Here is a 72089-nt window from a genome sequence, read left to right on the forward strand (position 1 = left end):
ACATAATCACATGGCCCATCATATTTTAAACTTCAATTTGACAATCAAAAGCTCAAAAAACTATTCACTAGGTTGCTTTCATAGTCACATGGCCCATCATATTTTAAACCTCAATTTGACAATCACAAGCTCCGAAAACTATCCTCAATGAGTTAGACATCATCAATATTGGGGTTGGACACCATCAATATTGCAATCCTTCCCAAATGTGCATGATATGATACCATTATGAGGTTTGAAGTGAACATAAAACGACGTGTTTTTCGCCTTTACTTTGCATGGTCAATTTGTGGCTAGATGAGTGTTCACAAAAGCTCAAGCAAGTGTCGCTATGGAGCACTTGATTTTGGACATAGTACCCATCTGTAATGTGAGCATCACTTCGCTATGCCATAGAACAACATACTCGTCTTTAGCAACCATGTGCTGTTGCTTATTGCATTAGCAAAAGGAGTTGCAGTTTTTTGTCTAAATTTGAACTTGCGTATGTGTACCATGTTACTATCTAGACTTAAAATTTTAAACATTCACATATGCTTAAAAGTCTGGTCGTTTTGGAAAGATAGAATATGCATCAAGCATTTCTGTCAATAGATTAGCACACCCAAGAAAATGCCAACAGGCACTTAAAACTGCTCAAATGGATAACAATCAATGAGCACAGCTTTAAAAAATGCGCCAAGTATTTTTTGCTTGTCAAATGGTCTTTGGTTGTGGAAGCAAGTCAGTTGAATCAAACTCTTAGGCTACCTCGAATTTTGGACTTCCCACACCTTACAGCTCATGATTTGAAAAGCATATTGAATACACAGAAGCTTAGAACACACATGCCTCTCCAGCTTCAGTTTTACTTGATTCCTTTCTTGTGCTGCAAAATGATTCATGTTCTTACCCAGCCAAGGGCAAGTATGTGAAGTCTCTTGCAGAATCTTTTTTCACTAGTCCATGTAAAATCCACAGTGAATTCCATAAACAGTTCTGCACTCAAAGTATTGTGAACTGAACCTGCTAGATATACCTCAATAATTAACTAGCTGAATTAACACTCTGAAAGTGCCCACACTCATGCAGTTAGCCTTGCAATCACAGCCTCCACCTCACTGGGGGTATACAAATGATAGGTTGGTGCAACTTTTGCAATGTCCACATTGGATGCAGTAACCTGTTCAAAACATAATACCATCTCAGTTCACCTTTACACACACTTGAACAAACTACCAAGAAACTCACATAAAGAAACTCAGCTGCATACATAACCCCATGAGTCTCACCTTTTCTTCCATAACCTGCTTCAAAGTTGAGAGGGCAAGTGTCTCAGCCTCCTCTAATGTCATGTCCTGACAATGAAGCCCACAAGCACACACAGTAAGCAGCTAAATACCTGAAGCCGCTTTGTCAGAAAAAGAGGCTGTGTGCACACTTTGGTGGTGACAGGTTTCACTTTATGTACCTCTACCAGGGGAGGAGAGGGGGATTTGTCAAAGAAAAGAGATTGTGCTTTTTGGTAGGAACAGGTTTCACTTCTTTTACTTCTGCAAGGGCAAAAGGGACTGGCTATATTTTTTGCGGGAGGCAGGGAGAAAAACAAAGGGAAGGGGGTTTTGGGAAGTCGGCAGCAGGGCAAGGGGAAACAAACGCACAGAGATACGTAGAGACAGATTGAAATTGATGAGGAACATAAAGATATTTTCTCTCGTGTTATGTCATATCTTCATAAAACGGTAACCATGAAACACATTTCTTCATTGTTTCATGTTTCACTAATGAAACATTTCAATATGCAACACTTTGTATGCCATTTCACTCCAAGGAAAAAGTAATTTTTATTAAAAACCTGCTGAATATATTTATTTTACACATTTCACTTGGCATGCACCCAAGGGTGAAATATTTCGCAGTTAACTTGGTTCATAACACTGAAATTGTAGGAAGTCAAAAAAACCATACAAAAGGATTTGTGTTATATGTCATGAGTCACTGAAAACAGGTTTTTATCTTACACTAAGGCTGACATACTCATGTGTATGTGTGAGTCATTAGATCATTATATATTAGTTTGGGTGTAAAGCCCTAACCATCTCAGCCCAGGGCCTTCTCATGTGTATGTGTGAGTCATTAGGTCATCGTATATTAGTTTGGTTGTAAAGCCCTCACCATCTCAGTCCAGTGCCTTCTGCACATGCATGATAATCCATCAAGACCCTTGCCTTTGCTAAATGAACAGCATGTCACAATTCATTCAGAGGCAGTCTATATCACTGTCCCCCAGCCATCCCAGTACATTCGATTTTGCCTTTGCTAAATGGACAGTATGTCACAGTTCATTCAGAGGCAGTCTATAGCACTGTCCCCCAGCCATCCCAGTAGATTCGATTTTGATAGCTACACTAGAATTGCTGGAAATAAATGAACTATTTACATATCAATCTAGGTTTTCTTAGACATGCTGGGCACAACATGCAATACAGAAACAAGACTGGTTATCAAATTTCACCGATTCAGAGTTATGTTCAGGGGCCTACTTTTGCTGCAATTAACATTCCTAGTGCTAAGGAAGAATCAACGTCAACTGGAAGTGAGGGTAAGTTGTCAGCCTCTGCACACACTCCCCATCTTACATTGAGGGGTGCTAAAAAAGGCATAAGACATGGTGCAATGTAAAATTGTAAGGTAAGCATGAGAAGAGCATGAGTATAAACATAGAATGAGTTCTCCACCCATGTTCCAACCATGATGTCATACAAATTCAAGCATGCTATCCTTGGACCATACTCTTAACATAGGAGGGATCCACCCACCATCAGGTGAGGAAACCTTAAAATCTAACGGAAAGAACAGTTATACATTGGCCAATATGGAATCTCAATCTAGATTTTGCTGTTTTGTCAAAACTTTTATGTCAAGAATGTCACGTGCAGATGGGAAATTTTCTCTCCCCTAAAACTTTGTGAGCTAATAGGCAAGGGATCCATGGACTCCTCGTTGACACTCAAATGAGATTGATTCATGATCTTAAGCCATCAAACTAGAAAGCTGATTATCCATTTTGTCATTACAAAGGGAATTCTAGAGGTCAGATCTAACAACCATGTACTCGAATATGGGAACGAATATTTGTAATTAGATAGTTCTACTTTTTGAAAAGCTGCAAAGCAATTAATAGATACAAAGATTATAAGTCGAAAAAGCTCAAAAAAATACATGCGTTCAGCCTAATGCACAATCTAGACAGACAGCACCTCTGAAATATGGATCAAATACATTCAAACTTGAACATATAGCCACAACCCATTGCATAGTATAGGCAAAGAAAGACTTCCTGGTAATATTACTAACAAATCCTCCTCATAAAGTCCCAAACACTTTTCAGCTGGTTGGAGCTTTCAGTTCACAAAAGTCACAACATGTCCTTCTAGATCCAAGCCTTGAACCTCACCCATGAGAATTTCTCCACAACCGCTTACTTTCCTTTGGTTGATTAGTTTGCTCTTAGAGGAAAAGCAAATAAAAAAGAATAGTGGTGTGGATGTCATAGCCTCTGAGCAGGTTTTTATGACACGACAAAAGGGCAAGGGCAGCCAAGCTAAAAATGCTCTGTAAAGCTCTGGAACATCAGGTACTTCATAGAGTAGCAAGAAACAGGGGACACGCAAGCCAAGAAGTGCAAGTGCCACTATTGTAAGAAGCCAATATACTACATCACTAAATGTAGAAAGCATATAGCCAAAGAGGATTCAAGAATGTTTGTTTCTGAAGCATATAGTCCGTGTCCTTTGTTGCACACATGGCCTATTGTTTTTACACATGCAATTATGACTCCTCTTGGCTAATAGAGCATTTAGCTCTACTCAGGATGCGAGCACATGGTTTTTTTTACAGTGATGCTTCCAAGCACATCACATCTCGCAGAGATTTGTTTTCTTTCGTTATCGCAACCCCAATTGGCAAGTCTGTACAGTGTACCAACAATGCATCATACCCTATTAGAGGCATTGGGGAGATTGTGTTGACAGCCATTGATGGCTCTATTCTCCGTTTGCAAGATACCTTATTTGTGCAAGGCATAAAGAAGAAATTGTTACCTATTTCTTCTTTAGCAAGGTGTGGTTTGCAGGTCACCTTTGATGATAATAGATGTATGGTTAGAGATAAAGAACATATGACTTTAGTTTTGACTGATACTCTGTCATGGCCTATATGTATTGAATGCTTTTTCAGTTGATCAGTTGGTCTATCTAGCGTCTACTCTCACTCCTGCTATGTCATAGGTAAAGTTATAGCATGCTCGTATAGGTAAAGTTATAGCATGCTCGTATGGGGCATGTAAACTATAGTAGTTTGATGCTTATGCAACGTACACAGATGCATGATGGTTTGCCTCTCTTGGAGAGACCTCCTGAGCATATATGCAAGGGGTGTACTTTGGGAAAAATGCATCGTTTTTCATTTCCCCGTGATGTTGCTTTTAGAGCAACTGTCAGATTACAAATTGTGCACTCAAATATATGTGGCCCTATGCAAACAAAGTCATTGGGTGGCTGTTACTATTTTGTCACTTTCATTGATGACTTTACTCGTTTTTGTTGAGTCTACTCTTTGGTGAAAAAGTAAAAAGTGTATGATGCATTTTTGGCCTTTGTAGCACTTGTTGAAAACCAATATGGCTACAAGGTAAAGACTCTCTGTTCGAACCGAGGGGGAGAATACGTGTCTTCTATACTGAATTCTTTTTTGAAGCAGAAGACATTGTTCATCAATACACTACTACTTATACTCCACAGCAAAATGAAGTTGCAAGGGGAAGAACCAATCACTCATGGAGATGCTAAAAGCAAAAAGTTTGCCACACAGTCTTTGGATAGAAGCAATTATGTGTGCTTGCTATGTTTTGAACAAGTGTCCCACCAAGGCATTAAAGAATGTCACGCCTTTTGAGGCTTGGAACAACCAAAAACCTTCTGTTGGACATTATCATACTTTTGGGTGTCTTGCAAATGCACACATTCCCAAGGTACTCATGAAGAAGTTAGATAACAAACCTACTAAATGCATTTTTGTGGGGTACAACAGTGAGAGCAAAGGATATAGATTATATGATCCTATATCTAAGAAGATATTTGTCAATAGGGATGTGGTTTTCAATGAAAAATCAGAATTATCCCTTGCTGGTTTTGAGACATATCAAGCTGCCAATTATGTATTTGAAGGGATGTTGCCCATTTCTTGTGGTGATATAGCTGGAGCTTCAACAAGTGAACTTAATGTTCAGCCAGTTGCTCAATTGGGTAATGCAAAAAATCAGCCCATGGCTGATTTGAATATTCAGCAAGATGCTGAATTTGAAATTCAATAAAAGCTTGTGCACAGTTCGGAGGCTAGCATATGCCTAGATGGTATTTGCAGACTGTAAAAGATAGTCGTTTGGATGCTCCTATTGCTGTTCGTACTAGAAGGCAAGCTCGTATGCATGATGGTGCACATACCATGGAGTTTGTTATGGTAGCAAACACACTTGATGATGAGAAGCCTGAATGTTTTGAGGATACACAACATAGTGTGCATTGGATGGCAGCAATGCAAGCTGAGTTTGATTCCATCATAAAAAATCAAACATGGGATTTAGTATCCTTGCCTATTGGGAAGAAGGCCATTGGTACAAAGTGGGTCTATAAGCTGAAAAGAAATGCAAATGGATCCATTGACAAATATAAGGCCAAGCTTGTGACCAAGGGCTATGCACAAAAGAAAGGCATTGACTATGAGGAGACATTTGCTCCTACATCCCGCATGACTACCATTAGGTCTATGGTTGCTTTGGCTGCCCATTATGGAGGGACTGTGCATCAACTTGATATAAAGACTGCATTTTTGCATGGGAAACTTCAAGAAGAAGTGTATGTACAACAACCCATTGGTTTTGCAATTGAGGGATCCGAACACTTCGTATGCAAGCTAGGAAAAGGCTTTATATGATTTGAAGCAAGCTCCTTGAGCTTGGTATGCAAAGATTGATGCCTTTTTACTCAGTCAAGGGTTCATAAAAGCTCATCAAAGTCTACCCCTTACGTATTCAAAGAGGGGAGATCCTTGTTGATCATGTGTCTATATGTTGATGATCTTTTGCTTACAAGGATGTGCTGATCAAATTACAGCATTCAAAAAAAATTTGCAGTGAACTTTTGAGATCCCAAATTTGGGGCCTTTGTACTATTATTTGGGCATTTAGTTCATTAATGATGCTAGAGGCATTGGATTGTCACAGTCTACATACATTGATAAACTTCTTGAGAGGTTTGGCTTACAGGATTGCAAGCCAATTTGTATATCAATGGAACCTGGACTAATACTGCCATTGCATGATGATAGTGGCTTGTTTGATATCCATACATATGCTCCAACAATTGGATGTCTTATTTACTTATGCAATACAAGACCAAACATACGGTTTATAGTTTCAGCCCTGAGATATATACATCAATCACGCATATCACATTAGCAAGCTGTCAAGCGTGTTTTCCATTACTTGTAGGGTACTAGGACTCTTGGATTGCTTTATGCCAAGAGGGGACCACTGCACTTACATGCTTACAGTGATTCTCATTGGGCTGGTGATTATGATTCTCGTCACTCCACTAGTGGTAATTGTTTCTTTCTTGGATCATCTTGCATCTCTTGGCTTAGCAAGAAACAATCCACCGATGCCACATCATCATGTGAAGCTGAATACAAGCCGGCTTTCACTACCACAGTTAAATGCGTATGGCTTAGACGCTTGTTATCTGATTTGGATTTATTTGTTGCGGAGTCTACTCCTTTGTTCACTGACAGTCAAAGTGCCATAGCAATGGCACGGAACCTAGTGTTTCATGTATGCACAAAACACATTGAGATCCACAATCACTTTGTCTGAGAGAGGCTACATGCAAGTGATATCAACCTTGTCTACTGTCCTACCACCAATAATGTGGCAAACATCTTCACCAAAGCTCTTCCTCGTGACAAATTTAAAGCATTTCGCAATGCTTTGAATTTGATCTCCTTTGGTGGATGACCCTTGTATCTTGATTACTCTTCACTCCAGGGGGGGTTGTTGGGTTTGATTCACGCCTAAACAAAGGAGTGCCGGTGATCTTCAATAGGACATTGGGGCACTTTTTACTCTCCATACGAGAGGTTTTTCCCCCCGACTTATTTCTCTTGTTTTATGTACCTATGTTACATAGTTTGGTACTTATAGTGTTTGACACTCTTCAGGTGTGAACACCCCCTTACAACCCTAAGGTTTAATGGTTGTACTTTAAACTTGCATATTACACTTCAAATTATTGCATTGGGTGTTGTGCTATCACACTCTCTTCACTTTCAATTGTACTTGCAACTAAGCTTGAGCTTCGATCCTTCTGCATTCTTTCACCTCTCACAAGGCCCGCCAAATCAAAGGATTGAATGGTATACCGACAATGGAACCATGAAACTAGCCTTACTTCTCAAAGGGGGTGGTAAAACCTATGATCAAGCACTTAATTACAACAATTAATAAATGAACATAAACTGAAATGCACACATTACTATCATAATCTTAAACATTGAACACCTTGGTGGCCCCAAAACTGGTGCCCCTTGCAGTATTTCTTTAAGTTGAATTACCAATGGATTGAGTACAAGCTGAGATTTCACAATCTCCTTTGTTGATCCAAAAGCCCCTTGCTGTATAAACGATCAACAAGGAATTTGGGCCAATTGCCCCTTGATTTGCACCCAAAACTTCCACAAATGAAGCCACCAACTAGCCAAATGCTGTTCCACAATGGATGAGTTGGCATCTGAAATCCCTAACAAATCCTTGAATTTCAAATGCTGATTTGAATGTACAATGCCTTTGACTAATGGCATAGGTCCCAAGGTGACTACTAAACCCTAATTTCTGCAAAAATTTAGGGTTTACAGCAGAATTCTTCCTACTATCCACCAAATCTGATTGAGAACACCTTCAATTGGCTGAAAAATGTTGAGCATGGCTGAGCACAAGGTAGGCAAGTTGAGAGAATGCTGAGATGAGAGAGAAATCTGAGATTCATCACGGCAAAAGTCCCAAATCTGATTGCTAACCTGTCAATTCTGCATTTGATGCAATTGACGCTTGTCCCAAAGCCCAAACATTCTCTCGCCTGATCAACATTGTTGTCACTAGCATCTAGTGAGACTTTCTCCATTGTCACATGCCTTCTGAAAGCCTTTGATGGCTGTCACCTGCAGCAATTGCTATTTCTACACAAGGAAAATAACCAGCAACCTTCTCTCTCTCCTCCCCCACAGCGCGCATACACTGAATGGCTCTCTCTCGGCCCCAAACAACCTTCTTCCCCATTGCATGGGAATTTTTGCCAAGTTGCAATCTTCCAATCACCTTTTCCAGCAATTCCCGACCAATTAATTATTTTTCAAAATTAATTAATTCTGAAAATTAATTTCAGCCCTTCTAACTCCACCCAAAAATAAAAATTCCCATCCACAATTAACTTAGCTAGGCCATTTGCAACCCTTAGTGGTCCCCAACCTTAATTGACCCTTAGAGTTGCATTAATTTTTTAATTAATGCTAGTCCCTTGTGTCACCGCTAACACTTAATGGCCAAATAACTCTCCTAGTGTCAAGAACTGACACAAACTGACAACCAAAGCCCAACTGATGTAACTTATCACAACTTTTACCTTGATATCCACCAACACCTTGAGGTCCTTGAACTATTACCATGAAATAACTGCCATGTGCATCACATGTACCTTACAACCTTGCACATTTGATAATTAGATTAATCTAATGTTACTAGCAAGATTAAAGCATCTAAAAATTTCACGTCCCTATGATAACATCCCTCATTGCACCCTCTTTATACTAGGACAACTTAGATCCTATGTCCATGGGGCAACAAACAACCTACATGCAATCATGCCAAGGCCAATAACTTATCATATACCTCTTCTACGAGAAAACAATACATTGGGGTGATCTAAAGATCTCAAGTATAAGGAGGAAAGAATAGGCCGAGATTTCTCATCTCAAACTCTCTAATCAGCACATACGACTTCTTGTAATGATCAAATTATGCAAGTAAGGATGGGATGACATGGGTCACCCAAATCGTCAACCAATATAAAGTAAAAGTCCACGTTGTACTCTAACCTTCAAAAGCAATGCTAGAAAAAAAAGTGGTCTAGCACTAGCTTGAGGCATTTGCTTCAAGCCATAGATAGCAGAAAAGAAAAGCATTCAATCCACTCATACTGAGCTTGAGGTATATGCTTCATGTGATAAAAAGGGCATTTCGCAAGTGGTAAAGATGATCCTCTTATCCTAAAACACTGAAAATTGGATGTGTTTAAATAAATCTCCTCATAAAGGACACCATAGGCCACCTATGATAGGAAGCCAATGTGATGATTATCCAAATGGTAGTCACCCCAACTATCAATGCAAACGTCCCTATAAGATCCAATCCTCCTAGGCAAATTCCTTGGCAACAAGTCTCACTTTGTGCTTCTCCAAGGTCCCGTCAACCCTATTCTCAGGGTCTTATAGACCTATCTAACCCAAATCACCTTCCTCTCTAGAGGACATGAAACCAAGTCCCAAGTTTGATTCCGCTAAATGGGATCCATCTCATTTGCATGGAGCCCTTGCAACCTACCATGTTAACGAGATGTTCCCAAATCTCCAAGCATAAGGAAGTGCAAGCAAATCCCTCTAAAAACAAGGCAAGTAAATATACATTTTTTAAGGACTCGAAAAGGTTGGGTTCAAATTTCATGCAAAGACTCCTTGAATATCTTACTTCTTTAAAAGTATATTGTAAATTATTCCTACAACATCCTCAACTGTGAGATTGCTATCAACTTGCAGGTAACAAATAGTGATAATGGCTCGAACATGCATGTCTTACAAATACTTCAAAGGTAAAAATCAAGGGCTTAATTAGTGATTGCAATTGAGGGAAAATCGTGCTAATCAAGCAAGCTCCAAGTTTTTGATGCATCGCGTTGAATGGTGGTCTTAATAGGTTTCCCGCCATGTTTCAAAAACCTCTCCTCCTTCACTATCCCTCCTTCTATGCTACCTCTTTGATGCCCAAGTTATTGCAAAGGTATTAAGGGCTTCCTTATCATGTACCCATAGTCTCTTGCATTTACACTTAGTGGTAGCCATGGAGGCTTTTCTACATGCATATGTCTTGCTTCTTTTCTTTTTCTAATTCTAAATTGGTCAATTAAAAAAATATGCACAAGCTTTTAATAATGATCACCAAGTTGGATTTGAATGCCCCTACTAGCTAAATCTTAGTATGCCCATTGAGCCCAAATGATAACCTTTTACCAAGAATAATACAAATCAAGCACAACATTTAACTAGAACTCAAGGGCTATTCAACCATAGCTCCGACCTTTGAAAAGGAGTGTCACATTCCATGCTCTATTTCTACATGTTTTGCTCGTTTTTTCTTTTGCTCAAAACTCTCTTAAACTTGCATTTTGCTCTATGAAAGAGCCTCCACAACAAAAGTATACTCCCTATCCTCCGAAATCCTATGCATAAGCGCATAGTTCATATGCAATGAACCAAGATGTTAGTAATGTCCCTATTAAGGGGTAGCCTCTAAAACGTCCTAAGTCTATCCTAGCAAGATATAGGAAATAAATGAATCCTCAACTCTTAGATAAGGCCAAAACCACATGGATTCGCATTGCCAATGCAAGCAACAAGAACAAGGGCTCATGCTACACAGCCTAGTGGAGTCATTATCTATTGTCATAGGCTTTCACTAACCTTCTTTGTGCATTGATTAGGTGGTAAGCTTCCTAGGATCAAATCAACGGCATTATTTCTTTGCCTTTGAAGAGATAACCCTCCCAAAGGCGCATTGATTTGAGAAACATCAAAGGTCTTCGAGATAGTTTATTTGTGCTCATTGAGAGAGTCTTCTAGTTCTTTATTTACATCTAGATAACTTTCAACTCCACAATTGGGACAAAATATGATGTGTGTCTATCATATCCTACATGTTGAGCTAAAAATGCATTAGCTTTATTAAAACAATCCCAAAACTTAATTAATCAACGAATTAAACATTTTATTAAAAAGAAATGCATTTTTAGAGAGTGTTCATGTCCCATGAGCACAAACCCTAATTGGAAGGATCCAAACTTTCTATAAATAGGCATACTTCCCTTCACTCGGTGATAATCACATTTTTGCAACTCGCACATGCCTTCTCTTTGTTCTCCACACCCTATACATAAAGATATCTCGGCCAAGCTGTTGCCCATTGCTATCTACTTATCGGTGTCTGATTTCCAACCCTCCCCAAGTGTTGGCAACTGTTGTTTGTTGCCTCCCAACCCTTCGTGTGCAACAAGCAACCTATTCTTCATTGTTGATTGCTACATCTATACCGGCCCAACCTAACATTGTCCATGTCACTAGCACGCTGCATTTGCTACTTAGAGTTACATTCTGTTCGCAAACGGATCCATATGGTACGATCTATCCAGTTTGGTCAAATGTGTACAATCTGTCCAATTCTCATCCCTTTTTTTTTTTGGATTTGGCGTTTTTCAAAAATCGGTTTTTGCATTTACCCTTCTCCACTTTATCCTCATTGACCTCTACCTGCACCTCATTTACCACCTCCTCTTCTTCTGCCTCTCTCTTATAAGCTCCTCTACTCCTCTCTCGAATCTGCTCCATCCACTTCTCTCCACCTCTCCATTCTCCTCTTCCTCTTGTGTCTCATGGCCTATGTGTAGCTCTATTTCTATTTCCTCTTTCTTTTACCTCCTCTTCTTTCCCTTCCCCTACTTCTACCTATATCTCCGTATTCTTTAACCCTATCGCAATGCCTAAGCCTCTTCATGGAGCCTTCATTTTACACACATCTCACTTTGAGTCTTAACCTTCAATTTCTTTTTGTATCTACTACTTTTTGTACTTGCCACTTGGCAGTTGTGACTTGCCATACGAAGATTCATGAATCATGATCCATCATTGCAAACTAGCTTCTTTTTTTATCTATAATACATGTTTTCAATCTTATAAATGAAATTGGACCTTGGAAACCACTTGTGACTAGAGTCTTGGATTTACATTTTGTCTCAACCTCTCATCATGTTCATGGCTTATTATTGAAAACTAAAGCAAAGACATTTATGGTTTATAAACTATATTAGTACTGGATGGATAATGCCTTATGACACTCTTATCTCATAGATAGCCACTCTCATGTTAAAACAAGTAATATTTACTAACCTAACCCTTAAATTTCTATGTATTTTTTAATGACTGTACAAAACAATGGATTTTATCCAACATTTTTTTGTGTATGTTTAATACCATACTAAGTCCACCAACTAGACAGATTGGACAAATCATATCTGACTACCCTGTTACTGCTATACGACCAACAACAGCCTGCATTTCCACTACCCAACCCCTCCCATGTCAGCATACTCCTGCATTTTGCTGTTCCAGGTGCCGCTCAGACTCCCACATTACCACTCATACCTGTATTTTGTTATTTCAGCCCCAATCTACCCGTCTATCACTCAGCTAGTCACACTTGGGCTGTGTTTGCTGCTGCCAAACATCCTCAGAGGCTGCCTTGCTATGTTTTGGGATCCATCAGGGTACAACACACTCTCTAGCTCATACGCTCTGCCCCGATCCTCGAGACATAAGAGTTTGGGGTTCATTATTCTTCACTACATAGTGTATTTGCTGCATTGAGCCTTGTATTCTATTTAGTATTCATTCATTAATCTTCATTGTATTCATTGTCTCTGAGTTACTCTAATCCTAATTGTGTTTTTATCAATCTATGTGTTTACCGTACGATTGGTTTTTTGTTTTTTGTGGTAGAGCATTTCTTTACACTACATTAGTGATGTCTTCCTACCCTTATGAGCTGAAATTGAATTGATCCTTATCATATCAGTACCACTTTACTCTTCTAGATCAAAGGTTGCCCAACGACAGCATCACACTAGCCTCCCATGTATACTTCATGGAAGTGATCAATGGATGCCTTTACTATCTTTTGTTGTCATAGCCAATGTGATTCTCTGACTACTTCACAGATTTCTATGAAGGAAGCTGCTCCACAATTACTTGTTTAAAACCAGTGTGTTCCATGCAAGAAGCTACTCCATGAATACTCCTTACTCCCCATGTTCGCCATCTCTCAACTCACTCTTTCTTCTTCCTCCTCACTTTTCTTTCTTCTCTCTCAGCTATACCTATGTAATTTCTGACATACTTGTACATGCTCATTTTAGAACATGCAGGACCCAGAAGAGTCTAGAGGTCAATTAACAGTAAAAGCCTGAGTATGGAGAGAGAGAGAGAGAGAGAGAGAGAGAGAGAGAGAGAAACTTTACGCATCCCAATGACACAAAAATAATTTTCCTACAGAAACTATGTAGCTTTTTGCTATGAAGATGTTATCTTCATGCTCCAAGAAATACAAAGAAAAGAATTTAATGCTGGTGGCTTCTGCTTCTCAAATCATGAGAACAGACCTATCATGACCCTCCTCATAGGAAGATTATACGCTACTAAAAGAGCTCTTTTACCTGTCATTCACAGCATAGACTGACAAATATTGGCTACCACTTCATCTCATTCCATGCTTTCTTGAAGGTGATACAAAAAACACTTTCCCTACCCCAATTATGCTTGTTTTGTTTTGTCTTCTGAGTCGGGTATGCACAACATACCGGAACTGTGTCACCTTTGAAAAATTTTACCTTTGTGCTAATATGCAAAGAGAAGAATTTTAACTTTATTGGCAACTTCTGCATCTCAACATTGATAGCAGATCAGACCTATCATAACCCTCCTCATAGAACAATCATATCCTCCTAAACAGACAGCTTATTGGCCATCTCAAACCATGAGAATGGACCCATTATAACCCTCCTCATAAAAGACAATACCTAGTAAAGGGCCCCTTGCTGTAGACAGCAAGATGTTTACTCTTCTAAGCTTGGGTTATAAACCCTGGAAAGATGACAAAAACGTGTTCATTCTCCTGAACTTGGTGTGAAAATAAAAAGATCATAGTCTGCTATAAAGATTAGGGACCAGCGCAGCATACAGCTGCATGTAATTTGTCAAAAAAAAAAAAAAAGGAAAACCAAGCACACCTTATTGTAATGCTCCTGGAGTGAAGTATCTGCTCCTTCTGAACCTGAGCCTATAGCCTTCCCATTGCACTGCCAGAATGTACCAGAAGGGTCTGTGTGGTACCTGAGGATCACCACATATTGCAAATTGTTGATATAATCAATTTTATATTTCATTTATAAAGCTGGCAGCGTTTATTGAGCACGGACACAGGATAAATGTGCAGTTCATAACATGCTCATAGACTTGGAGAATGTGCATCGTGTGATGAGATGAATGAATAAAAAGGAGCGAATAGAAAGTTGAAAGTGCAGAAATTTTAACCAATCTTTTAACTAATCCCTAGATGTACAGAGGAAAGCCTTCAATGTGACAGAAAATCAGTAAGCAATGAAAATGAGGAAGCATGGTGCACATCTCTTCTCGTTGTACTGCTGGTCTGAACTGAAGAAGAAATTTTTGGAAACTCTCAAGGACAAAGGCACCTAATCTGATGAGCTGGATCCTGTGATTAGTTCTCCAAGCTTTATGGCAAACCAAGCATTCATTGGACTGTAAGTGTCCTGTATTTTTGTCTGAGTCCAGTCACCCAATCACTGCCTACGCGGACATTGTCCAGTCCCCAAAAGCACCTCTTACTCCTCAACCTTTGTCCTCCAGTGAGCCTGAATTATGACTAGCATTGGATGATTTTCCATGCATCTTTTTGGTGTTATAGCCTACAGTTATAGCCTGCACAAGTTAGCGGAAAAGAGAGGCCAAGGACAACACAAAGAAGCTGTTGTGGATGGTAGGATGTGAGAGGGAGAGAGATAGAGACAGGGACAGAGAGAGCAAAGAGGGACAAGATAGTTGGGCCTGGAAGCAACAGAGACAAGGGCAAGAAAGGAGATGGGCCAGAACAAGAAGGTCGGGTACATGGAGGTAGCTCCACAAGGCTAGAAGGGGTGATTCATGAACAAAGACAAAGGAGAGGTTGACCTAAAGCACACGAGGGGTTAAGAAGAGAAGTCAAAGGTAGAGCTTAGGGCACACAAACCAGGCTGGATTGCAGCAATGCAGGTCGATCTTTCTAAAGTCTAAGCAAAAGAGGCACGAACAGTAAAGGGCACTTGTACAAATACCATTGTAAAAATTACACGATGCAGTATATAGAAACTGCACAAGGCATAGAGAGTGTAGGGACAGCTCTCTCTTGTGAAGTGATACTTCCCATAAATATGCTTAGTCTTTGCATGAAAGCCACAATTGTGAGTAAAAGCTATTGCAGTTTGACAGCACCATACAATGTGATAGGAAGCCTTTGTGAAATATGTCAATGTCCACACAACCTATAAAAGCCGCATAGCTTCTTGTGCCAAATAAAATAGTGCTTTGTATTAAGCTTCAGTTCAAGAAGCAGAAACATTTCCTTGCTCATTGCTTCCTCATGAAACAAGTTCATACCAAGGACAACAAACAAATTACCAATGACCGACTTTCTGGAGTCTAATCAACTCCCCAGTCTGCATCAGAATATCTAACTAGCTTCAATCCTGACCCATGAGTTTTCATAGGATATTGAAGAGTTGTCACATCCAATTAGACCTATCTAATGTTAGTACGGTACTAGTCAGACTGCAAAATCTTGAACATAGTCCCTCGTATCTATCCACAAGTCCTCCAAACAAAATAGTAGAACAAGATTAGCTTCTTGTTGGCAAGTGGTGGACTCCCCTCCTAGCCATTCCTTGAATTCATTCAGGACCACCGCCTTTTGAATTTTGTTGTGACATCTAGACATTATAGATATGCTCGAGAAGAAGCCACATAGCAGCAAATTGTGTCTTCAATAGCTTCTTCAACTTCAGGCCAAATGATAAATTGCAAATTATGGAGTCTTGTTGATGAAGCCAACAATCTTACAAGTGTCATCAACAATCCTCTTTGCCCATTCTAATTTGCTTATATCTTCCATGCATCTCGGCAATGAGAGGCATAAGGTGTCCATATTATGGATTGAAACTAGGCCTCAAGTTTCTACCCCATAGATCCACAATTCAAGACATTGATAAGGACCACTTGGATTATGTTTGGTGATGGACACTACCCATAATACAAAACATGTTCCTTACATGGATCATCTACTTTGTTACAATTTTACATGTAAGATGCAAGAATCGAGAGAATCGCATTATGAATCAAGAATCAAGACTCATTATTTACCTTGATCATGGCTTGCTAAATGTGTTTGTAAATGAAGGAACCTGTGATTTTCCTTCCCTTTGCTCCTAACAAATAAATGCCAAGATGACATGAGACAAGAATGCTAATAATCCCCCTTTTCAATCACAATGAATCACTCCATCTATCAAATAGAATGGAGCAACCTTGTTTGGCCTAACCAAACCACCCTCTTGAGCTAAAAATATCAAGTTTCATTGCTCATGTATTTGTTTTACACGTTTATGTGATATTTTTAGAAGGTTTTTGAGTTAAGGTATCATATTTGTTTAGTTTATTTATAGAGTACATCAATTATGTCTACAATACATATAATTTATTTATAGAGTACATCAATTATGTCTACAATACATATAATTTTTAGGTTCCCATCCCGATCCCTATCCCTCCTCTCCTATTTTTCTCAATCCCCAGCATCCTTGTCCCGGTCCTTCATTCCCACATCCTTCATGACTATGGATCACTTCCAACAAGTAACTCTACCTTTGGGGCACCAAGGATCACTACAACCAATTGGATGAGCTAAAATGGCACTATAGATTGGACCAAATGGGTCAAATGAGCTGTCTCATCTATCATACGTGGGCACTCCTAATTGTCATCTACTAGAAGATAGAAGTATGTGGCACTCTATTCAAATGGACCATACCCATATGTACCAACTCCAAAATATTACAAGCAAGATCATATAATACCGTACCATCAATGAAAACTGCTGAAAATATTGAACCAATAGCACAAAGATGACTACTACATTTCCAAAAACTTTAAGTTTCCCGAGATTGAAATTCTTGAAGTGTATCCTTTGCTTGAACTTGACATGTATATTTCTCAAAAAACTCTTCAAATTCATTATCAATGCAAGTAGCAAAGCTACGAGTCATACATATTTTGATACAGATAATTCATGAACTTTTGTAGTTGAAACATTAGCTTCTTCAATGTTAAGTACTACTCCCTTAGGCTTCTTGTCAACAACAAATTTGAATGCTTTTACCTTGTGATTGGTACCTTCTTCCTATCTGAACAGTTTTGAGATAATATAACCCTCCTTATAGCAATGACAAGTCAAGTCTTTGAGAGAATTTGACTTGGCCTTCCATTTTGGAAAAGAGAACAAAAAAGAGGTAGACCTCTCTCCAATGCTTGCTTTTCAATCAATGGAACATTCAATTTCTTCTTGCTTTGGCTTTGGAAGCATGTATATTCTCATGACTCTAATTGCCCTTAATTCAAGCCACACAATGTCTTGCTCAAGAATCAACATCACCAACTCATCCACTATTAGGACATTAGACTAAAGAGAAAGATTGTACTAACAACGTTGGAATAAGATTCAAGCAATTAGCAAGCAATTTATGATATGTTTCTTAATCAATGAAGGCCATCTCGTGGGCTATGCGTTGATGCCATTTGATCCACGATGCAAGCCTCCTAGGCATTTAAACTATGATCTATCACTAAATGCAATTGTTTCCCCTAGTGTCCTAGGCACTAAGTGACACTAGGCTTAGGGATTATTTAAGGGTTTCCTATGACAATTAGGCTGTTAGGATTTCATTTTTATTATTTGCAAACACTTCATACCTCATTAGCACATAAGTGTGGCATTATTCAGTGTGATCACCTTGAGCATTGTACTCTCCCTCACTCATTAATTCACTTCTCATTCGTGATCAAGTATCATTGTGCATTGATTGCTTCTTTCATTCTCATTCATTTTCCATTAAATTAATCCCACAATTGCTCCACACCTAGGGCAACAATGGTATCAAAGCAAAGTACCTTCATCATGCTCGATATTGCTCACGATCATTTTCCATGCAACCATTGCCATTGAGCGTCACACCTCGGCCAGCTGCCGCCCAAAAGCCATTGGCATCGCGTTAGCTTCGTCACCCTAACAAGTGGTTATCAACGGTTGGACACCAACATTTCGACCATTGTCGCTACCATTTGGTCTTATTTTTAATACTTCGCCAAGCTTGTCCGACACCCTGCCAATCTAATCCTTGCCTTGATTGCAAAAAAGGCTACGTCACATTCAAAAACCATTTGTGTGCTGCCACTCCTTGCCAAATCTCCTGCCTCCTACTACAAGTTTCATTGACATGCTAGCTTGGTCATAACATTGATCCACCCTGGTCTCACATGTCCCAAACAACACAACATGCCTAGTCTCCGCCTGCCTCCTTGCATCTCTTGCCAAAGCAACAAAATAATTGCCACGCTAGACCATCTGCCACACGTCCACCCATTTCATGGAGGGAAGTTTGTAGGCAATCTCATGGGCTGCACGTTGATACCCTTTGATCCATGATCCAAGCTTCCTAGGCATTTAACTGTCATTCAATGTAGTTGTTGCCCCTAGTGTCCTAGGCACTAAGTGACTAGTGCCCTACTAAGTGACACTAGGGTTAGGGTTTATTTTAGGGTTTCCCATGACGATTATATTGTTAAGGTTTCATTTTTATTATTTAAAGAAACTTCGTGCCTCATTAGCACATTAGTGTGGTATTATTCACTGTGATCGCCTTGAGCATTGTACTCTCTCTGACTTTAAAGAAACTTCATGCCTCATTAGCACATGAGTGTGGTATTATTCACTGTGATCGCCTTGAGCATTGTACTCTCTCACTTATTAACCCACTCCTCATTGTGATCGAGTATCATGTGCATTGATTAATTCTTTCATTCTCATTCATTTTTTGTTAAATTAATCGCACAATTGCTCCACGCTTAAATTAATCGCAAAATTGATCCATGCTTGGGCCAACAATCAAGATATGTCTGACGAATAGTTGTCACTTTATTCTCTACAAAAGCTTACTTTCAGCAATTATTCAACTATACGTCTCCTTCAACTTTTACCTCATTAAACACAAGCTCAAGCAACACTTGCCTTTGATTTGGCATGCACTTGTATCTTGCCCTTGTAGTATTCCATGAACCTCAAGAAGACTTATATGTTAAAAATTGATAGACAATTTTACTTCAAAGAGAATTAATAAGAATGGCATAAGAATGGGCTTCTTTAATATCACAATCATTTTGCTACTCCTAGGTTAGGTTACTTCATCTCCAAATGCTCATGATTGAGTGCCAAAAACATGTAGCCAACATCCACTCGCCACAAGAATGGGTTTGATCTTTGTCTTCTAAGTAAAGAAACTTTCCATTAGTTTGGACTCCTTGTCAAGTGTCCAAATGACTACCTTGAAATGCAACAATCTTCATCAATTCAAATGAGGATAAATGCACTTGCACACAAAATAGATGCACACGCAAGGATTCCAACAAGAATAGCATACACATGCACAAGAGGATCTCTAGTAGCTTTGCCACCATCGTTGGAAATATGCAAAAACAAAGTGTAAAAAACATCAAAATAGCAATTTATGATTACAAGCCACCCCTATGAGAGGTTCTATAGATTCAAAGCCACAATTGAATCCCACTGTAGAGACTTGATTCGAAAGATCCAATAATAACAAAGAGATGATGGCTACAATGTGGAGAGTGTTTGCATGCAAAGTTTCAATGGACACTCTCATACTAGATTAAGAGAAGGATAGATTGGGCTATGAGATCAAAATTTACAACTGGGAAATTATTAACAATGGAGCAACTAATGTTGTCTTCAAAAATAGCTTTAAACTCCACCAAGAAGACCAACACAATTTTAACTTAAATCAAATATGAAAGACTCCAAACATGAGAGTTGTTTGCTACAAGTTGAGATGCTTCTCTTCAGAAATGCAAATCACAGCCATACATAGAGACAAGCTTGTATAGAGGATGAGAGATGTGAAGGGAAACAATCCAACATCTAACAACTAATGGCTTGCATGCATGTTTCACCTTTTGGAAAAAGCTTCAGTCATGTCTATTCAGTTGTGCCACATGGCACATTTAAGAGACTATTCATGTGTGTGTAGCACAAACACACAAAGAAACAACTTTTATATGAACTCTATTCTCTACTACACTTCACACATTTGATGCCCAATAGGATGTAAAGGTCTCCACATCCTTCAATGCAATGGTTATAGTCTCCACATTCTTAAGTGAGACAATGTTCCACTTTCTTTTAGCAAGGACGTGGACTCCTCCAAAAAATGTAGATTAATCATGAAGGGTTTATAGATCTATGCACTTGAGCATGTGAGATACAATGACTACCTTAGTAATTGTATTGCATGATTTAAGGTTTAGCATGCCATATTCAATGACTAAACCCAAGCATCTACATCTAAAGAACTGCATATGAATACTATAACTAAACACCAAAAAAAAAAGGGGGGACTTAGAATCTCAACTGGGTCATGGAAGACACTATTATTGTCACCTTATGACAAGAAAGAAAGAGTTAGGAAGCTCTCAATCACAATTCACTTCGCACATAGAAGTGAATGATGAATTAGGGAGCCTCCCCTGCAACTTGTTAACAAACATAACTAAACCCAAGCATCTACATCTCAAGAACCACATATGAATACTATAACTAAACACCAAAAAAAAGGGGGGACTTAGAATCTCAACTAGGTCATCGAAGACACTATTATTGTCACCTTATGACAAGAAAGAAAGAGTTAGGAAGCTCTCAATCACTTTGCACATAGAAGTGAATGATGAATTAGGCAGCCTCCCTTGCAACTTGTTAGCAAACATACTATTCTTGTCTTATTATGCAATCCATCTCCTACTTGTGAGCCTTCATGAAAGTCTAGCAAGGATATTTAGAGCTTCATCGCTCTCTATCTGTCCATCTTTTGTGTATGGCAACAATGGTCAACCTAGGCAAATCAAGTGGAGATCTCAAATATTTCCATTGCATTACTACCTTGCCCATGGCCTGCCTATGCCTACCCACCATTTTACCAACATGTTACACGGCACTCCAGCAGCAATCACCTCCCTTCTTCTGAATTTCATGGCCAATGCAAAATGGGTGACACATTTTCACAATGGGCAGCCTCTCTTTAGGCAAGGCCTGACATGTCCAAGTCAGCAACATTGATAGATGTCGACAACATTGCTAGTGGTTCATGGGCAGCATTCCTTCTCAAACACAGCCCTTTCTTTGCATATTTCAAAAGATCCACTATGATTGGCATGAGTGTTTGGATGGGGAGAACAACCAAGCTCACGAGGACTGCCGTGAACACCTACAAGACCATGAGCCTTTACTATCGTATGAGCACAGTAGCCATGCTATAATGCTATAATGCTATAATTATATATCTTAATTTAACATCATGCAAGAGTCTATTGTCTTGACCTTCACATCCACTGGTCTGTTGCACATGGAACACAAATCTCTCAGACTTGGAGCCTAAACAAAACTCTACATTTAAAGGGGAAACGGTCAATACTTACAAACTAGGTCCATGCTCATCATAACCAGCAATAAGAAGCGAGACTCCAAAAGGACGTGACTGCATAAAGTCATTATTATTCACCAGATTAGTAAGCAACCATTTCGCTTTCATATTCAAAATCAATATTTTTTTGACAAATATAAAGAAACAAGTTTAGCTTGAAGGTAAAGGTAAAGGACATGCAAACTTTGGATGTGTGCACCATAATTGTAGGAGAGGGGAAGGTCAAAGATAACCAACCAAGGTAATGATTACAAGACAATAAAATGCTCATCCAAACAAAGCAAGTGGCATAATCTACCTACCATTGACTCGTCATCACCTTCCCCAAAACGTAATGCAAGGTCACACAAAGCTTGAGTCATAGACTCCACTCCCATAGGCTCATTATATGAAAACCTGTGATTCTGCAAAAAAATAAAGATGTCAACGTAATATGATAAAGAAATGACTGGCATTCCATTGCCAATGCCCAAAGTGGTGGCTGATATACCTGTGTCTCCACTCGAGCATGTTCAACCAACGTTCTTGCATCTGCAGTCAGTCCACTCATAGCACATCCGATATGGGAATCTATTTCCATAATCTTCTCTACACTGCTTGGTTCCTGCGTTGCATGAAGGTTGCAGATCATTTAATTTCTTACACACTGAAACTGCCGGAAGCTGGATCACTGGCAAATATACTGCTGAAATGCATGATCAACACAATAAATACCGGTACAAGCAGCGAACATGAAGGACATTACCAACAACGGAGATGTGATTCGTTTTTCGACGGCTAAGACGACACCTTCCTTGGTTTTCAGACCAACTGCAGTCGATCCAAGCTGTACCGACACAGTAGAATTGTCTGTCACACAAGCAAGAATCCTAAAGATCTCCGATTTCTCAAGACATGCGATCGAATGGACAAGCGTACCTTAATAGCCTCGATGGCATACTCGACTTGAAACAGGCGCCCTTCCGGAGAGAATGTGTTCACCCCGCGATCATACTCGCTCCTGCGCACAAGCACCGCGCATCAGAAGCAACACTACCACCATTAAAAGACAGCTAACCGAATTGCTTCCCTCACCTTGTTAGGAACATGCTGGCGATGGCTGGCTGAAGGGAATGCGAGTGTGTCTTGTTCCTCAAGGCTCTCGAGCCTTTACAACTGACGTGGGGAAAGCCCTACGATTTGGGTACTCTTCGTAGGTATAGGAAGTTGCACGCAAAATACAAAATGGAGATAGGCACCAATACAAAATACAAATACAATGTGAACAAGTGACGTGCTTAACCCTTTACTAGGTGCCTAGCCAACATTGTTAGCTAGGCTTGCTAGTTGCATCTTGCACTTGTAGTGTATGAAAAATCACAAGGTTTCATCTTAATTCTTCATGTTTTTGTGAGAAATTGAAGTAATCGAGTAGAACAAACAGCACACTTCACCCATAATAATATGCAAAACCACAATAAATATCATAAGGCATAAACGATTACACTTTTAAAAGCTCAAATACATTTTTAACAAATTGAAAACTCTATATGGCTACAGAAGTGTGAAGTTGGTGTGGGAACATATGTCGCCACATGGACATTGAATCCACATCCTTCTTTGCAAACTAACTAACACTTGATACTCTACACTTAGTTTCCTCCTGAGGTTGGCACTTAAGCTGGATCTTACCATTGGTTAACACATTTCACAACTTGATGCATATCTTACGTGGCAATATGATTCATGGCCAAATGAGTCCTTGAAAAACAAACCATGAGAGACCCCAAAACCATTATGAAGCATTTGTATTATTAATAGTCAATGTATTACTTCACACCTAGATTCTCTTGGCACTTCGCACCAATGTTCTCCTAGCACTTTGTGTTGGTGTTTAACTAGGTTCGAAGGTACACGTTTCATGTGGCAAGATACTAACATTACATGGATTTGACAACCCATAAACTATATGGAGAGTTGCTTCTTTTTCTTTCTCATCGTACACACATGTTTATGTATCAGTCATTCAAAACAAAACCATGGATATTTTTAAATTTACCAACAATTCTCTATGGCATTTGATTACAATATGTTTGTTGTCTTAGATATTTGTACCATGAGAATGATTGAATATTGAATATATTTGTTTACAAGGGGGAGGATTACGTATTTGGTATGTGATGAAGGTTCATACAGAGGACAAGTTAGTAGCTCTAACATTTTAGGGGCTGATGGCTTCTAGGTTTGTTGGATGGGATTGTTAGGTCTGAGAGGGGCATTATTGTTTTGGGGAGAGCTAGGATTTGGGTTTAATTTGGCATTTTGGGGGCTTGCGGATTATGACTTGAGTTTTGAGGCACATGAAAGAGGGCATCAAAACTTAGGGAGATTAGTATTTTTAGGTGGTGAGCTAAGCTTGGTGGAGGGTCACACACATATAATATAACTAATTTAATAATTATTATAATTAATTAATTAATTAATACACTATAAACATATTATAAATACACTAATTAATGTACTTACCATGTGGTGATGGAAAATTTTTACATTTGACTTACTTACACACACACACACACATGCATCATTAACATATCTATAGTATGGTAACAATAAAATAAAAAAACATATAAAATATGTATTAATGTATTTTATAATCTATTTTATATACACACACATGCATATAGAGTATTATAAGTAGATTAAATTTTATAATAATATATATTATATATATGCATATTATATGTATACGTAAATGTATATTCATATTATGTAATATGTATTATATATATTAATAAGTATTAAATCTGTGTGTGTGTGTGTGTGTACATTTATTATTGTATATTTTTAATTATATAAACATACATATAAATATTTATATAATATTATGATAGATATATAAATGTGTATTATATTGTTAGAATATATGTTTATATAAATATATATTATTGTATATACTTTAAATTATTTTTATATTATTAATATATGTTTGTTATTATATATCTCTTGTTAATATTACTATGTATACATTATGTCTATTATCATATGCCTATATATACATTTATGTATCTAGACATTTATGTATACATATAAATATATACATACGTCTATGTATGAATATTGCCTACGTATATGTTTGTGTATCTATACATTTACGCATATATACAAATATATACATATGTCTATGTATGAACCAATGGCTCATACGGGTGATACTTCCAGAGTTTCAATGTCAATGCTCGTTGCCCTTACCCTTTCCTTTACACTAGCCATAGGCTCTCTTCATTTTGCATTTGTGCTTATGGGACAACCCGTTCAAAACAACACCTTCTTCCTCTCTCTACAAAAGGTGGGTTGGGCAGTAGGTTGCCACGTGGTTGTCTCAAGGGGAAAACAAATGATGTGGAAGTCCAAGGGACCGCCCAGGGGAGGTGCGCACTTTGCATGCCACGTGGCAATTTAGATAGGAAGTGTGGGGGGCTTGCAGGTGCTACATGGTGCCCTCGACCTCTTGCTAATAAATAGAAAAGATTCATAGTGATACATGCATGTACATTACATCCACATCCTTCTTTGCAAACTAACATTCACACAAAGAGTAAATGCAACTTTTCGCAACATAGTAGGACATGGCCATTTCACTTGAGGATATTGGAAGGGCCCTTATTAGGTCAAAGAAAGAGGTCAATGGGCATCTTATTCTACAAATCCACAATGAGTTCATGTATTCAAGGTCTCAACCATATAGAATACTAAACTCTAAACTACTCATTACCATGCCACAATGCATGTTATCAATATCATTGCCACAATTAATTTCCACACAATCCATGGTTCTATTTGTTGGTGGGCTTCCATATCCAAGTTCAATTCAAAAAGAAATTGCATCTAGGCTCTAAAATTAATATACCATGAGTATAAAAGGCTCATGAAATATTGATCATAAAAACCAATTCCTAACATGGTTGTTCTTCCATTCGACATCTTTCATGTAGTAGAAACTTCCTCTCTCAATATCTCCCCATGTTACAAGTAACCTTACTAATCTACAAAATATATTAATCACAACAATTTATATATAACCCTGTATGGAAAGTGAGATGTATGAATTTAGGAAGGTGTCACAATGCATGATTCATATATAGGATTGTGCATTACTATCACATATATTAATGTGAGAAATATAATTTATCAAATTTGTAAGCTTGCATATGATATAGGTCAACAACGAGAGAGAAAGTCTATTGTACATGGAAGATGTTAAATGTGAGGAAAAACATGGTAGGGAATAGTTTTATGAGCTATATTCACAAGCCTTTATATAGGATTGTGCGTTACTATCACATATATTAATGTGAGAAATATAATTTATCAAATTTGTAAGCTTGCATATGATATAGGTCAACAATGAGAGAGAATGTCTATTGTACATGGAAGATGTTAAATGTGAGGAAAAACATGGTAGGGAATAGTTTTATGAGCTATATTCACAAGCCTTTTATATGTAATGCTTCATGCTAGACCCACATTAAGTTAGGCATGTCATTGATATAGATAAGTGTTTCACTTTTACATATTCTGATACCCATAGAAATTAAGTGGCTCACTTAAATATTCTATTCAACTACACACAAAATATGAAACTTACATAAGACTCCTACATACTAGACATTGCACATATAAGATATATCATCCATGCATACACTTACGCAAACAACATGATACCATCAACTTTAAGAACAATTTATTACTTACTTATATTCCTCACAGGTGATTGTAAGAAATCAAACTATTTTATTATTTACATAGTTTATTATCTATTTCAGTTGCATCATAAGTAACTAAAAGGTGTCAAAAACTCTCTCCATGACATTTTGTGATGCGTTTAGAAACCATGTGCCCATGTGGTGATGCGTGCATATAAAGATCTCTATTCATATGACCCATGTTTATTCCTTATTAAATGTGCACATTGGCCTCAATGGGAATCAAATCCTAAGCATAATCAAAGTAGTATGCCCACTAAGAAAATAGCTCCCTCAGTCCAACCAAGCAAAATGCCACAATGCTCATTGGTTGGTTGAAGGGGTGAATCTAAATCAATAACAACAATCCCAACATGGGTTTCAAAACTCCTTGCTATAATAACACTTCTCTCCCTACATGTTTTCACACTTGATCGAATTACAACTCTATGTGAACTAAAAATCCAATGAAACATCAACCTTATGCAAAACAAATACACATAGAGAGAAATGCATGTAGTTTAAAATCAAGAGACATAGACTAATGCACATACTTTTACTACTTATGGTATGATTTTTACTATTTAAATTTTAAAAAAATAGAGTGAAGTACACCAATTGTTTACAACAAAATTTGTGTGTGCACGTTTTCAATTTTTACAACAAAGGCTCTCTCTCTCTCTCTCTCTCTCTCTCTCTCTCTCTCTCTCTCTCTCTCTCTCTCTCACACACACACACACACACACACACACACACACATAAAGGGTAATTGTATTTATTAGTGAAAAAGTTTTGGGGTAAAAGGCCCTTGGGCCTGCCCGTGTACAGTGACTGCCTATATTCTTTATTCATATATATATGAAAGTGCAATAAGGCTGTCATAACATTGTTGACAGCACCTACATTGTGTGTGCTCTTCTCTCCCGCGTCTCCTGCATCCCTTTCAATTTGTATCAGAGCATGTCCTTCGCGAGCACGTCCCGGCCTTCCCCAACATCTACACGAGGTATGAGAACTTGCTTCTCACTCAATTCTTAGCCATTCTTTGTCATGAACAACAAGGTTTCATTAAAAGGCAGCCATAGCTTCCATCATTGAACCTTGTTCTCTTCACCTCTTGCTTGGACTTGTCCTAGGCTTGTATAGGCCTATTATAGGTCTTCATTGGACTCTTGCTTATCCCTTACCCACCCTAATTTGGCCCCTCAAGTACAGTAGCATGCTCACGTTTTATTTGCGCCTGTTTGCAAAAATGGCTAAAAAATCACTCTTTTTGTCATATTTCGAGCATTCAGAACCTGATTCAGGCAAGGTAAGAGTTTAGGTTAGGGTTTTGGTATGCCTATGGCTTATGTAATGCTTCTACTGATGTCTATTGATACTGGATCACTTGTGGATGTTATACCTCTTATGTGAGATGCATTTGGAACTGATTTAGCTCAGCCATTGACTGTTTTGAACAGTCCCAGAAATAGGGCAGCCACCTATTACTTCAATTTTATGCTTATAGGTCTTGGCATTTGATGCCCAATTATGCTCGGTTGGTGCCTATACATACAGGAATGTATGCCTATGGATTTGAGCTTGGATTGAGCACTGATTTGCTTAGTTTTGGATTGTTATTTGCTACTCGAAACTTCAGGGATGAAGCTATTTATGCTACAATTGGGTTATGCCTATTGGTCACGGGGTGCTCCCAGCTACTCGATATGATGCCATGATGTATTTGGACTATGCCACATGTCTTATTTATGCTCCAGAATGCTTTTGAGCTGAGATTAAAGCTCGATTTGGGTTTGACTATCACTTATTTGTAGCTGGCATTTCATCCATGACATGGTTTATGCCTAGGCTACCCGGTATGGGTTACGATGTCTTGGTGAATGCTTTATGCTTTGGCTGTGGGATGACAGTTGTTTGAGCTTGTCTTGACATTCATTTGAGTATTCCCTTGAGAAGTTGGACATTGACTTGCCTTTTTCTGTTACGACCTTGGATGCTATATGGGATTTGATGCTCTGATTATTTATCTTGGCTATTACTTGGGATTCACTTACAAGTATTGAGCAGTGAATTGCTCCCTTGTTTTGGCAGTTGCCTATTGTGCTGTGATTGCTCGTTTGCATTCGATATGCGGGATACTTACTGATCAGTGGACTTGGATAGTGCTTGGGATTTATAGTTATGGCCGTCCTGCTTATCTGTTGTATGACATCTATGCTATTTGGGCTGCTATTGCATGTGTATGTCAGGAACCATTTGATCTTTATGGCCACCCGTGTATGCACATGGTCTACTACTATGTATTTTACAGAACCTCTTACTTGGATGCTTTTACATAGATATTTGGGCTTTAATTGGAGCTTGATTCTTGCAAGTTTATTTGCCACCTGTTGTTCTTGGCTGGACATGTATGTCAATACATGGTATGAGACACTACAAAGTTATGTATACTCCTATGTTTCGGGGATGCTTATGCATTTATGGCTCCGAGGCATGCTTATGCTTTTATGGCTGTGAGCTACAGTGGTTGGATATATCATGCTTTTGTCTGCTAGGCTTGTCCGTCTGGGAGCTTTTGCATCCGTGGTTGATGCCTTTGTGTTCTCCCCTTCTGGTTTGGATGAGTCTCCTTTGCAGTATGCTATGACGACTTCCAGCTCTTCTACTCATGTAGACAATCCTCTTGATGAGTTTGTTCTCTTTGATGAGAGTTCCCTTGATTCTTTGAGCTCCTTAAATGTATTGGACAGCCCTACTCATGCTATTACAGAGCAGTTGTCCTCTTCTATAGGTTTTACAAGCTCTATTTGCTTTCATTGTGGAAAGACAGGGCATGTGAAGCGTAAATGCTTCAAGTGGATTAGAGAGTAGAAAAGATTGCACTGCACTAGACATGAGAGCAAGGTCAATGATACAGTAGGTGAGACCACTGTTGATAGTGGTATGGTGCATGTAGTTACCCATGATGATCCAGTTGAGCCTAGACTCCTGGCATCGTGTTACCCTATAGATTACTTGCTCAGTGATATGGCCTATACCTTAAATTAGCTTTTAGACAGCATGGCATCTTGTCATGTTACTCCGCATAGAGCTTGGTTCTCTTCTTACAGGGAGGTTGATGGATGTATTTCTTTGGGCTTTGAGTAGGATTGTCATGTTATTTGTACAAGGGATATACACTTGGCTTTGCCAAATGGGTCTTCTCTTATGCTCTGTGATGTCTTGCACATACCTACACTCCATAAGAACCTGATCTCTATCAGTTAGTTGCATGGTGCAAGATATTATGTCTCTCTTGGGGATACTTCATGGAAAATCCATCGTGGTTGCTTGGTATTGGCCAAAGGTGCTAGATATGGCAGTGATTATGTAGTGCATGTCTCTCATGTGGGAGATTCTATGGTTGCAGTTACCCAGATACCACATGCATTGTTATGGCATTGTCACCTAGGCCATGTACGACACACTGAGATGGATGTTTTATGTGATGTGGGCTTATTGCGTGCTCTTCCCCATGCTACTTGCTCTCATTGTACTCATGGTCCGTGAGAAGCGTCTTTGTCTTATGGCAATCATGTGAGGCATGCTCCTCTAAATCTAGTCCATGTTGCAGTATATGGACCTATGCCTTCCCAGTCACTTGGTGGAGCGTCGTATTTTGTGACCTTCATGGATCAAGCTACCCGTTGTGTTTGGGCTTACCCTTTGGTACGGATTGAGGATGCTATTACTATGCTTGATAGGTTTATGGATTCTGCTAGTAGCAGGCTTAGATGCTTACAGATGGATTATGAGAGTTACGGATCTCTTGTGAGCAATATGGCATTGATTTCTTATGCCCACGGTATTATGGGATTGCTCATGGCACGTGCTTGACTTTACAGGCAAAGGTTGCTTCGATGCTTACCACAGCTAGGTTGTCTTATGGATTTTGGACTGAGGCCCTTATGACAACAGTCTACTTGGTTAATCAGACGTCGTGTTTCTCTTTGGATGTCATTACTTCGCATGAGGCATGGAGTGGCATGAGACCCTCTTATGATCACTTGAGGATGTTTGGCTGCCAGGCATCTGTCAGTATGCCACATGAGCTTATGTCACGCAGATGCATACTCCTTGGTTATGGAGATGGAGACTTTACGGTTTACAGGTTTTGGGATTTAGATGCCCAACAGGTTCTACGCAGTCGTCATGCTGTCTTTTATGAGACGCATACACCTCTCAGGCCTCTTTATGCCCGTTTAGTGTGCTTTATGGCTGATTCTACAGCCGTATGTCAGTCTTCTGCTTTGCTGAGGCTACATACTATCTTGAGACCCCTTTTGACTTGTGTCTGGGATGCTCGCCCACTTTTGATGATTGACCTTGGAGAGTCTATATGCTCTCCTCTGTCTTTTATGCGCTGCACTGATGCTCTGCCCCACTCTGATGCTTTACAGCCGTGCACGTATGAGTTGTGTTGCTTGCTTCATGGGTAGTAGTCATGGATTGCTCTATTGTCTAGAGCTATGGGATCACTTATCTCCTGAATGTCATGGACTCATGGATGCTTGACTCTTCTTGTGAGGGGGTTCCCCCCACTTATTGCACAGCTCACTTTCCGATTGGGCGTTGGGTGAGATATCACGATTCCTCACCCTGTCTCTTTTATTTTGTTTTGTTCTTTCACTCCATGGCCCATTGGCCTTTTAGTGGGAGGGTGTTGGGGTAAAAGGCCCTTGGGCCTGCCCGTGTACAGTGACCGCCTATATTCTTTATTTATATATATATATGAAAGTTCAATAAGGCTGTCATAACATTGTTGACAACACCTATATTGTGTGTGCTCTTCTCTCCCGCGTCTCTTGCATCCATTTCAAAAAGTACGAGTCACAAATGAGCTAAATGAAAAACATAGTTACACAGGGAACTCTTGTATGTCATGAGACCAAATCCTTATGGGGAAGAAGCCGTACATGTTGCACCAGCAACATGACTTTGAATACTTGAATGAGAGTAAAAACTAAAGGCATTTCTAGTAACCCAATTATTTCACATCCCTAGAATTGCAGAAAGTGGAACGTTATTTTCATGGATCGAGAACTAGATTATATGTAGGTATTTTGGCTTTCCAAACACCCAATTGTAAGGACGCAATACAAAACCCACCACTCATCATGCCAAATCTCTAATAAAACAGATTGAATCTTCCTTACCATTAGATAGAAAAGAAATTTATGATGAGAAGACTCTGCACTTGTAGTGCAAAAGAAGCAATAGCCATTATGGATATTGGGAATAAAGGTGCCTGCGCCTAGTTGCTCATACATTCATTACACTGATAGTACCTGCATGCGTGTACACTACAGGCAGCAGGTGCCCATCACTATCACTTTATTCTTTATTCTTTCTGTGATATTTGAATAAGGGAAGGTCGGCCACACATTGTGACTATTAGAGTTCCCACATCTTGTGTCTCTTGCTCTTGCTCTCTTACTTCTTCCACCATAGCTCTTACTTCCACTTGTGGGCTTCCACTCCAAGCTTCCTCCCTTCAACTAGTATTTTAGAGCTGAGATCGAGGAGCTTCACTTGCCATTACTTCAACTCGGATATGAATACCTATGGCACTTTATTCAAGACAACCATTGCTTCAACACTTCAAGGTGAGCACTAATCTTCCACGTACTATTGGCTTGATTGGGCTTCTTCTAGTGACTCTTAAGGCTTTCTTGACACTCTATAGTGCTTCTTTGCTACCATATTTAGCACGAGATCAGCAGCACGATTGCAGCAGCTTGCACTTGTTTTCAATAGGTCTTCCTTGATCTGCAACAGCCATATATAGCTTGTGGACATCATCCCACACTTGAACAATACCTTAGCATTGTATTTGGCTCTCTTGCGGTGATATATCTTTGTCATTGGCTTTTATTTATAGCATACTTGTTGTTTACAAGTTTGAACAACAAATAATGAGCTCCATTATGATTGTATGATGCCTCAAGCATGCCCATTTGATCCTAGATCATTGGTAGATAGTTTGAGAAATGTCATGCAATGTTTTATGGCTTGCATTGAGCTCACTTGGCTTAGTTTTAAGCAAATATTTTGCCCCTGTAATATAGTGGATAGCAAACTTTGGATTTTAATGATATCATTATTTTCAGTTTGGTGTAATTACAAGTTTATGCATTCTTTATGAGGGCATATACTTTGACTTGACTGTTATCTACTGGTAGTTAGTGCACAGGCATACTCTTTATTGTTTCTCCTTTGTTAGACATTGTACTGGCTTTGATTTTGGACTATTTTACTATCATTTAGAGCATCCTATTTTGTATTGGAATGTGCTTTCATTTCTTGCATTATGGCTGGTTGGTCAAATGGCAGTGCCATCTTTAACATTGAGAAGTTGGATGGCACAAATTACAGCTATTGGAAGGTACAAATTCGGTAGGTTCTAATGCATAAATTGCAAATTAAGTTATTGAGACATGAGTGTGTGAGCTTGAATGCTTTGATGTAGATGATTGGGCTAAACTACATGATTTTTATAAATCCACAATCATTTTATCACTCTCTAAGTAGGTCTATTATAATGTTGTTTCTAATGAGTAGACTGCCTGGTAGTTACAGGACAAGATTTACAATGTCTACGATGAGCAAAGCCATGCCTCTCAAATGTTGGCTGAAGCAACTCATGGATCTTCACATGAAGAAGGGGACTTCCATGTCTATCCATTTAAAAGAGTTTCATTTTATTTTCCGCCACCATTGATATTTGCAACAAGGAATTAAATTTAAGGGCAATCTTCCTCCCATGTTCTTGTTGGTTACATTACGTGAGTCATGAGACACTTTCCATGTTGCTATGTGTGCAAATATGCATGTTCATGGGCTAAAATTGTAGGATGTAGAGGGTGCAGTCTTGAATGAAGAGGTTAACAAAAAGAATATTGATGCTTCCCGCACCTTTAATGCTTCAATAGTCAAAGGCAATAATGGTAGAAGCGGTAATGATTACTATGGGAGATACTCTTAGAAGTCTTGCGGCAGTAAGTTTGGATTGACCTATCATTATTGTGGGAAGCAAGGTCATGTTTGACCATAGTGCTATAAAATGCATGATGACAAGAGTAAAGAAAAGGGAAAGGACAAAGTGTAGGAAAAGAATGATGATTGCAATATTGTCCTTAGCAAGTCCAATGTCAAGATTGAAGAGATAAATATCGTGCAAATTGATTTTGATGATGACTACATATTTGCAGCTTCTTCTCTTGATGTTTCATAGTTGACTGATGCCTCGTCTACCTATACTTAATATTAACTGCATGATTCAAGGGGTTCATTTCATGTCGCTGTGCTTATTGAGAGAGATTCCACTCCTATCGCAACATGATAGGATGTGTTAGATTGGCTCGCATTGGATATTGTTGGTATTGAAGATGTTTAGCTACAATTTCCTTCAAACAATATGTTTACTTTGTATGACATATCCCATGTTCTAGCTTTGACCAATAGCCTACTTTCTACTAAACAATTGGATGATGCAAGTTATGTTGTATCTTTTGGTGATTCCTCATTCAAGCTTATCCATGGAAATCTTATCTTGGCAAGAGGTGCCAAGTTTGGCACTCTTTATCCCTTACATGTATCTCAGTCTATTAACCATGTTTTTAGTAGTGGGTGCAGTTCCACATGTATTGTTACGGCATCGCCACCTTGGGCACATGTTATTATAGGGAATGGAAATGCTTACCCATTTGCAATATCTTTCACCCCCCTTGACTATAAGTGTTTTGATTATTTTGATCATTGTCATTATGGCAGGCAAACTCATAATTCGCATAAAAGGTTTGGCATTGCATGTATGGGTGAGTCTTTGGCTCTTGTTCATTTTGATGTCTGTGGACCTATGCCACCTTGAAAGTCTTTAGGTGGCATGAAGTATTTCATTACTTTCATTGATGATTACTCACATAATGGTTGGGCATACCCCATAAAGCAAAAATCAGAAGTCTTGGCTATCTTTCAGAATTGGCTTGCTCTTATTGAGAACCAATTTGGGTATAGGCTAAAATACCTACAATCTGACAATGGGGATGAGTATATATCCAAAGCCTTTGAGCTGTTTTGTGATTAGGGATATTAAGCATTAGGAGTGCCCCCTCTAGAATGGTATGGCTAGTGCATGAATAAGATGATTCAAGAGTGAGTTCGTAGTATTCTTAGCTAGGTAGGCTTACCACAATACTTTTGGGCTAAGGCTTTTATATTGCTATACTATTGATTAATCAATCCCTGTGCAACACTACTCTTGACTATTAGATTGGAGAGGAGGTATGGTCTAGAAGACTACCATTATATGATCATTTGTGTGTCTTTCATTGTGAGGCTTTCTCCCATGTTCCTAGGGACAAGCATAATAAGCCAAATCCTAAGTTCTTGAAATGCATATTTCTTGGTTATAGGGATGTAAGTGAGATGGCCCATTGCCTATGGGATCCACAAGCTTGAGAGGTTATTCGTAGCCATGATGTTGTTTTCCATGAGGGGAAAATTGCATAAGTAGCCTGAGCAACTCATTGAGGTACATAGGATGATATTCTAAAAGGAGCCTCTTATTACTATACAGCTAGTTAGATGACCTATAGCACATGATGCTCCAATGGCCCAAGGCCTAAATGTTAAATAGGGACATTAGCCTAACTAGTTTACTTCCTCTATGGATCATGTTATGGTGACAAATGCAAGTGAGCCTCTTACATATGATAAGGCCATGCGCAGGGTGATAGTCACTCTTAGAAGAGGGCCATGCGATATTGGTGTATGACTCACTATTGCAATCTTTGCCTAGTAGAAAGCGTATTTTGCCATGCAAGTGGGTGTACAAGTTGAAAACTACCCTTGGACACCCTAAGTCAACCTATAAGGCTAGATTGGTTGGCTGAGGGTTTTAAGTATAATCATGGTGCTAACTTTGATGAAGTATTCTCTCATGTAGTTGACACTACAACGGAATGGAGAAATAGCGATGGCGGTTGTGACGTAAAATAGCGGGGTCACTATTTGCATTGCTATTTTAATTTAGTGACGCTATTTGTGATGCAAATAGTGACACTGGTCTGATAAAAAAAAAGGTCGAAAACTAGAGCGATGCATTTGCTACAAACATTTTTTAGAGACGAGAGAGATCGTTGCCTTGAGAGGGAGAGGGAGAGGAAGAGGGAAAGAGAGAGAATGAGAGCTTCTCACTGCCATCGTTGTTGCCGTATGTGAAAAAGAGGGAAAAGTGCACAAGAGAGAAAAAGGGGACGTTGTGAAGAGGAGGTGAAGAATCCATCCTCGAGCCTTTGTTGTAGGTACATTGCCTTTTCTTACTTTGTTCTTGTGTTTTCTTCTTTTTCATTTTTTGTTTTTCTTTGTGATAAGATGCATTGAAAGAGAGAGAGAAAAAGCAAAAAGTTAAAAAAGAAACAGAGGAAGAGAGAAAGAGAGAGAGAAAGGGGAAAATGGTAATAAAGAGAGAGGAAGAGAGAAATGAGACATAAAGGGAGGGAGAGAGGAGAATGAGTAAGAGAAACAACAAGGGGATAAAAACAAAGAGAGAGGCAACAAAGAAAGAGAAGAGAGATAAAAGGATGAAGAGTGAAGAAAGAGGTGGATGAAAGGGTGAGGTAAAGAGAGGAAGAATAGTGAAAAAAAAAAAAGAGAGAGCTAGAAAGAGAGGGGAGAAAAAGAGATTGAAAGAGGGAGAAAAAGAGAGATAGAGAGAACAACAAATAGAGAGAAAGAGAGAAAAATGAAAACAATGAGAGAATTAGAGAGAACGGAATGATAATAAAATAAAGGGAGAGGGGGAAGAGAGACATAAAGAGGGGTGGGGAGAGAGGGTCTTTCAATATCCTTGTTTTATGAGTTCTTTATTTTCTATCTTTGATTTTGATAGTAACAAGATCCATCGAGTGCAAGTGGAGAGAGGAAAGGAGAGAAAGACATAGAGAGAAGAAGGAATGAAAGGAAAAGAGAGAGAGAGAGAGAGAGAGAGAGAGAGAGAGAGAGAGAGAGAATATGAAGGGAGACAAATTAAAAAAAAGAAAGAGAGAGAAAGAGGGGTGGGAAGAGAAACAAAGAAAGATGAAGGGAGGCAAATAAAAAAAGAGAAAAGAGAGAGAAAGAGGGGCAATGACAGAAATAAAGAGAGAGATAGATAAAGACAGAGAGACATGGAAAGAAAAGGAACGGACAAAGAGAGATGGAGGGAGGTAAATAAATAAAGGGAAAGAGAGAGAAAGAGGAGTAGAGATTAAAATGAAGGCTTGTATAAAAGGTAAAAAGTGAATGAAGAAGCTCTGTGTGTGGCCAAAACTAGCTCTCTTCTTCTTCTTCTTCTTGCTTGCTTGCTTGAGCTTGTGCTTGAGAAAGGGAGTGTGAGGGAGCGAGGGAATGAGTGAGTGAGGGTGAGGAACCGTAGTGGAGAAGCTGTCCATCTTCTCCTCTGTTCTTCTCTTCGATTCTCTTCTCTTGTCTCACATGCAACAATGGAGCATGGAGCTTGGAGCTTGAGGATTGAGCTTGCATCTTGGATTGTGCAGCTACCAGAGTACTTGAGGGAGGAGGCAACTCGATTGAGCATAGAGGTAAGCTCACTACAATTGTAGGTGTGAGACACGTACGGTTATGTGAGAGGTAGCCATTGCATTTGGCTTGAAATGCTTGAAACAATAGCAACCCATGGGTCGTCTTGGTGATCGAGCGAGAAGCTTCCATATTTTGTTTCCATTGCTGGGACCAATGGATTCAAGCTTTGAGTGCTTGTGCGCTTCGAATTGAGCATTGAAGTAGGGTTTGCCTCGAACTGGTGCTTGAGATAGGTAGGAAGCGAGAGAGTTGAAGAGGCATTTGATCTCCTTTGCAAGTACGTTTTTTTTTTTTGTTTAGGTAAGTAGATTGGATTAGAGTAAGTGGTTGATTATGATTTGGATGCATTTGGGTGAGGGAAAAACAAGAAAACTAGAGAAACACACAATAGAGATTTTGCTATAATAGCAAGCCCAAAACATGAAAAAAAAAGGAAAAGAGAGCCTTAAGGCATTAGGACATCAATGAGAGAGAAGGGAGAAGTAATCGGGTAAGAGAGAAGGGGTTTGAGAAGCCAAGAGGATAGAGAGAGAGCTCATTTGTGTGCATTCAGTTGAGAGAGAGAGAGAGAGAGAGAGAGAGAGAGCGACATGCAAGAGCACAATTTCGTTCATCCACTACAAGGAATTGGGCAATTAGCGACGCCGATTAGCGACGGCGGATATCGGCATCGCTATTGGCGTCGCAACTGGCGTCGCTATTTGCAGCGATGCCGTAGGAAAAAAAGCGCGGCCGAAACCAGAGCGCCGCTTTCATTTTCTTTTCTTCGCCTTTTGAGAGCGAGAGCGAGAGCGAGAGCGAGAGCGAGAGCGAGGGAGAGAGCGAGGGAGAGAGCCAAGGCTTTGTGAGAGAAGAAGAGGAAGAGACTTGCCGCTGCTGCCGCCGCCGCCGCCGTTGTTCGCGAAGGAGAGAAGGAGCCCTCGTTGCAAAGAGACGCCGCCCACGCTCGCCATATCTCATTGGTGAGTCTCCCTCCCTCTTTCTTTTACTTGTTGAAGGTTTAAATCGTTCTCTTTTGTTTGTTTAGGAGAGGAAATGAAGGAGAGAGAGAGAGAGAGAGAGAGAGAGAGAGAGAGAGAGAGAGAGGGAGAGGGAGAGGGAGAGGGAGAGGGAGAGGGAGAGAAAGAGAGGGAGAGTGCATTCTCTCTCTCTCTCTCTCCCTTTTGCTTGTTTAATGTTTGAATTACTTTCTTTTTTGCTTGTTTAGGAGAGGAAACGAGAGAGCAAGAGAGAAAGAGAGGGATAGGAAGAGGGAGAGGGAGAGGGAGGGGGAGGAAATAGGAGAGAGAGAAAGAGAAAGAGAGGGAGAAGGAGGGAGACTGCATTCTCTCTCTCCCTCCCTCTCCCTTTTGCTTGTTTAATGTTTGAATCACTTTATTTTTTGCTTGTTTAGGAGAGGAAATGAGAGAGAAAGAGAGTGAGAGGGAGAGGAAGGGGAAGGAAATGAGAGGGATAGAAAGAGAAAGAGAGGGAGAGTGCATTGTATCTCTCCCTCTTCCTTTTGCTTGGAGGATGTTTAAATTACTTTATTTTTTGCTTGTTTAGGAAATGAGAGAGAAAGAGAGATAGAGAGGGAGAGGGAGAAAAAGAGAAAGAGAGGGAGAGGGAGAGGGAGAGGGAGGAAATGAGAGAGGGAGAGAAAGAGGTAGGGGGAGGGAGAGGGAGAGGGAGAAAGAGGGAGGGAGAGGGAGGGGGAGGGAGGAAATGAGAGAGGGAGAGAAAGAGAACGAGAGGGAGAGGGTGAGAGAAAGAGAGGAAGAGAGGGAGAGGGAGAGAAAGAGAGGGAGAGGGAGGGGAAGGAAATTTAAGATAATATACTTATTGATAATGGTATGCAATGTGCTTTGCATACGGCCACGTACTTCATCAAAATGAACCCAAAATTATTGTTATAGAAGAAGAAACCCTTAAATTGAGTATAGGATAATTTCTCTCAGGTCTTATGACTATGAGTAGAATTGATTGAAATAAATTTTATTACTATAGTTATAAAATTTCATAGATGGCGCGCATTAATTTTAAAATGGATTACTTATACTCAAAGCCGAGATATAACAAAAAATTATCTACCGGGATAGACAAATCGTTGAGCATGATACAAGGCCGAGATATAACATCGGAAAATCTATCGACTACTATATACAATGCAAGGTTTATGGTCAACTTGCAACTTGATGTACATCTCCATAAAGCTATCCATTTAAGCCTCGTTTGCTATAATGTAGATAAGATGGCAAACGAAGAAGGTCTTATTGTTCAAGACCGCGAGTCGTATCTTAATCAGCGTGTCCCATGTCCTTGCTCTCAATGCAAGTTGGCAATTAGATGAAAACGCCGATTGTCTATAGAACACGTACACGACGATTTGGCGAGTTTCAATCTGAGATCATTGATCAGGCGATTGCAGATTTTCAGCAAACGATAATTTGAAGTTAGCATTTTTCATGCATTGTACTCTCAAGCTAATTGAAAACCATACACAATAAGATTGGGTCTTGTTGGCAAATTTTGTATCCAGGGGGGTGATGTCTCGACCCAAGGAGGAGTGCACCCTTTGCGGCCAATTAGAAGAGTTCGTGGACGTGCGATGGATGGATTGCAGGAGCCAATCCACCACTCGCAAGGCCCATCTATACCGTCAATGCCAGAGGAGACAGACAACCTTCCCGACTTGCCTACAATCTTGGAGCCTGAGATGGAGGCAATGATCGATGCATTGATTCCCATGGATGTTGAGACATCTGACCCGCTTAGAGAGGAAGCATCCATACCATTATATGATGGGTGCTGAGTATCTCGGTTGAAGACATTGCTTGCACTCTTAAGTGTGCAAGCAAAATACGGTTGGAGCAACACGAGTGTGACTGAGTTATTCAGGTATCTTGCACACAGACTTCATTGTTTTTTTAAAAAAACAATATTATTGCAAACATGGATGGATTTTTCAAGGTGTTTTATGATTTTTTCAGGTTATTGAAATATCATATATTGCCACCTGCAAACACCATGCCCGAGTCTTGTGATGATGCACGACATGTTTTACGGAAGCTTGGCATGGACTACAATAACATCCATGCATGTATCAATGACTGCATATTGTTTCGAGATGAATACGAAACTATGGAGACATGTCCAAAGTGTGGTGCTCACAAGTATCGACAAGACTTGCAAGGGCAGACCATCCCTCAAAAAGTCCTCAGACACTTTTCGCTCATCCCCCGCATAAACCACATGTTTCGCACGTCTGCCATGGCAAGCTTGACAACGTGGCATGTGCAGAATAGGTCCACGGATGGAGTGCAACGAATATCAGCAGATTCGCGCGCATGGAGCCACATTGACTCTACCTTCCCAGGCTTTGCGCGAGAGCCAAGGAATCTTCGGCTGGGTCTCGCCATGGATGGTGTGAACCCATTCGGTCTGCGCTCGACTTCTTACAGTGTGTGGCCTATAGTGCTTGTCAACTACAACATTCCTCCATGGCTTTCTACGAAGAAAGGACATCTCATCCTTAGCTTGCTCGTCCCGGGCCGCTACAAAGTAAAAAATATGGACATGTATCTTCGTCCATTAGTCGATGAGCTTAAGATTTTGTGGGAGGAGGGGGTCACGGTGCAAGATATGAGCAGGCGCGATGGTCGGCGGTCAGCCAACATTCGAGCCATTCTCATGTGGACGATGCATGACTTTCCGGGATTGGGAGAGTGCTTAGGTGAGCAGACCTTTGTTCTCGCTGGTAATATCTATATTTTATTTCATTCAATCAAGTATTCACTAGGTCGTGGATCGCCTTGCAGGTCTCGTTACCTCAGGTTATCATGCATGTCCATTGTGTGGGCCACAGTTAGACTCCCGAAGGTCACGAACCATAAAGAAGATGGTATATCAAGGACACGCTGCTTTCTTGCCGGAGGATCATGAGCTCAAGGAAGGTTTTCTTGGACGACCTCCAGCACGTATGAACGCTGCAAGCTGGTACGAGCTGAAAATGGTAAACCCGGAATCACATCCAAATGGAATGCGACGGTTCTCAGTTTTCTACGAGTTGCCATATTGGACCCACTTACAGGTCAACCACTTGTTGGATCCCATGCATATTTTCAAAAATGTGGGCAGCTTGCTATGGGACCACATCACAGGAAAGAGAGACACTATAGGGTCACGAATGGATTTAAAGGAGGTAGGTAAGATGGAGGCGCTTTGGCCGTAGTCGAGTGCTGAAGGGGGAGTGCAGCTTCCTCGCGCTCCCTGGGTTTTGTCTACCAAAGAAGAGCGCATTGTGAAGCAAGTAATCAAGTCTATCCGCACTCCGACGGGTATGATGCGTTCTCTCAGGTCCGCATTTTCTAAAGATGACCAAATGTCTGGGCTAAAATTCCATGATTGGCATAAGATATGTCAGGTTTGTGAACAGAATGGATTTTAATTAGCGTGGACATTTTGAAATTTGAAAAGTGACCATTATTCTTAATGCTTTCTCATTTGTGGTAGTTTGTCCTACCGATCGCGATCGTGGGATGCCTAACTCTAGAAATTCGCGGGGCCATTTACAAGTTGTCGACTTTGGTGCAATGGATCTCACAGAAAGAGATTAAGACGTCCTCTATTGAATCCGCAAGGCGGGAAGCAGTTGAGATGGTCTGTCTCTTTGAGAAATACCTGCCCACTAGCATGCTCACGATACAAGTTCACCTTCTTGTGCATCTTGTGGACAGAGTGGAGATTGCTGGACCTGTCCATACGCGATGGATGTTCTTCTTGGAGCGCTTCATGAAAACCCTGAAAGGCTTTGTGCGACAACGAGCTCGTCCGGAAGGTAGCATGGCGGAAGGTTGGCTGGTGTCAGAGGCGTTAGTGTATATCTCACAATGGCTACCAACGGTGAAACCAGACAATGAAATGCTATGGACGCTGAAGGACGATGACAGGCTGACTGGAGATGTGGTGGTTGGAAATGGGGTAGAAAAAAGAATGGATGCCTCAATGGAAGAGAAGGTGAATCGCTTTTGTATGTTGCACCATGCCTCCATGGAGACGTGGCTCGCCAAGTACCAGATTGCAAGGCAAGATCAAGAGGAAGCGCGAGCTGAATTTCGACCCAGTACGCGTCACCGACCGATTCGATATCCCGAAGGCATGGAGGAGATGCCATGGTTTATGTCAACACGATGGTTGCATGGAGCCTTGACCGCAGCATCCAGCGAAGGGACAGAGGTCTCAATGGAGGAGTGGGAGTTCTCGAGGGGATGTAGTCCAAAGGTAATGAGGGGTTTAGAATGTGTCGTATCTAAATTTGCTTGCTACATCTAATTTGAGTGTTTCAATGTGTAGTACAAAATATATAGTGCAGCGTGGTTGCGCGGACGGCATTTTCGGGTGGAGCGTATTGACCAAATGCGCTCCACAATGGACTGTGGTGTCATGGCAAGGTTTGAGCAAGAGAGCCGGCGACGAGCAACGGATCCGAACACGGTTGTGGATGAGATGGAGTATTTTGGGAACTTGCAAAGATTATTACGGTGGATTACCGTAGCTTCTCCATGATAGTATTCGATGTGCAGTGGTTCAAAGTGGTACTTGGAGGAGCTGGCGCAACAGTTCGACGAGGTCCATCTGGATTTCTCGAAATAGATTCCGAAAAAAAATGGATGGATTTGTGCGACACCTTTGTGTTGCCGGCCCATTGTGAACATGTACAAATAGTCATTTGCTTGCTAATTGTAATACGACATGGTTTATGTCACAATGGTTTGAAGCCGCTTTGTAAGTGTTTGTGAACATGTAATCTTCTATCCAAATCCCCGACAACCTCGATGGTGGTATGTTATACCTTCAACTCCTCGAGGTGCGAGAGTATACGATCAAAGCGATGTTCCAGGCATAGATGAAGAAAATATGCAAATAGAGGGATCGAAATTACAAGGGGTGGAGGCCATCGCAAGCTTGGAGCCCGCATGGGCTAACAATGATGGAAATACAGAAGTCGTAGAATTTTTTGAGAACGAGGCAGACTTGTTCTTTTGTGGTGACATGTCTATCAACCTTCCAGTGTATGCAGAGTTATGTCAGGAGATTAACATGGGACCATAGAATACTTCATTCTTGGAGAATTGTATTACTCAATTCGTTGTTTAGATCTTCCATAAAGGTAGATAAGATATGCATTTTAAGAGGGATTTTTCAAAAATGATTTATATTAATGTGCTTTGTATAGTTTAAATTGATTATTCTAACATCATTTTTTATCTGTGCAGGTATCGACATTTTCAGGATGAGTCGAGGGATGAGCGACGAGGAGTTTCAGGAGATGATGGCACGCATGTCTCCAGATCAGCTCGTGAGATTCAGAGAGATAGCAGATCAGGAGCTGTCTCGTTCTTCGTCAGGGCGCTCTGCTAGATCAGCTTCAGCGCGATCAGATGCTTCAGCATCGAGCAGACGATCTCGACGCTCGCGACTTGGGCCAGAGGGAGGGACTGCGACTGCAGGAGGATCAGGGGGGTGCTGCTGTGGAGACACGGACGCGGTGTCTCCGTCTCGTCGTTCAGCTGGAGCTCGGTCACCTCCAGGATTTGTCACACCTGTGGGGACATCCACTCCAGTTACTCCGGCTTTTGCGCAGCCGTCGGCAGATGGCACGCCTTTTGGTGGCACTCCTTTTGGTGGCACTCCCTTTGGTGGCACCCCTTCGAGTGGCACTCCAGGAGAGGGTACCCCTGTCGGTACACCGGATGTACAGGGGTCTCCTGGATATGCCCAGGAGCGTGGACGGAGATGGGAGAGGGCCCATACAAGGCATACTCCTAGGGGTTATGGATACCTAGTGGATGGCAGGTCAGGAGCCATCATCATGAATGATGAGGGGAGGAGGGTGATGGCTTGCATGAGGGAGTTGTGCCAACAAGTTTTTCGGCACAACGTCCTGGATCATTGGAGGAACATACCGGAGGGGAGCAAGGAGTACGTAGTATCATCCTTGCACGAGGAGTTCTCGGTGCCAGCCGCAGTGGATAGATTCTCTACAGGTTGGATGATGGATTGCATGCGTGCATACATGTCACATAGATGATCCGACGCACGCAAGGCAATCAAGAGTGGGGCTCCAAAGCCCGAGTGGTTAGATGCAGACGACTGGCGCCGACTGAGGGAGGAGGCTACAAATTTGCTAGGACGTTGGAGTCAGCAGCGGGAGGCGGCGAGGGCACGAATCGAAGCCGGATCGATACATCATCTTGGGAGTGGCGGCCACAGGACATATTTGGAGGACTTTGTAAGTTTCTCTTTTGTTTTGCTTATTTGTTTTTTTGAGATATTCTTTGTACTGACAATCGTGTTTCTAACAGTTAGCATTTTGTTTTCTTTGCAGCACTCCATTACAAATCGCGATCCGCAAGGCCTTAAGACTCGATATGTAGAGAGGCACGGTCTCAATGCATTGATCGACCGATTGTATAGACGCGGCGGCCCAGTAAGTCACTCATCTTTCTTGTCCGTAGTTACCATGAGATATTTGAATGCATTATTGTATGGCGGATTGATGTGTTGTTTCTTTTTCTGCAGAATCCGTTTGATGCTCCTTTGCAGCGGGAAGAGCTTTCGGGGGACGAGGATTTGTAGCTCGCCCTTGGATCCTTAGAGCTCACATACCTTTAGTTTTTAGTCGCCCGATCTATGTAGACATTTTCTATGTATTAGTGATATTGTTTTATGATTGTACCAATCGCATTTTATGCGATATCATGTATTTATTTCATCTATCAGTTTTATGATTTTAGTACACATTCTTTTTGTTTGCAAACACTTTGTATGCAACAGTGCAGAAACTATTTTATATGGCTCCCATACAACACACAGTGCTATATGTGGCAGGGCAGCTTGCTGCCCTGCCACAAAATTTTTTTTCTCTGTTACCGTCGCTATTTACGTCGCAAATTTACTGCATGCGTTGCTATTGTCGTCGCTATAAGCGTCGCAAATTCTTTGTAACCGTCGCTATATGCGTCGCTATATACGTCGCATTTGCGACGTATATAGCGACGGTTCTATGGCATCGTCAATAACGACGCTTTTTGCGACGACGAGGGCAGATTTTGTTGTTTGTATTTTTGTCGCTTTGAACGTCGCTATAAGGTCTATATCTTGTAGTGATCGATTTGCATTCCCACATCCCCGAGCCCTACATGTATACTCTGAGTGTCAACTAATGCTTGTTAATCTTAGTTTAGAATCCTAGTTGCATTGTTATGATAGGTGTCAAAAGTATTCAAAGGATTTTTCATCATTTTGTAACTTGGTTGCCGCACTCGAACATCGTCTATGGCCTCGGATGGCCTTGACCAATTTGGAAAATCCGAGTGACAAGCCCACTTAGACAACCGAAAGACCATCCAAGTTTGAGGTCCAATGTTGTTAAACCACTGTAGAGATGTTTTGTAAACATTTACTAGATTCCTAATCCCTTATATGAATACCACATATTGTAGGTGGCATGCAATGTGGCAGGGTTTTTTGGAGCTCATTCTTACAAATGTACTTCAAAGAAGGGGATATCATTTTAGGTTGCAATGCAGGATGTGGTGACATGGCATCAATAGCGCTAAATTCCAATAGATAAATTGCATGTCTATATTGCTTTGTGAAGATGGAAGATTTCTAAGAGCAAAGGTAACATGTTTACATAAACTTGTACAATATTTGATTGTAATGTAGTGCTCTTTTCTCTCGTACCAATACATGGGCACTCACCTTTCCATGTGCGCATGTATAGCTACCTCTTACAATGTGAAAATTAATTGTGTTCGACTATTGCAGGTGAAGCCCCTAAAAGTGGATAAGTATCAGGTGATTTTGCAGACATGGGTCGCAAAGTTTTTGAAGGAAACATCCACATTGTTTAACATTGCCATTTGGAGCTCAATAAAGGAAGACAACTTAAGTGAGCTACTCTAACTAGTTAGAAGTGAATGTGTGAAGTCATCAAAGCAAGCATCAACCTTTGTATTTCAATATGGACAAGGCAAGCGTAGAGCAACTCCCACAACAACTTCTTTCGGAAGGAGTTACACAAAGCTCCTTTTCTTGAAATGTTTTGATGATATTGATTGGTCGCACTTTAGCCTAACAGCAACACTATTTGTGGATGATAGCATGGAGAAGATTCAAATCAACCAACCCAATGCCTTTATATGCCCACCCCCATTTGAGGGAAACCCAATGGACACAATCCTCTTAGAGCACATGCTTCCCTACTTGATCGAGCTAGCATGCTTTCATGGTTCAATCCTAGACTTTGTTAGGGATCACCCATTCCACCCTCTAGCAATGGAACTCAATCGATATTTGATGTGCATGATGAATATATACTTTCAGAATTATTTGATTGTGTTGATTTACAAGTGCAATGAAAGGAGGATGAGAGAGAAGAGTAGAAAGAGAGAGGAATATGCAAGTGAAGGAGATCGTGTACTATAGGCATTTGCTCAATAACAGTATTATAAGATATGTAAACAAAGTATGTGTGAAATATCTAGGGAAGGGTGGAGTGTAGATACATGCGTGCATGTGAATGTATATCTGCATAGTGGATTGAGTAACAATGAGGTAATATTGTCGTCTCGATAATATTAACTATTCGAACAATATGAAAAACAATAGATATCACACATTATTGCAGTAACGGTAATAAACTATTTGATATCGTATCCTCTTGTAGTAAGTCCACACAACAATTTGTAGCTAGAGGACCCAAATGTGGAACCTTGTACCCTCTCCACGTATATCGACAATAAAAGATCATGTAATTTCAATAATGAAAATGCTTTCTTATTTGAGTTACTTACCAATGTTCAGAATTTTTTAAAAAAAATATGAGTATTGTATATATGGTAAACATGTTTGTTCAACCCATAAGAGGAACTTAAACAAAAAAAAAAAGTGATCAACTTTACTTAGTATGGGGTAATATATGTGGGCCTATGCCTACAAGGTCCTTAGGGGGAATTCCTATTGTATTACATTTATTGATTATGCAACTAAGAAAGTGTGGGGTTTTGCTATGGCTAGGAAAGATAATGCATTGCCTTGCTTTTAGAAAATTTTGGCATTTATAGAAACTAGTCTAGAAAGATACTAAAGTGTCTTAGGACTAATAATGGTAGAGAGTATATCTCTCTTGAACCCAAAAGTTTATATGAAACACATGGCATTGAGAGGAAGCTCACTACATCTAGTAATTTTGGACAAAATGGTGTGGCAAAATGCATGAGCATGACCATTAGTCATCAAAGACTACATTAAAATGGTACCATTCCTAAGAAGGCTTTAGACAAGCAAGAACATGACCATTAGTCATCAAAGACTACATTAAAATGACCTTTAAAATAAGATCTACATGTAGCAAACCTGAGGAATTTATGAAAAATCACAAATAAAAGCTTACCTACAAGCTAAAGAAGAGTTTTTATTGCTTAAAGTAGGCCCCACGGGAATGGTATAACAAGTTTGATGCCTATAAGGAAAATGGTTGCTTGTGCACTAGCAAAGCTAAGGAGGACACCTTGATAGTGTTGTTCTTATATGTGAATGATATGTTGATTCCTGGGACAAATAGGTATGAGATTGATGCCCTTAAGAAGAAGTTAATGGAAACCTTTGAGATTAAAGATTTGAGACATGCCAATCACATTCTTCGTATGTGCATAATCAGGGATGGAACAAAGAGATTTCTCTACCTATCCAAAAAGAATCATATGAGTGAAGTGTTGCAACATTTCAACATGGAGGGCGGAAGGCAATAATCACTCCATTGCCTCCATATTTGGAACTTAGTGCTACTGATTGTCGCAAATCCAATATGGAAAGGGATGAAATGGTCAAGGTTCCTTATGCATCATGCATGGATAGTCTCATGTTCATCATGATTACTACTTGCTTGGGCATTGCATTTGTAGTGGGAGTTCTACATAGATACATGTCAAATCCTTGCAAAAAACTTTAGGAAGCAATGAAAGTCATCTTGAGATACTTGAGTGGTACAAGGGATATATGTATATGCTTTGGTAGGAGGACCAATGGTGTACTTGGATACATAGATGCAAACTATGCAAGGAATGTGGATGACAAAAATTCAACCACATGATATCTATTTACCTTATGTGGTGGTGTAATCTCATGGATGTCTCATTTGCAAAAATGTATGGCATTATCTTCCACCACTAAGGTAGAGTATGTGGCAGCCTAGAGGCATACAAAGAAGCCATATGGCTTACTTGTCTAATGGGAGATTTGGGCCTTGGAGAAGGCATGCCATTGCTGCACATTGATAGCCAAAGTGACATTACGCTAGCAAAGAATCTTGTGTTTCATGCAAAGTCCAAGCACATAGACATGAAGTACCACTTCAATCATCATGTGCTTGAGGACAAACATATTGGGTTGGTGAAAGTGCATACAAATGAAAACCCTATCAACTTTCTAAGTATAAGAGTCTTCCCTCAGAGAAGTTTGCACATTATGGGCATTGGATGAGGCTACCTCACATATTTTATTGTACTCTCTCCTTGAAAGGCTTATTGGCCTTTAAGTGGGAGGTTGTTAAAGTAACAGCCAATGTGATGAGCCATCAATCTCACACATTAAAACTAATGATACATGGGCAAACTCATTATTTATCTGGCAAGTGATAAGTCAATAAGGTGTATGTCCTCTCTCTCTCTCTCTCTCTCTCTCTCTCTCTCTCTCTCTCTCTCTCTCTCTCTCTCTCTTTGTGCATTCTTCACATTTCATGCAACTCCATTAGATGGCTATTTACATATACGTATAGTTGAGAGAGATCATGTCCCATGAGTAGGGGTCCTTTACAAACGTGTCTATATGCGGATGTGCACGAGCACTTGAGAGAGAGAGAGAGAGAGAGAGAGAGGTGTGTGTGTGTGTGTGTGTGTGTGTGAGGATAGAGAAACTAGAACAAAATGAGAGAAGAAAGATGTGAGAGAGAGACATAGAAGAGAGAAAAAGAAAGGAGAGGAGAGAAAAAACGAGGGGTGGGGGTGTGTGTGTGTGAACAAAGAGGAGAGAAAAGACATGGGTGAGAGAAATTGAGAGAGGGAGAGAGATAGAGATAGAGAGAGAGGAGAGTGAAAAGGAAAGGACGAGCGAGAGAAAAAGAAAGGAGGAAAATGAAGAGAGAGAGAGAGAGAGAGAGAGAGGGGGCTCAAGGGGCTTAGTATCTGTTACATTATATTATCACATGCATTCGTTATCCTTTCTTTGTGAACTTTCCATGAATAAAGTATATGTAAAATTATATTATCCCGTGCATTCATGGCCCAATTTGAAGATCCCTTCTTTGTGAACCTTCCATGAATAAAGTATAATCTTTTTCTATTCACCCTTGTAAATATCCTTATTAAACGATATCTTTCTATGTGTAAAAATGGTCTAAAAAGGGATTTAGAAATTCCCTTTTGTTGGTGTGTGTGTGTACATGTGTGCACATGCGCACATGCTTAAGACTTTGGTAATGTTGGGATCTCTAAAATGATCCCAAGCTTTCCCAAACCTCTTCTTCTCCCTTCCCATTTGTTAAACTAGACTACTCTCTATTTCCCTTTTCTTGAATTAAAAATACTTCTTTCACTCTCTCCCCTCTTCAACCTTCATGCCTTTGAGTGAGAGAGAACTGTGTGCGCGCGCGCATGCGCACGCGCACACCTTCTACAAAGAGTCAATTTGCATATTTCTCTCTTCTTGTTTGTCGCAAAACATGTTCCACTATTTAGAAAAACACATACACACCAAAAGCACAATATTTTTTAAATAGTTGAACTTGTACTTTTGGTGTGTGTACTTTATAATTTCCACAAACTATACACACTTCTAAAACACACACATGTATGCATACACAGATACACACACACCCACATGTAGTATGCATTCTCATACATATAATCTATATACACACAAAAAGGGGGGGGGGGGGGGGGGGGGGGGTTGTGTTTGGTTTGTGTATACATGTGAGTGAGAGTGAGAGTGAGAGCGAGAGTGAGGCTCCACAACCATATTTATGGGTGGAGTTCCTTTCCAAATCCATAGGCACTAAAGTGAGATATGGACATGCAAAGTGCTCCACAACTACCATTGGGCTATACTAGGCTCATCTTTTCATAACTAAAATCATAAAATAATTCAAAAAAACAAAACCATTAGAACATGGTTGTCTAAATGAATTCAGATGGCTTCAACGATGCCCCAAGTCCTAGATCAATTATATTTGGATCTTTTTCCTTGCATCAAACTTTGTTGGCTCACAAGGAGTGGTACATGTTTTATCTTTATCTACATTTCTTGTCTAGCACATCCTCAAGTGATGAATTGATGTGTAGTTTACTCTTACCAAAAGCACATTTTTTACACTTTGCATGAGTTTTTGGAGCATTATATGCAACCTCTACAATGATTGGCTTTTGGTATTTTTTAACCATTTCTTACTTGAGGTAGTTGATTCTTACACCAAGTTCCATCTACAACTCCCAACTTTAACATATTTGCTCACAATGATCTTAGTATGGACTTTGCAATACTTTATGATAATTTTTTCCAATTTGCAACATAGGTACAAGACTCATCCTATATTTAAAGTATACATACTATAATAATTTGGGATACTTTGCAATTATGCCATGAGCAATTTATTTATGTATTTGAGATATCAAAACATATGTGATCAATGGTGTATTAAACTATCTACTCTGATAAAAATCTTAATGGGACCATCTATCCTTTAAGGTCTTACATGACACAACACCTATTGGTTGGCTAATGGTTGTGAAATGTTACGTCAAGCATTAAGACATCGTTTCGATCTCATGTTGTCTAGCAAATGCTAGAGCTACAATTTTTGAAGAGACAGTGGAAGATGAGGTAGGTCCTGGAACTATTGTGCCAAACAAGCCACCTACTAAATGATTATCTCAAGCTCATAAACCAGTGGCTCTATTGTTCAAAAATAGCAAGCATACCTTATATTTACTTGTCTAAAACTACTTGATATGCTTGGGATACACTTGCTAGGCTTTATCATGTGTGTAATCTAGCACACATTACACATGTGATAAAACTACATTATATTTACTTGTCTTAAACTACTTGATACGCTTGGGATACACTTGCTAGGCTTTATCATGTGTAATGTTGCACACATTACCTAGTTGTGCAAGAAATTGGATTCTAAGCATATCAATGGGGGTTATACCATGGAATATTTTCACAAGAATCAAGTATTCAAGGAGGACCTTGCTACAATTTATGTAATCACATCAAACCATACATTTATTACCAATGTTTTAAATGCCTCACCAAACTTTTATCCATGTTTTGCATGAGTACTTCAACTCACAATAATCCCAATGGCTTCTCATTCAATGTATTGGCTTGAATGTTACTCCTAAAAGAATAATCCAAGTAAAATTATGTTGTAATTTGTATAGGTGATCATAGATTCATTGCATGTCATCAAGGCAAGGAAAATGCCTCTTTTGTTACTATCTCAAACCTAATTTTGACAATTTATTAAATTCTAGTAAAAAGAACGACCCATGTGACAAGAAGAACCTTGCAAGCATGAAGGCCACATATTAAGGACCATCAAAGTTGCATGTTAAAAGAAAAAGAATAAACTAGGGTTTGGCTAACTAATATATCAAATTCAAGGTCTATAAGAAAGATATTGCACATAATGTTCAGCAAGCTAATGCATTCACCAATAGAACAATTACTACGATCCTTTGGTACATCACCATGTATGGTAGTTTGTGGATGATAGATGTAGGGTTCATGATCGTAGCAATAGTGATATTATTGTCACTTTAGGGACCCAGTATCATGGACTTCATACTCTTCTATTTTGGCTCACATTTTTCATAAAGTCTAAAGCTAAAAATAGCAATAAATCCTTAAGATCTATTGTTGGCAGTACACAGAAAATGAGCCTTTGATGATGGCAATACAGTTCAAACATACCCCAACCTGTGTACCATAATTTGAACTAAAAGAACCCAGTTTTACCAGCTGAATATGACCTTTATAAATTTGAGAATAAATGTACTGCAGGATATACCAGACTCAGATGTTGCACATGAGCCACACCTCTGACTAAGAAAATCTGCCTTTAAAATTGAACACTCCCAATTGCTGCATTGCCCACAAACTGATGACCCTAACCATAATATGCTTCCCAAATATGTGAGACATGCTCCAGCATATTGCAGCAGCTTTCCCAGGTCATTTATCGAAAAAAGTTTACAAACAAAACATTGAGATATTTGTGGACATAAAAACAGCTGACTACGTAAATTAGAGCACAATGCTTGTGCCAATCATCGTGGAAGAATTTAATAACCATCCAAGAACTTGCGACAAGTCCAGAATCAAGGAAAGGAATGCGCCCAATGGTAATGTTTCAACCCATCTATCAGCATATGGCAAGCTAAGAAAACGGGCCAATTCATGACCAAGTACTTGCTCAAGGTTTGCACATATACAAGAGACATCCCCAGTGTATTTTTCTGGTTATCCTTTGCTTTATGTTCTGCATTTCCTCGCTGGTATCTTTTGAATTCAAAAGAACAAAGCTTATTTGTTTGAACTCTAAACTCTGGCACCGTGTATCCTGTAATCACTACTGTTGTGCACCATAATTTCTGGACATCTTGAGACAAAACTGAGATCTACAATACAAGATAGTAGCAGGACCAGTATATCAACATCCAGAAAGCTAATTGAAATACATGAAGCCCTCGCATCAAACGTTCAGCCACAGCACCTACACATATCATGCATGCAACATGAGCTGCAAAAAAACTGCAACAAGACTTATTGCAAAAAAATAGGTGCTGTTTGCTTGTCCTTATATAGTGTCTGATGTAGGTAGATGGGTGGCAGTATGTTGAAAGAAATAACATAACCAGCTTGAGGTGTTACAGGTTAAAGCACTACTCAAGTGATGTGCTTCCAAACCTGAAATCACTCTACTTGTCAACCTGCTTTGCTCGTTTCGGCCTTTTGTGGCTATGGCCATGAGCTTTTGCAGATTTCACAGGCTTCTTACTTGGACTGTGTGCACAGAAAAACAAAGAGGAGGTTTAAATTGAAAACACATTATACCTTAATTCTTAAAAGAAGTATCCCCTTATTAACAAAATTTAAGTGTTACATACCTAAAAGCAGAGGAAAACAACACAAAAATAGCCATGACAGGAAGGACTAGTAAAGCTGACGCCTGCAATTTCAATCAGACATGTCAATGGCAAGAGGATATTACCAAACTGAGAGACAAATCATTAACAGCTCAAAATAGTAGCTTCCGTGCATACCAGAAACCATACAAGCTCTTTGCTGGCTAATGGTTCCAACATGTCTACATCCTTCATCTTTTCTTGCACAGAGAGCTGTAGCTGTTCAGAACGAAAGTAAAAAGAATACCTTGCATGAGTATAACTGAATGGGTCATAGCAGCTTGCTTGTATTAAATGTCAAAAGCTAATGTTTGAAATGAACTCCCAAATGTTTTCAAAGGATTAACATTTACCCTTGTTTGGGGAAAAAAAAAAGCTACAATCACATCAATGTGAAGAAAAAGGCCTTGTCATACAAATCATCCCTTGAACTAATTTCCATGCTCTCTCACTAAAGCAAGCAGAAAAATTTGCTACAGCACCTGATTATGGATGTTCGTAGCAGACAGCAAGAAACCCCTGTAGCTTTCAAAAGCTTTCTCAAAGTAGGGGTGTGTAATTGCTTGAACCTGCTCATAGTGTGGTCGCACATGCTCTGCAATTGCTTCTACATAGGGTTTGCATGTCTCCTTTGAAACCTAGTATATGAAACAGAAGAACTTTTAAAAAGTCCATAGGGATCCGCTCACAGTACACAGAACGACGCCCAAAAACACAATTGTCCCCAATTTCTCGATTTCATATTTATTGTCTCGCAGTCAGCGGAACAGTATGGTATTATACAAACATTTCACATTTATGTACTATGTTTTTCATCATCAAATAACAATGCATAAACTGCACAGCATATTTGAATAAACGTCAGAAACTTCATTTGGCAAAACGTCCACCTTCATTACACCAAACAAATGAAAACTAGATTTCCCAAATAACTGGAACAGTGAGAATGACATGGGCACCTGCCTATAGAGTGTTCTTCTGTCTCCGGCTCGAGCTAGCAGATTTGGCAAATCCGATCTTCTAGGGGGAGGGGGTGGGCCCCGTATCTACCTGTCTCGACCGGTAGCTCGTGTGAAGATGTACAAATCTATCTGATGGCGCTTCTGACTCCATGGGACAAGTGTGTGTCCATGTAGCTTGGGCGGGTAACGAAGCCGTCGGAAGATATGTGTAGGAAGTGCTCTTGGTAGAAAGCCTTCTTTGTCCCTAGGTCTTCTGTAAGGGTCACCCATGTCTTGGCCGTTTGTAGCTGAATGATGTCCATTTTGATGATACGGTTCACCTCCTCCAACCAAGCTCCACGTGGGGGCAATCTAGGCTATATTGTGGTGGGGGGACGTGGTCCATGTGTAGGCCATGTGGCCGTAGCCAAGTCTCCGTTCGGGCATACCAGCATTCAATGTCCCCTTGCAGTGCTAGCTATTTGGATGACCCCAGCGTGAGTCTGGGGTATCGATGCAAGGGCAAGTCCCATAGTCGGTGCAAGAAGGCCATTGTTTGGAAGAGGGCCTCAACTTTGATGGGCAGTGCCCCTAATGCCAGGAGGCATATTTCACGATGGATTCCGTGAGGTTGGATTCCGTAAAACTATTTATTTCCCGAGGCTCGTACACAAGGAGGATTCCTTGTGCGAGAAGTTGACGGGGACGCCTGTCCTTTTCAAGTGACAGATTAATTTAACGTGCACATGGGTGATTCCACAACGGGTGATTCCGTAAAATACATATTAAATTAATGGACGTTTACGCATTAAGAGTGCGCACTCGAACTAAATTAGGTTAGGAGAGAGTTCTAACCTATTTAATTATTTTGTAGCTGAAGACTACTAAGTATTCACTTTTGTTGGGTTTTATTTAATTATTTTCTAACAATTGTGAATGCTTCAGCTGACGTGTAGAGCAGGCGGCAGTGGCATTGGGTAGCACCGAACGATGGCGTGAATCCAAATGCCTAGAAGAATTTCTATTTTTGATAGGTGCACACCTTATCACTAAAGACACCAATATTTATTTAAGTGCGCTTATTTATTAAAGCGCTTGACAAAACAGTTATTATTTTGTATGCGCATAGACACTCGGTTAAATATTTTATTATTTGATATTTGTATTTGGGCACAACCCGCCCGCTTTTGAACACCCAAACGCTTTACTTTATATTTGGGCAAACGCTAATATCAAAAGCAAAAGCACGCTATTTGTAAAGTGGGCTATTTTTTAGCTTGAAGATAAATAAATCTATAAATACATGCCTTGGAAGCACTCATGAAAGGCATGAGGGGAGATTACACCCAATTTGTATCTTTTGTCTCATGTTGTGCGAATTCCCTTCTACTTTGTAATTGAAGTTATGAAGGTTTGTAGAGTTCTTTGTCCCTAGGGACCTTCCGACATTCACTACGCAAGCGTCCAACATTCGATTTGCGCCCCAACCCCATCCTTGCTCTACTGATCTCGTGTGGCACAGAGGGGTTGCTCCGAATCATCCGTGAGATCATAAGTACGAGGGGTCACTCCATTTGCTCCCATCCCTCGTAGGTGGCCCTCCTCCTGTTCTAGAGACTGGATCTCCATATGGGAGCCCCGTACAAGAGGGCTAGTGTGCCTAGAGTGTCAAATAGCCAGAGCTTAGTATAGGGCTCCTAGAATTGTATGCGGGCGCATTGGTTCTCCATGGATTCGAGGGTTGCATAGCCTCATGTCAATCTATCTTCTGCATCTTTTTTTAAAGTGAAACTTGGTCTTGAAAATGTAATCCCCAGATAGACGTATCTTTGGACCACTTCCACAGTTTTCCCACCACCGTATGTAAAGGCGAGTACTAACCGTCGAATCCATTGGATTGAAGTGTTGAACACCATGACCTTGGTCTTCCCCACATTCACAGTGAGGTCTTTATCTTGGCAAAAGGCCCGTAGTGCCTCCAATTGGCGTTGTAGCCCTTCCGGCGTGCTAGCGATGAGAACTATGTTATCCACATACAGTAAGATGGATATCAGTATCCCTCCTACGCTAGATCCCTCCCCTCCCAATCTATCCATGTACTCTAATATCTCATCGATGTAGAGACCAAATAAAGTAGGTGTGAGTAGGCATTCCTGTTTAACTCCATTTGTGCTCATTATCTTCTTTGAAAGCCCCCCTGGTGTTCGGACTCGGCCCGTGACCGATTCATATAGTGACAGTATCTCACAACGTATTGCGGGCAGGGTCTCTAGTTCTTGTAGGAGCCTGACTCATGTTACTGTGTCGAAGGCCTTGTAGAAGTCCACGAAGCAACAATATACCCGCCTACCGTGTGCCCTGCTCTCCTCTATAATGGCTCTAAGTGTGAGGATATGGTCAAGAGTGGAGTACGCCCTCCTGAACCCTGCTTCTCCAATTGCCCGATGCTGGTGTTGCTCCGCCCACTTGCTTAGCTCATGGTCCAGGATGGATCCATAGAGCCAACCATGACTATTCGGTAGTTCGCAGGGGCCACGGGATCTCCAGACTTCAGGATAGGTATTATGATGTTGGCCGACCAGCTAGCAAGGAAGCCCTCACATAAGGCTCTGTTGAACAAGTGGGCTAGAAGGGGTGCAAGTACGTCCCGAGCATGGGTCAGGTGCTCTGCTACCAAGCCTTCATGGTCCTGGCCTCAACCATTCTATAGTCTGTCAATGGCATCTTGAACCCGCTCCGTGCTAAAAAATGTAGATGACTCGGGTTTGCTCCCTGGTGGTCGAGGCAACGGGGGCTGCTTGGATATTTGGTACGGTGAGATCACATATGGATGCCATGTGTCCGGGGAGGTAATGGGTGTCTGAACACAGGGCTCCTGGAATACCTTCCACACCTCCTTGTTGTCTTGTCCCAAGAATAGCTGGTAGAATTTGCATTCCACTTTGGATAGGTAAGCTCATTTTTTCCTTCGTACAAGGCGTACTTGTTTGTGCGTGTCTACTAATCGGGTTTCCCTACACTCTGAGTCAGCTGGTAGAATTTGCATTCCACTTTGGATAGGTAAGCTCGTTTTTTCCTTCGTACAAGGCGTACTTGTTTGTGCGTGTCTACTAATCGGGTTTCCCTACACTCTGCGTCATACCAGCTATTCTATGGGACATTCTTGTCCGGAGGGGAGGGATGGGGGGATGTGTGGGGAAAGTACTTGGCCGTCGAGGTGTGGAGTGTTCCCGCCAGTTGTGTTGTGATCTCCTCTAAGGGTGAGTAGGGGTTCATTTCCTGTAGGCTCCAATAGAGATGGTTGGAATAAGTGCTCACAGTTAACTTGGTGAAGTGGTACATGAGGAATCTTGGGAGGCTGCTTGCAAGGGAGGTTGGGTCATATCTACAAGCGATGCTAAACTGCAGGGAGGTATGGTCAACGACCACTACAAGTGGATGGGGTGATATTCTAGAGGACTAGATGTCAGGGAAAAGTGATAGGGGCCCAAGTATGTAATCCATTGTGCTTGCTCCTAGTTTCTGTGTAGGTGCTCCTGGTGCCCCTCCTTTATTGCAATTAGCAGCATGCTTATATGGGAAGCATGTCATGGTGTTCGATCCCGGCCATCTGTCCAGCCAGTTGAGGATGGCTAATCCGTGCACGCTCCCTAGCGCCAGTAGGTGATCGCCATACTCAGTGCATTCAACTGTATCTTGTGATGTGTACAGTTGAGCCCTATCTCCTTTGGTGATATCTCTTTGTATATGTGGTCTTCGCTCTCGAAGAAGGGAGTCTATCTCTGTGATGTGCGGGCGTCGAAGTCTTCGGCCAACATGACATCTTCCAAGTTGGAGTAGTGTATGATGTCCTCGTACAGTGGTAGGTATGGTGACTCCCCCTTGTGTGGCATGTATGGGGAGTGTGCTGGGGGGAAGTAGCACACCACCGTGTAGGTGTCTCGAGGGCAATCTATGTGGATCCATATCCACATGAACCGGGCCTCCTCATCTTTCCACATGACTTGCACCATGGGCTGTAACTCCTCCCTGTATAGCACTACGAATCTTCCAAACCCTCGGGTCTCTCCTTTTATTCGAGCTCTAGGGCGGCATGCCGTCTCCCATCTATATCCCCTCACTTCAGTTAGGTGTGTGCGTGGGCTCTAGTAGGTTTCTGTGCATAGGATGATATCCTTGTCAGTGAAGGTCTCTTGGAATAGTCTTGCATCTGTCTTCATATCTCTGTTGCATTTCCATACTGCAAACCTCAAGCGGGTGTCGTAGGCCACGCCCCGTCATTGGCATTTATTTGTGATGATCACACAGCAATCTCGGTATACTACCCATTTCCTCGCTTTGCGTGCTTCCAGTATTTGTGGCATGTATTTCTTATGGTGTGTCACTTGTGCGGGTGTGAGGTCCTTCTCCAGATATACCTTTTTCCCTTTTAGTGCTATCCTTTTAGGGAGGAAGACTCGTCGAGATTCCAAGTTGGTGAATTTGAGGATGAGAGGTCGGCTTTTGGTGAGGTCTTTCCCTACGCGCCATGCATTCTCCACTATTGTGGGGTCCTCAACTCCCAGCTTTTCACATATATTCTTGGCGTTTGCCACAGGGCTGTCTCCCTACGTCCATCCTACCACCTAGATGTGGAGCGCTCTAAGTTTTCTCCTCCTTCAATGCTGCATTCACAAAATCCTCCTTTGTTGGTGCATTCTTTGCTACTTCAATCCACTTGGAGTTCTCGGCCACCTCGGCTCGTGCTTGTTTCACTATGTTTGCCCATGTGTTGAGCTCCTTTGTCATGTCTGTCTTCAACTCGTAGATCTCGGTTTGCACCTTTATAGGCATTTTTTTGGGAAATTTCCCGTTCCCCCTTGAGGAGGTCAAGCTAGTTTTTGTAGTCATCAAGCTCGTCCCTCAACTCTTCAATCACCCTATTTCTCTCTTGGAGGGACGTTTCAATGTCCACCTTCCAAGAGGTGAAGAGTGTTGTGATCTCTACGTAGATTTCATTCTTCCGTTCTTGGTGTGTTTGGTGTTGAACAACCTCCACTACCTGACCACATAGTTGTGCTTCTGTCTCACTCACTTATGACTTATTCAACATTTATTTGTTTCTTCATTTGCATGTTATTAGAGTTCATTGGTTACTTGTGTTCATACACTGTCGATGTTTTCTCTACAAAACCTAGTGTATCTTCACATGGTATCAAATCTGGTACTCTCATTTGCATGTTATTTGAGTTCATTGGTTAGTTGTGTTTGTACATTGTCCATGTTTTCTCTACAAACCCTAGGGTATCCTCACATGGTATCAAATCAAGTGCTCTTTTATGAAGTATCATGCTCAACTATTGTGAAAGTTAGGCTTGCATGAGTGACACATAGTGAACTATGATGTCTTCGTCACCCTCATCTTGGGAGGTTCCCATCTAAACTATATTTCTTCCTCTTCTTACCATTCTCAAACCTATCTAAAGTTCAAGCTGATGACGAATGTGGAGTTAACCAAGTAAATGCAAAGAGGGTGGACCAACTACACTTCCCAACATATTGCTCCATCCACTTTGACCAAAGCTACAATCGACTTGCCCTAAGGCATGCTAAAGAAAGGTGCTTATCATCAATCACAACATCTAGTTGGTTAGGATGGCCACCTCTCAACTGGGGGAGCACAAACCACGTTGGGGACGATTGGCAAAACAATGTCTTCATCTCAGCCAGACGGAGTGGCAAGTTTGAATGATCCTTTTAAATTATGAGCCATAAGCACTCTCAGTTGCTCTTGTTATGTAGAAACTAGTAGCAAGTAGCCAAGGAGACCCAAATCTGCAACCAATATGTATATACAAAGAGGAGGCTACAAACTTAGATGAACACAAACAACTATACTTACCACTTTACCCTTTGTTCCATATGAGCATGGTTTTAGTGCCATTCATTCTCAAATCTTTCCCATCCCTCCCTCATCAAGCTTGCATTTAGGTTATCTTTCTCATGCCTTCAGCACTAGGCTTAGATCCTACATTTGCATCTTCACCTCTAGGTCCTATTCCCTTTCTCTCGAGGAATCTGCGTTTAGGTCCTTCAGCTTCTCTCAGCTCCTCCTATTTCCCTTAGAAGAGCTTAGATCCTTCCTTTGCAGATGTTCAGCCTTCTTTAGATTTTCCAACTCATCCTCAAGTTAGGATCACTTTGCACCTTGATGCTCCATTGCCAAGAATGCCATTAGTGCACTATGCACCTCACATCTTTGCACAAGCATCCCTATGTGTCTTGGTGCTGCTATGTTGGTCATCTTGGCATTTTCTAGGCATTTATTATGCCATGACCAGCATTAAATGCTGGTCGGCCAGCATTTATGGCATTTCCAAACTGCAATCAGCCACTTTAGGGGTTTTGTGGCTATTTATAGCCATTCCGCACTTGGCAAACATTCAAATCATCATCTTCCTTCCTTCCTTGCAAGGTGCACACTCCGACTCCGTCATCTTCCTCCGTCTCCAGTGCTGCCATCATCATCAGCCTAATCTGGAACCTTCATTGACATTGTGGGCTGCGTCAAGGACTGATCAGTCCTTCCATACTCACCATTTAATCCTTGTTCAGTGCAGGTTTCTTTTCTTCTTCTCTTGCAGATTGTCTCTCTCTCTTCCTCTGTGTTCGAATTCCTTTCTCTATTGTGCACTCTCACACAAACAACCCTACCAATCAGCAAACACATCAAATATTCCTATTTTCACATGCTCAGCAGCTCACTCCAGCCATAGGTTGATGTGCAGTCCTCCCAAACTCCTGCCCACACCCATATGCTGAAAAAGCAGCACCATTGAAAGCTAAATTATCCTCTTCAGATCTGCCCACCTCGGTACAGCCCTTCAATGTTGACACCCAATTTTCCACTATTTTCTATAGCCCTCCTTTGTGGATACCTCAGTTCATGGTGCAGCCAACCCTCTATCAGCTCACGGTGATCAGTTCACTCAGCCAAACTGCTGCATTTGCTGCAGATGTCTTCTCTGCAGCCTGTTTGAATGACCAGCCAGCAATTAACACTCTTGTGCAGGCCACCTTGCTGCCACTGCCTCCAATCAGCCTGATCCAGACAGATTCTTCACCCTGATCTTCGCTTGCGGCTGCTGATTGCATACAAAGGCCACCTGTTGCGATTCAAGATATGTTCACAGTACGATACACTCTCCAGTTCATCTCTGCCCCAATCCATTCTGAGACATGGGGGTTCAAGGTTTTGTATTCACTCTTGCATAGTGTGTTTACCACATTGAGCTTCGATTCATTGTTCACCTTTGAGTTCTACTATTATCACTTAATGTTTTGTCATACAGTGTTTATATTATGTGCTCGAGTATCTCTTTATATGGTATTAGCACTAGATACTCTCTAAAGAACCTAAGCCTTGATTTTAAAGCTCGGCATTGTTAGCTTGCCTGTGTTAAGTCATGTCAATCTCTCATCTCCTAGTTGTGAGCTCCCATCAAAGTCTGGCAGAGACAGGAGCTCTAGCAATCTACATGCATTTTCTTTATTTGTCAGCTTCTTGTGTGCATTCCTAGGCCAGCTACTACCTTCCACAATCTGCCTACACTTGCCAGACATTGTCATTGCAATCTGGGATTTTTTTGGGGTGTCCCCTATTTTTTCTGGCATTTCTTTCTATGTAACCAGCATTTAATGCTGGTTGGCCAGCATTTATGGCCTCTCTTAGATCAGGTCGGCCAATTTTTCAATGCTCCTGCTATTCATAGCTACACCCCCCCACTGGATTCAGCAACATCATCACAATCCTTTCTGAACTTCTAAAAAAATCTAGTAAGATCTAAAGAAAGATTTTACTTGCCTTAGGGCCCCCAAAATAGACCAATCAAGCATTACTTGAACATTTTCGAGATCAATCCAAATGCCATCAATCGAGATCTAAGATATAATAGCTCCATGCAAGAGAAATTCACACTTGGATAGTTTTGCGAACAATTGCTCTGATACTAATGAAACATTCCCCTAAGATCCAACAAACACACGAGACATGACACAAGTCACATCCACAAATATAAGGGACTAGACATCAGACTCATCTCCTAGCCATAGAGCCAAACGGACTCACCCTCGAGCCTGCGAGCTAGCAACACTCCGTGTCACAGCCACATCCTAACGGTTGACACCCCATGCTACCAACTCACACAATCCCGATGTACAAATGCATCAGCCAATGAGCCAAGAGTAGTAACCACACAATGATGTGCATAATAGGGCCTTAAGTTCTATAAATAGGACTCTACTTCCCTAAATCCAAGGTGCCCTTGTGCATTTGCACAAAGTCACTTCATGACCAATGTGACCAATGCTACTAGAATCCATCCGAATGTCCAAGGATGTAATACTATGTTATTTGAGCATCTATGGACTGAGGTGGTTAACACTTTGGTGTACATTCTCAACTAGTTCCCAACTACAACAGTCCGTCATAAGATCCCCCTTCAAGATTCTTTGGCACTCAACCTCTAATTTCTTATCTCAAAGTCTTTGGGAGCCATACATGCATATATACTCCTAATGATAAGATAGCAAAGTTGTTGTTAAGTAGCACTCACTGTGTACGCTGGCCTATTCAGAGGTGTACTACTAAGCATTAGGTTTCAAAAAAACAACCTTAGAATTCGTTTCTATCCACTCTTTATTCATCATTGAAACATTAAACTTAGCATCATCTTTACTCACATCTTTTGCAAAAGCCATGTACGCAGAAAGATGATTTTTCATTACTAAAGAAATTGGTAAAGCAAACACAAGAGGAGTTGACTCTCCCTTTTAACTTTACATTAACAACATGTTGCCTTCCTTTGTGAGTGCGAGTGATTTTCCTATTATATACATCGATCCTAGCATGCACTCTATGACACCATGGAATACCCAATAATACATCACACCCTCTAACAACATAATGTGAAAATCCTCATTGTCCACATCAATCCTAGCATGCACTCTATAACACCATGGAATACCCAATAATACATCACACCCTCCAGTAGCATAATGTGAAAATCCTCATTGTCCACATGTAACTACAAATGAATATGGAGTTTTCCAATGATAGGGATAACTCACTCCGCATGTCTAGAACAAACCAAACTAGCCTCACCCATTGGACCCATCTCATCACTTTGATGCCCAACTTGGGTGCCCATTTTGTAGAAATAAAGTTGCCACAAGCACCTGCATCAAAGCGAACTGAAGCAAGTTGATCCCTCACTTTGTCTCATGTACAATATAGCTCTAAAGCACCTGTGTTTGAATACTCACCAACAAGATCAAATACCAATCCAACTGAAGTTTTATGATTTTTATCTTTCTAATCCTATTGTCACTCACATGGTTTTTAGACTTATGTTCTAGGCATTCACATGCTATATACCCCTCTTGTTCACAAACATATCATTTCTTTGCATCATACAATGCCTTATTTTCAGCATATTTATTAGCACTAGCAAATGACATTTTGCCTTGTCCATCTTTTTGAAAGAATGACTTCGATTGATTTTCAACTTGTTGACTCTTTTGTGAGGATTTATACTTGATGCCCAAAAATTTAGTCTTGTTGCCCTTATTTTCATCATTGTCCTTTGAAGCAGCTTTGCTGCCCCTAAATCCTATGACATGGCCTTTTATCAATGTATAAGTTGTATTTGCAATTTCAATCAATTGCGCCATGGTGTTCACTTTTCTCTTAGTGCAATAGTCGTGGATTTCTTTCAAATAGACCACAACAATAGATCTCTATTTGCTCAATCATCGTAACCTCACAAAAAAAGCTTATTGACAACAATGCTCCCCACAATTTGTTTGTATAATCTTCCAAATCAGCACAATAAATTGGTTTGTGCCAAGCTATTGTCATATCCACTTCAAAAGTGTTTGTGAGCCACTGGGAAGAGAAATCTTGTTTAAAATGCACCCAAGTCAATCGTGCCTTGCCTTGCATCAACAAGGTTATCCACCGCTAAGGTGCATTCCCTTTTGAGAAAGTGGTTGCCTTGCTCACTTTTGAATGCTCGAAAAAATTGCCCACAGAATAGGCCGCATCAAATTGTTGAATGAAGGTCAATCTATCCTACATACTATTAAAGATTTCAAATTTGACTGCTGCCCCACCAACTTTGTAGTCTTTAAATTTACCAAAAGGTGTCAAGGTATCATATACTAGTGGCTGCAAAAATGGTGGCCCAAGTGATACCATTGCTACATTTGCATTTAACATATGCCCAGTAGGGCCTTCAAATTGACCAAACATTCCAGTTTGCATTCCAACATGCTGCATATTATTCCCTAATGGACAACCATGTTGTTGAGCCAGAATTTCCTACACATTCAGTATTACAAGAGCTAGTGTATGCAATACTTTTGGCTAAAAAGATTGCCCATAAGCCTCACTTGGTTGTTTAGAATGTGAAGCAACCTTTTTTTCTTTAATATACGGAACTGATAACATAAATTCAGTAAATTAGGGAATGAACTTCTCCAAGTTGATAACAGCACTTGTCAACTGTGCCTTGAACATTGTATTTGCTTCTTGAGCACCTTGGACTTGTGGAGTTACATGTGATTGAGCTGCATGCTCACAGATCACGTTTGTTACTTTGAAGCATTTTCAACATTTGATGACTCAAAACCATGTGTTAAGTGCCTTTCACTAAAGGATTCCTATTACTCCCTCCTATTACCATTGTTGTGTCACATCTCTTACCATTTGCCTCTTGGTGTACACTGTTTTCAGCAAGTATAAACCTTGCTGTAATTCCATTACAGCAAGCCAAAATGCATGAGTTTACTCCTCGAGATGCCCACAAGCTCAGCTCCTTTAAAAAGATGGTGACATCCAAGCAACAAAACCATGAAACCGGCCTCCGAAAGCCCAAAGGGTAATAGACCACATTTTAGCAAACACTTAAGTCAGGCTATCAATAAATTCGGCAAGAACAAATCCCACACAATCAAAGCTAGAGTGCTCCTGTACCACACATGACACCTATTGGCCCCAAAGCTTAGCGTCCCTTTTGGTATTTTTTTACATTATTGATGTATGCTTGAAATTGGTTACAAATGGCTGTATTTCAATGATTCTCAAGACACAATTGATTCAAGGGTGCACATTGACCTTGTCACCTTCAACATTGAACTCAAACCAACCAGAGAGTGTTCAAAAATGCAAATGAACACTTTAACTTGCCAAACCCTAAAAGTTACAGCTAGTGTTTAAACCCAATTTCGCAGAGCATTCACCTAGACAATCGTTTTGCATTGTTCCCATGCAATCCCACCCTATTCCTCTCACAAACAGAGAAATTTCTTGCGATAAAGTTGTGAGAATGTCACACTCTTCACGACAAAGTTGCCCAAAACGCGCACTAGGCTTGAGATATCTAAGGAAAAGAAAGGATCTCAACCCGTAGTGCTATCATAACCAGTTCTTCTAAAGTTTTGTTAAAAAACAAAAGCATACCTTGCTATAAATGGACTTACAAAGCTACTCAATGGATTCCCATGCCAAGAGGAGAAAATTGGCTGCTACCACAACTCCATTCATGTTGTTAGCTCATATTCCATGGCTGAAACCTGCAATTTCTACAACAAAGAAGATAAGAATAGTTATCTCTAAACTTGGGTTGCTCAAAACAAGAGAGGAGGAACCCCAAATAGCCAAGATAAGCTCTCCAAATGAGTAACCAACTACTCGTTAATTAGATCTCGTTTTTTATTAAGGGCTAATTAGTGACTTAGTCATTAATCATAAGTGAGCTGCTTACTCAACCAAACTTAAGCTCAATGCTTGCTTTATAACTCAAGTGCATTGTGCCCTAAGTGAGCTGCGTACTAGGTGGAACTTTCAATGTCACTCAATTCTAAGATACAAACTTTCATTTTAATAAAAGTCTCACATTGATGATTGTACCTTGTTATTTTTTGCATTGCTCTTGTACCACATAGCCTATGCACTTCTCCACTATGTACCCATATCAAATCCTTCACTGCCACAATGCAATATTTATCATGCCAAAAGCTAGGGGTACCAAAATTAAAGTTTACATTAATTAAAAATCTACATAAGTTTAATTAAATCATTGAGTTCATTTCTTCTTCTAGTGACACTGGCAGCTAATGAGCACCCTTTGTCCAATGCCTTGGCCTCTCTAGGGAGGCTGTTTAGACTCCTGAGAAAACAAAACCATAGCCTCTATAGTCTTGGTAGGTTCTTGGGCAGCCGATGTGTATCCCTAAACCAATGCCCTAGCTACTTTGGGATGGGACACCTCGGGTATTATGGGCTATGCTATGCTTTGCAATCCCTCCTAGATTCTAGTTTTGGGCCTAAGAGAGGGAAGCTAGAAAAGTGTATTACAAACTTAAAATCTTAACTATCACTTTACAATCCCAAAACTCAAAAATTATCAAACTTTATTAAAAATTACCAAAGTATCTATGTTCCATAAGCCAACGATTCACGTCTAAAAATAGAAGGCTGCCCAACCACTTTGACCATCCTTGTTTTGCTAATCCTCCATCAACTATCACCCATTTTTCCACTACTATCTCTCTCTCTCCTAGGTAGATACCTTAGTTTGTAGCACAACCAGTTCTCTAGCTCCTAGTGATCAATCCACTCAATCAAACTATTACATTTGCTGAAAACACATTCTTTGCAACTTGTTTACAGGACTAGCTTGCAGTCTCGCCAACCCCAGAGAATTGATTCATTCTTCAAATCTTTGAGTAACTCTTTACCTTTGAGTTCTAATGTTATCACTTTGTGTTTTGATGTACACTTGTGTTAATCTTCTTTGCTAGAGGATTTCTTTACAGACCTTGCTACTGTTCATCGCTTTAGCCTTGGAGGTCTTCTATACAGCTGCGTTGCATGCCACCTATCCAGTTAGTCCTTCAAAGTTGCCTGTCACTATTAATCACACATGCTACTTTTTGAACTTTTCAAGCTTCAGCACTTTTCACCATCAAGGTGATCTGCATTGCATTAGCATCTATAATAGGTCAATTTAGACTTCTATAGCACTTTTCAACATCTATGACAGGTGGTTTTTGAGTTATGAGGACTTTTCTATGTCATCCTCTACTCTGGCTGGTGGTTACTACACTCAGATTCCATCTCTAGTGGATGATACACTCCAATACCTTCCTCAACCCACTCCCTAAACCTGTGAAATACCTATTCTAAATTTCGTAAAAAGCCCTACCCTAAAAATACCTTAGAAATTTTATAATCAGCATTTGTTATGGATGCATTTGACACACTAATATGGATATTGACATTGATTGCAAAAAAATTTCTTGAGTTGCTCTGCCTTTGGGCTTTGTGTACATACATACAGCGTTCATTCAATTTCATCAACTTCTTTTCTATCCTATTTTGTGTTTTTACATTTTGCGATTTTGTCTGAGTTATTGTGTTTTAATCATGTTCATACATTGTGTTTTCTCAGTGCAAACCTTAGCATATCTTCGCCCCCATAACCCGTGTCATAGTATACACTTGTGCCTTGTTATAAAAATTCTGTTTCTCGAGTTCATCATTTCTAAGATTACCCAGTTTTGCTTTTTGTTGTTTTGTCTAAGCTATTGTGTTTTAGTCATGTTCATGCATTCTGTGTTTCTCAATGCAAACCCTATCATATCTTCACACCCACAGCCCATGTGGTTGTACACAAGTGTGCTTGGGTATACAGATTCCACTTACCAAGTTTATTATTTCTAAGTTCATAAATTCTTGTTCTTACGTTCAATTCCTATATATACAGCAACTTTATTGCTTTGCTTTTGTTGCTCCATATCTATTAAGCAATCTCCCAATGCCCAGCGACACTTTCAACCTTAGGGGAGTTTGTTTCTCTCCATTCCATATGTCTACTATGAAGCATCTTTATTGCTTTGCTTTTGTTGCTTCGTGTCTATCGAGCAATCTCCCAATGCACAACAGCAACAACTAGATGACACTTTCGACCTTTGGGGAGTTTGTCTCTCTCCATTCCACATGCCTACTGTCGAGGCTCCAAGGTAGCAAGTTCTTCCACAAATTCAACTGCTCTTTGGGATAGAGATGTTGAGAGTCATTTCTTGGATGGCCACATCAATAGTGCCACGTGGCAGCAATCAAATAGTTCAACTGCAATCGCCTACATTTAATACAGTCGACCTGATTATTTTTGGGTATTATTTTTAGCCTTTAAAAGGCTCAGTTTCCAGCAGTCTTGACAGATTGTCTCTGACAGATTTCAGCTTACTGACTATGAAGATTGCTCTTGGGGCTGACGGAGATCGAGATCCTCAAGGTGGAGACATACACAGATATTTTCTCTGCACCCGTGTATAATTCTGCATCCTTATACAACATTCTTCACTACGGATTTTCTGTGTTTGACTATCTCTTTCTCTCTCTCTCTCTTCTCTCTCTATCACGGTCATTTGCTTCCGCATCGCTTCACTCTTTGTCACGATCTTGTTAAGCGGGATGTCTACACAAGCCATGATGTTCGATTCGTGGAGGTACCAGCCCCAAAGGGGAGTGAGGACCACCCTATACTCTTCTTTGGATGAGAAGCCTACTACCCATCCACTGGATTCATTGCTTGGTCCTCCGTTGATCATGGACCTTCTAGAAACTTTAATAGATGGAAAACGCGAAGGCGAGATTCGGCCTCCTCCTCATTGGGCCCGTGACACACTCTGAGATTCAGGGATCGAGGGGGTCCCTAAGGAGTGGCAACCGCAAGATGGACCGCGAAGCTCACAGCAGCACCAGGCTATACTATGGAGCTTGTTTGCTCTAACTACTATTTGGCGTCCCATGTTATGCAGGATAGAGAGCCTACCTCAATGAAGGAGGCTTTACAGTTTGATCATTGGCGGAAGGCGATGAAAGCCGAGTTGGAGACTATTGAGTGGAATGGCACTTTGTATCTTGTACCTTGTCCCTCTCATAAGAAGGTGATTGGTGTCAAATGGCTCTTCAAGACCAAGTACCATAGTGATGGCTCTTTGGAGAAGCACAAGGCTCGCCTTGTTGCTAAAGGTTTTGCACAGCACCCAGGTGTTGATTTCCATGATACTTTTGCCCCTACTACTCGCATGGCGACTATTCATGCTGTACTTGCCTTGGCTAGTCGTAGGAGATGGCCTGTCTTTCAGTTGGATGCGAAGTCAGCCTTCTTAAATCATGATTTGGAGGAGATCTATGTAGAGCAACCTCCTGGATTTGATTCCTCAAATTGAAAGGTTTATGGGTTGAAGGTCTTGTATGGCTTGAAGCAAGCTCCGCGAGCTTGGACTGAGAAGATTGATTCCTTTCTCTAGGCCAATTTGGGATATCGGCGCTCTAGGGCCGATCCGCAACTTTATGTACACACTTTCAAGGGTGGTCGTGTGTTGTTTGTTTTATATGTTGATGACTTGATTGTTACAAGTGATCATGCCCAGAAGGTCAATGAGATAAAGGCAGCCCTACATCGATAGTTTGAGATGACGGATTTAGGACTTCTCCATTTCTTTTTGGGCCATGAGATTTATCAGTCTCAAAGGGGGATTTTCATCTCTCAGTAGAGATATGTATAGGAGCTCTTGGTGACTTTTGAGATGGAGGATTGTCGATACATTTCTACTCCTATGGATCCAAATTGGAAGGCCACTTTCCACACACAGATTCTCCTTTGGTGGATGCTACCCGCTACCGTTAGCTGATTGGATCATTGATTTAGCTCCTCAACACACGGGTTGATCTATGTTTTGTTGTAGGTCTTTTGGTTGGGTTCATGAATGCACCTCAACAGGTGCATTGGCAAGCTGCTCAGAGGATACTTCAATTTTTGAGGGGTGTTGAGCTAAAAAATGCATTAGCTTTACTTAAACAACCCCAAAACTTGTTTAATTAATGAAGAAACCTAGTTTATTTAAAAGAAACGCGATCCTAGAGAGTTTCTGTGTCCCATAAGCACAAACCCACTTGGAAGGGCCCAAACTTTCTATAAATACGTATGCTACCCTCCATTCACAAACAATCTCGTTTTTGCAGATTTCAAGTGTTTCAGCTTGTTGCCCACACCCCGTTCATGGAGGACATCTCAGCTAAAGCTGTCCATTGCTGTCTCCATCAGTTGACGTCTGATTTCTAGCCCTCTTCACACAGTTTGGAGCTGATTCCAACTAGGCAACTGCTGTTCCCTGCACAGACTTGCTACCGTACAACCTGCCACATCATCACAACCCTGCGTTTGATTCTTGTAGGCTGTCGCCCAGCTGTTGCAGCTGTCGTCTGGCAGTTTTCTCTCCTCCATCTGTCACCAGGCTGTCTAGCCTGTATCTGGCAATTTTCTCTCTCCTACAAGCCATATTGCATGCATTTTTAGTCTTTCTCTCTCCTCACTGCCATTTGCATCAGATCAAACTTCTCACAGCTGCGTTTGCTAGTGTTCAACATCTGGAGGCTGCCTTGCTGCAATTCGGAATCCGTTCAGAGTATGACACACTCTCTAGCTCATTACCCCCGTCTTGATCCTCGAGATGCAGGAGTTCGAGGTATAGTATTCATTCGCAGCATAGTGTGTTTGCTGCATGAGCATTGTATATTCAGCAGTTATATCACTTCAACTATTTTCTGTGTTCATTGTCTCTGAGTTACCCAAGCCCTAACTGTGTTCTTTTATCAATCTGTGCTTTATCGTACGATTGTTATTTGTGCTTCTGTGTCAGAGTATTTCTTTAGAAGGGGGATCTCCGACCTTAGGATTTCCTACCCAGTAGGTACAGGTGCTTCTAATCTTGTTCTTACAGGTTGGAGTGATTCAGATTGGGCTGGCGATGTGGATCAAAGGTGGTCTACTACAGGTTATTGTTTTACCTTGGGTGTTGGTGCTATCTCTTGGAGTAGCAAGAAGCAGCGACGATAGCCCTATCTTCGACTGAGGCACAATATCGGGCTACGTCTTCTACCACATGTGAGACTTTGTGGCTTCGGCGGTTATTGAAGGAGCTTGGCTGCCCCCAAACTCGTCCTACTCTCTTGCAGTGCAACAATGAGAGTTTCATTGCCTTGGCACGGAATCTCGTCTTCCATGCTCGGGTGAAGCACATAGAGATCCAGTGTCACTTCATCAGGGAGAAGCTTTTGGATGAGACCATTGATGTGGAATACTGTAAGACCGAAGATAATCTTGCAGGTTTATTTATGAAGGCACTTACCAAGCTTTACTTCACCGACATTCCAGATCCCTCCGTCTACTGCCTTGTCCAAGATCTAAGAGCGGGTGTTGAGAATCATTTCCTGGATGGCCACGTGGCAACAGTCGAATGGTCTGTCTAGACCTGATTATTTTTGGGTATTATTTTCAGCCTTTAAAAGGCTGAGTTTCCAGCAGTCTTGACACATTGTCTCTGATAGATTTCACCCTACTGACTACGGAGATTGCTCTCAAGGAGAACGGAGATTGAGATCCTCGAGGTGGAGACATACGCAAATATTTTCTTTGCACCCGCGTATAGTTCTGCATCCTTATACAGCATTTTTCACTACAGATTTTCTGTGTTTCACTGTCTCTCTCTCTCTCTCTCTCTCTCTCTCTCTCTCTCTCTCTCTCTCTCTCTCTCTCTCTCTCTCTCTCTCTCTCTCTCTCTCTCTCTTGTTCACTCTTTGTCACGGTCATTCGCTTCCGCATTGCTTCACTCTAACAAGAGACCAATCCCATGCCCAACTGTTCTTCTACTTGAAGTGCAACAATCCAATTC

At 40.6% G+C, this 72089-nt stretch overlaps 2 protein-coding genes across 3 annotated transcripts in view; both read right to left on the reverse strand.

Moving 5' to 3' along the window:
• Nucleotides 1-552: 552 nt before the first annotated feature.
• LOC148031776 (proteasome subunit alpha type-5) lies at nucleotides 553-23012 on the reverse strand. Its single transcript, XM_087685438.1, has 9 exons — nucleotides 22857-23012; nucleotides 22701-22782; nucleotides 22528-22608; nucleotides 22273-22386; nucleotides 22085-22186; nucleotides 21778-21836; nucleotides 14196-14298; nucleotides 1272-1337; nucleotides 553-1162 (listed from the first exon to the last, which is right to left on the reverse strand). Exons 1-9 carry the CDS (start codon nucleotides 22868-22870, stop codon nucleotides 1064-1066), a joined length of 720 nt encoding a protein of 239 aa, XP_087541564.1. The 5' UTR covers nucleotides 22871-23012; the 3' UTR covers nucleotides 553-1063.
• Nucleotides 23013-52584: 29572 nt separating this feature from the next.
• LOC148031777 (uncharacterized) overlaps nucleotides 52585-72089 on the reverse strand; it is a 28008-nt gene continuing 8503 nt past the window's right edge. Inside the window, exons 11-15 of one of the 2 annotated variants that reach the window (XM_087685439.1) lie at nucleotides 53847-54002; nucleotides 53503-53583; nucleotides 53347-53408; nucleotides 53147-53242; nucleotides 52585-52952 (exon numbers count right to left, since the gene is read on the reverse strand). In XM_087685439.1, the coding sequence (XP_087541565.1) occupies nucleotides 53158-53242; nucleotides 53347-53408; nucleotides 53503-53583; nucleotides 53847-54002 (384 nt within the window). In that variant the 3' untranslated portion in view covers nucleotides 52585-52952; nucleotides 53147-53157. The remainder of the gene's footprint in view (nucleotides 52953-53146; nucleotides 53243-53346; nucleotides 53409-53502; nucleotides 53584-53846; nucleotides 54003-72089) is intronic. The other variant, XM_087685440.1, reaches the window with a different exon arrangement.

This window comes from Lygodium microphyllum, chromosome 9, assembly GCF_053477565.2.
Source record: "Lygodium microphyllum isolate KBCC chromosome 9, Lygodium_microphyllum_v1.1.10, whole genome shotgun sequence".
NCBI classification, from domain to species: domain Eukaryota; kingdom Viridiplantae; phylum Streptophyta; class Polypodiopsida; order Schizaeales; family Lygodiaceae; genus Lygodium; species Lygodium microphyllum.

Bases quoted from the DNA above. Each gene is read 5' to 3' on its own strand.
- LOC148031776 (XM_087685438.1), bottom strand. The intron at 22,609-22,700 runs GTACGCTTGTCC...GTGTCGGTACAG, and splicing joins ATGCCATCGAGGCTATTAAG to CTTGGATCGACTGCAGTTGG. The intron at 22,387-22,527 runs GTAATGTCCTTC...CATGCAACGCAG, and splicing joins GAATCACATCTCCGTTGTTG to GAACCAAGCAGTGTAGAGAA.